Source organism: Rhipicephalus microplus, chromosome 3, assembly GCF_043290135.1.
Source record: "Rhipicephalus microplus isolate Deutch F79 chromosome 3, USDA_Rmic, whole genome shotgun sequence".
Lineage (NCBI taxonomy): Eukaryota > Metazoa > Arthropoda > Arachnida > Ixodida > Ixodidae > Rhipicephalus > Rhipicephalus microplus.
This window is the reverse complement of record NC_134702.1, coordinates 208559301-208631389: the sequence shown is the minus strand read 5'-3', so window position 1 is coordinate 208631389 and position 72089 is coordinate 208559301. Positions and strand designations below refer to the sequence as shown.

General features: G+C 47.3%; 1 protein-coding gene across 1 annotated transcript; it reads right to left on the bottom strand.

The window, feature by feature from the left end:
* Positions 1-13032: 13032 nt before the first annotated feature.
* LOC142803491 (uncharacterized) lies at positions 13033-55882 on the bottom strand. Its single transcript, XM_075888606.1, has 3 exons — positions 55807-55882; positions 49519-49858; positions 13033-13317 (listed from the first exon to the last, which is right to left on the bottom strand). The coding sequence occupies exons 1-3, from the start codon at positions 55874-55876 to the stop codon at positions 13047-13049; spliced, it is 681 nt and encodes a 226-aa protein (XP_075744721.1). The 5' UTR covers positions 55877-55882; the 3' UTR covers positions 13033-13046.
* Between the last annotated feature and the right edge of the window lie 16207 nt (positions 55883-72089).

Sequence of the window (72089 nt, the reverse complement as noted above, 5' to 3'; positions counted from 1 at the left end):
CGTGCTAGTTTAGCGTCCTTCCGCTGTTCTGCTCTGAAACTGGGATAGTTCGGGAACGTAGGCGACACAGACGCTACAAGCTGGTCAAGGCCATCGGATTCACAGTTCTTTGTGCTAAGTGGCATACGTGAAAGACAGTCCGCGTCAGCATGTCGACGACCACTCTTGTAAGTGACGATAAAACTGTATTCTTGTAGCCGTGGAGTGCCCAGCGCTCAAGGTGGCCACAAGGGTCACGAGGTTGACAAGCCAACACAACGAATGGTGGTTGGTTACGACTGTGAATGGGCGTCTGTACAGGTAAGACCTAAACTGCTGAATTGCAAATAGTACCGCCAGGCGTTCTTGTTCAGTAACAGTGTAGTTTTGTTCCGGCCTGCTTAGGGAGCGACTTGCGTATGCGATGACGTGTTCGCGGTCGCCGTAACGTTGTACTAGGACGGCTTCAATACCTATGCCGCTAGCATCCGTATGAAGCTCTGTTGGAGCAGAAGGACTGCAGTGCTGAAGGATGGGTCGTGACGTCAGCAAAAACTTCAATTGACGGAATGTAGAATCGCACTCCGGAGTCCACTCAAAGGAACTGTCCTTTCGTAAGATGCATGTGAGAGGATAAGCAACGACGGAAAACTTTGGAATAAAGCGGCGGAAATACGAACGAAGCCCCAGGAAACTAAAAAGCTCCTTGACGGAACGCGGCGCATTGAACGCCTCAACTCCTGCTGTCTTCTGGGGGTCAGGGCGGATGCCATCCTTGTCAACGAGATGCCCGAGCACAAGCGTCTGGCGGTCTCCGAAGTGGCATTTCTTCGAGTTTAAAGTTATGCCAGCGTTTCGGATGCAGTTCAAAAGAGTATCCAGACGAGAGTTGTGTTCACTGAACGTGCGGCCAAAGATGACGACGTCGTCGAGGTAGCACATGCAGATGTTCCATTTCAAGCCACGCAGAATGGTGTCCATAAACCTCTCAAACGTTGCCGGTGCATTGCACAGTCCAAATGGCATCACGTTGAATTCAAAGAGCCCATCAGGGGTTACAAAGGCTGTCTTTTCCATGTCCTCTAGGTGCATCGGAATTTGCCAATAACCGGATCGTAAGTCTACGGAGGAAGAATAAGAGGCCGAATGTAAGCAGTCTATTGCGTCCTCTATACGGGGCAGCGGGTATACGTCCTTTTTAGTCACAGCATTCAGTCGGCGATAGTCGACGCGAAATCTCCAAGATCGATCTTTCTTTTTAACAAGGATTACCGGTGCTGCCCACGGACTGACTGACTCTTGTACCACTCCCTTTTGCATCATTTCCTGCACTTGGTCGTTGATAATTTGTCTTTCTGACGGGGAAACACGATGTGGTTTTTGGCGAATCGGACTTGTCGCCCCAGTGTTGATGGTATGGCGAATTCGAGACAGGGGGATAGGAATTACTTTGCCCTTCCGCGCAAAGTCAAATACCAATACGTGCTTCAACAGCACATTCACCAAAGTTCGGCGCTCGCTTGAGCTAAGTGACTTATTTATCGTTGCCATAAGCGCCCCGTCCAAATTGTGACAACCAGTTCCGTCACATTCTTCCGGCACGTCTGTGAGCTCGACCACTGATAGGTCGCGTGTTCTTTGCTGACCGAAGCTAATTTCAAACCATTGGGTAGTGTCACGGGCTCAGAAGAACAGTTTACAGTTCATAGGTCAGTTCGTCCGCCATTTATCGTCACCACACAATGGGGAACCAACACATTCTTCTTCACGCAGTTTATGTGCCTTGGTTGTACGGTCGCATCGAAGCTCTCAGAATCCGCGTCGCGACAAACAACAGGAACACGTACGGCAGACAACGCAGGTATGAACGTATCGCCACAGACACACAGCGTAGTTTAATCATTCGCTGGAGTTTCCAGAAGTTCTGACGGAATCTGGCCACTCACAAAGACTTTCCCCGTGCGACAGTTTACAGTGGCACCACATTCTCGCAAGAAGTCCATGCCAAGAATGACATCATGTGTTGACCGAGGAATAATCGCAAACTCTGTCGTTATCATAGGGCCTCCCAAAAATACTTCAGCACTACACGCACCAATAGGGCGCAACGGCTCTCCACTCACCACACAGAACGTTGAAGTTTCATCCCAGGTAAAAACAACTTTCCGCTCTAACACGTCTTTAAAGGAAGCACTCATCACGGAAATCGTTGCACCTGTGTCCACCAAGTGTGTTTTGGTGGATTATGTGCCATCACAGGCACATAATCCTTATTTTTTACTTATGTGAATGCAATTATGTGAACTTATGTGAACCTGCAATTTTCATGTTCTTTTCTGTACCCCCCCCCACTATAATGCCTGTATGGGCGCTGTGGGTACTAATAAAAAAAAACACGCACTTTTTTTAACCATACACACAGGAGGTATTTCTGTCAGTAGCACATTTCCAGTGACCTCACCCCCATTGGCCACGCTGGCTTGTTTTCCGGTGGCGAAGAGGGCTCTTTGTGACGCAGCGGTGAAGGAGAAAGATGAGCACGAGGTGGGGGCGTTGAACTCCTGTCAGATGCTGGGGAGTGGTTGCGGAAGTTGCTGGGCCAATAGTTGTCATCAGGTAATATGTGGGCTGGCCGCCGGACACCATGAGACTGTTTGAAGGGTCATGAAAAGTCGGATGGTTGGTGATACCGAGGAGTCACCCGACGGTTGCAAAATCACGATATGTGGCCTGGCACACCGCAGGAATAGCGCACAGGCCGAGGTCGAAAGGTTGGTCGCTCGTCGTTGAATCGAGCGTCATCGTTTGTTCTTGTGTACCGTATGTACTGGTCGGGTACGTCGTAACGAGACGTCGGGTGTCGAGGAGGCATGCGCTGAGAGCGTCGGTCATACCGCGACGCGGGAAATCTGGTTGGCATCCTTGACTGTGGGGCTGGGCTGTACTCCACAGTTGCCGCGCTCATGGTCGGTTGCCATGGGGTCAAAGGAGGCACATCCATAGCCTCACGTGGCAGACACAGCTCGCAATGGTCAGCTGTCGAACACGACATTTCTCGGTGGGACAGTTCCTAACGAACAATCTGTCGAATGGTAGAAAAAAGGTCGAGGCCAGGATTCATGTCCACACTGGCAAAAGTTGTAACGTTAGCCAGCCGACCAAACTTGGGTGCAATTCGACGCTTCTTGAGCGTTTCAAATGTTCGGCGATGCTGAATGACGTCGGACACAGAACTGAGGCTTTTTTTTCAATTAGAAAATTATACACGTCCTAAGCAATCCCTTTAAGCAGATGCCCAACTTTGTCCTCTTTCGACATGGTAGCACAGACCACCTTGCACAGCCTTGACACTTCTTCTATGTAAGCGGTGCATGTCTCACCTGGTAGCTGTGCCCGTTGCAACAGTGTGTGCTCAGCCCGCTTCTTTCTAGCAACCGAGTCGCCAAAACACGCCCTGAGCTCTTGAAGAAAAAGATCCCACGTCGTGAGTGCGTCCTCGTGGTTCTCGTACCATACCAGTGATGTGTCGGTCAGGGAGAACACTACGTTGACTCGCATAGCGGCTGCATCCCAACCGTTCGACTTGCCCACACGTTTGTACTTGGTGAGCCAGGCGTCGACATCTTCTTCTGCTTTTCCTCCGAAGGGCGGTGGAACTCGGTAGTACGGAAGCGGGCCAGACGGTGCCGTCCTGGAAACGCCTGCTTCTTCGGGCATGTCGAAGTCACTCACGGCAGATGGTGGGAGACCGGCAAGTCGACGGCTTCGTCGAAGCTGTGGCAGTGATCGTTCCGTAGTTGAAGCGCTCACCCAGCTCCTCCACCACACTGTTACGTTTGAAAGAGACTGATAGACGTTGAAAGGGGCCGTTTATTAGGTCGTGAGGGGCAGCTCAGAAGCGGCCGACTGGTTAAAGATCCTCCTGATCCTCTTCCTTTCTCGCTCAGGGCCACAAGTGCGTTCATCGTATACGCTTCTTTGTCTTCGTGCATGTGCGCAACAGTATATATACTGATGGCTCCATGAACCACCAGTGTTCGTCAGGTGCAGTAGTTGTCCCAGCAAGAGGTGTTACAATCAGCTTTAGGACTGACCACTCCACGGCTTCTACAGCACCGCAACTATCTGCTTTGCGCGCTGCACTTTGTGTGGTCAATCGGGAACCACCGCAACAATAGTCTATTTTCAGCGACTCAAGGGCTACCCTACAATCTGTGCTCTCAGCACTGCGTCGTGGGCCGTAGAAAACGCTTGTTTTTGAAATTAGATGCCTTTTCCACGCTTCACACGAGAAAGGGCATCGTGTGACGTTTCAGTCGCTGCCAAGTCACTGCGGCGTCATAGGGAACGAACATGCTGATACTGCCGCCCGGGCCGCACTGGAAGGAACACGAGAAGAAGCCATAACACTTTCGCAGACAGATGCTGCCAGTAATCTTCGACAACTTGCGCATGAAATTACGTTTTCACTATGGTGCCGATCCAGCAACGAGACAAATCGTCAACACCACCTATCCTCTTTGGTGGCTCTCCGCATGCCCACTGGGCTCGACTGAAGAGAAGCCACCATTCTTCATCGCTTATGGCTAGTAGTGACATTTACAAAATATCATTCTTTTGTGATAGGAATGGCCAACAACGCTCTCTGCGATGCCTGTGTTGCGAAGAGATGCTACAGCACATCTAGTGCTACTGTCCGTTGTATGACAGCCAGAGACAGTCACTGGCGTCCGTTTTTGCGTGCATCGACAACAGTCAAATGTTTGTGGACACAATTCTGTCAAGTGCCCGAGAGAAGACATTGTAACAGAAAGCGACAAATGCTCTGTTGAAATTCCTACGTGACACGGACTTGAACAAGCGGCTGTAGCAGCAATGTTAGACACCGCGAAAGGCAAGACTGGACTCTGACTGAGTGTGCGCGTGGGCTGCTGAATATGCTGTTTTTATCTCTCTTCCCCCTCTGCTCTCTATCTTTCATCTCTCCCATCCCCCTCCCATGCGCAAGGTAGCGAACCGGCTGCCTATAGGCTGGTTAACCCCCTGCCGTTCTTTTCCTGTTATTTTGCTTCCTTCCTGAGAGAGTCAATGTCCATGTACTCTTCAGGCATGACTCTTCAGACGTGGTTATACTCCTTTTTTTGGTAATATTTCTATGCGCCGGCACACCAAGAGTGATTAGCACTACTTAGTAGTCACACATTTATCCAGTAAAACACACTGCACTTGTTTGTTCAGGCGTAAGAGACGATCAACTTAGAGTTTCTTTGTTGAGGGCGAGTGATTTGACTCATTATGGGAAGATCACTGTACTCTGCCTCAACAAGAGGTGATTTAATCTGGAAAATAGAGTGAAATATAGGACAAGAAAGTACTCTCCCAAAGAGAGGGATCGGCACTCTCTTAGTTTTTTAGAGTGTATGAGAGGCGCATCTGGAGTGATGACGGTGATGCTTTTGCGACAAACGCATCAGAACGCAGCTGTTAGCTAGTACCGAGCTGGCTCCGAGAGGGAATATAAAGCGAGTGCCGGTTCTTCACGGTGTTCGCTCTTCCGGATAGGCCCCTCCCTCTTCATGGCTTAACTTTGAACTAAACAAGCAGTAATTATTCAAGGCGTGCGTGTGATTATTCAGTGGGGGTGAAGGTTCATTGCATCGTGCCCGCACTTACTATAGTGAACACGCAGAGGATAGTCGGCACCGCACTCCACTGTCCCTGCATGAACACGCGTATTTATACAACTCAAAAAAGAATTGTAAAATACTTCCAAAGCACAAACATACTCAGCAAGAAATGTAAAAACTGAAAGCCAAGATTCTTCTTAGTAGAGGAGCAATTCGGTAATCTGATGCATGTATTTTCCTAAATATTTTTTTCTTTTTGCTTCAGAGAGCTGTGTCGGTGCAGGTTCCTGCACAAGGTCAATGAGCAATTCGTTTGTTCTGGTCTTTAAGTAGCCGAGATAACACAGTCCGGTATCAATATGACAGACTAAATGTGATCACTGATCACATACTTTTGAGTCCTGGCTATATATATTTTTCCTTCTACAAAATGAACAAGATTGACTTGGCGCTATGAATAAACAGAGCTAAAAATAGATCGTTAATGCTGATAGTATAAAACCTTTGATGGGATGCCATAATATACAGGTATTCTGCAGAGCAATTCACTCTTAACCACGGAGAACAAGAAATTTTGCCAATCAAAATAGCATGTTTTCACGCCATCAGCGGAGAGGGAAAAAGAATCGCAATGTAATATGAGTCTTCAACTACGGTGCATTGGTGACAAACTGGTCAGTATGCCGAATGTGAACGAAAGAAAAGCTTGAAAATTTCATCTTTAAGGTTTAGAAGTTTCACAAGAAGTTTTTAGAGTACTAATAACGAGGGAGTGGGAGGGTCGAGAGGGGCAGCATTGGTACGGGAGGTTTCTAAAAGGTTTACATCTATAGTAGCGTCTGAAGTAAGCTCCGTATAAATAACTGGCTTTTTTTCTTGAGGTTGACTATTGGCGTTTTTAAATACTTTCTTTCTGTTTCATATTATTTCTGTTGCCCTCCTGCAGTATGCCTCTGAGGGCACTTTACTATCTGCTTTAAATCCTGAAAAAGCCTGCTGTACGCGATGCTTGCTAGATAATTTTGTTATCTGACCCACTATTTCAAGCTTTTTCAATACGAAAAAAACTAATTTCGTAAATGCTAGACATCAACAGCCGAAAGCACGAACAAGAAATAATGTCATGTTTTTTTATTCATTAACAATGATACAACGAAACGCTTGCTAGATGCTTCACCAACTTGGAAGTGTGGTGGGTGGGCTAGTTAATACGCCATGTCGGTAGATATAGCGCGAGAACAGAATGACGACGTCTCCTTCTTGTCCCATTAGCTTCGCCCACGTTTTAGCATACCGTAAATATACACGGAATTCTAAAACTGGTGAGCATTATGCTCAGCCACCCAGCAGCGATGCTACTGCTAGGGTGAGCGGTGCATGCGCAGGGATTCTCGGCACTTAATTTAGCTTTTGGTGTTGTCTGCTAATAATAACGTGATCGAGGTACCATAGCTTTCATACAACACATTTAATTGGAGGAAAGTAACGCCGCTTGGCAAGTGAAAAAGGAGCAAGGAAATTGGGATCTCAAACAATATATATTGTCACGTTAAAAAGACAGGAGACGTTTTTAAGGCGTCCTCACAAAAGTCCGAAGAGCGGTCGGCTCAGCGCAGCCAAAAACAGAACAACGGCACGAGAGGGAACTGCCACTTCGTCTGCCTCTTTTGCGCTGGCAGATCAAGCGCGCGGCACTGCCCCTCCTCCCTGAAGAGCATCGCCTCGATGCTAAACGAAGCGTGTATCGTAAAAAAAGACATTGTCACAGTGTGTGGTACGGTTTTAACCGCACCACGTGCACAATCTCGGGTCGTAGCTGTCGGCGTCGGGGTGGTTGGCTTCCGTCCGGAAGGACTTCGTAATTGACGTCGCTCACTTGTCGTAGCACTTTGTACGGGCCAAAATACCGACTGAGAAGCTTCTCAGAGAGACCTTTGCAGCGCACAGGGGTCCAAACTAACACCTGGTCACCTGGTTTATAATCGACTTGTCTGTGGCAGCGGTTGTAGCGCTGTGCATCGACGCCTTGTTGTTTCTTGATGTTTACGCGGGCTAGTTGACGTGCTTCCTCGGCTCGTTGCACGAAACACTCAGCATCTTCGTCGAGATCCTCGATGTTGTCAATGTCGCATGGGAGCATTGCGTCCAACATCGTCTGAACGTCCCGACCGTATAGAAGACGAAACGGAGTGAATCGTGTGGTCTCTTGCGTAGCGGTATTATACGCGAATGTTACGTAAGGCAGTATTTCATCCCACGTCTTGTGCTGTACGTCTATGTACATAGACAGCATATCAGTCATCGTTTTGTTAAGCCGCTCGGTCAGTCCATTTGTCTGAGGGTGATACGCTGTTGTCTTGCGATGCGTGGAGTAACTTAACTGAAAAACTTGTTCAAGGAGCCTTGCTGTAAACGCTGTTCCTCGGTCTGTGATGACACAGGATGGAGCACCGTGGCGTAATACAATTCTCTCGATGAAAAACTGAGCAACTTCACAAGCCGTGCTTTTAGGAAGCGCCTTAGTTTCAGCATAGCGGGTTAGATAATCTGTAGCGACGATTATCCACTTGTTGCCGGAAGATGACAAGGGAAACGGACCCAGGAGGTCCATGCCGACTTGATCGAAGGGTGTTCTGGGTGGCTCGATAGGGTGAAGTAATCCCGCAGGCTTAACAGATGGGGATTTTCGGCGCTGGCATTCGCGGCAGGCTTGAACGTACTGTTTAACGCAAGCGGCAAGTTTCGGCCAGTAGTAAGACTTTCGTACCCTAGCGATGGTTCGGGTGATGCCCAGATGGCCCGATGGAGGCTCGTTGTGGCAGGCAAATAGAATTTCCTCACGCAGCTCTGCGGGGACGACCAACAGGTAAGTTTTGTTGCTGGCGGCTGCGTTCTTCTTGTACAACACGCCCTGTCGTAAGCAGAAGGATGACAATCCGCGAGTTATATGCTGGGGCAGTGATACGTTGCGGCCCTCTAGATGTTCAATGATAGGTCGCAATTGAGCATCTGCTCGCTGCCGTAAAGCCAAGTCTGTTACGCTTACGGAGCCAAGGAAAGGGCAGTCCTCTTCGAAGCTCTGAGCGGCAGGCTCAACTGGCGCGCGTGACAACGTGTCTGCATCTTCGTGTGCACGACCGGACTTGTACACGATAGTGACGTCGTACTCCTGCAGACGTAGGCTCCACCTTGCCAGTCGTCCGGAGGGGTCTCTGAGGTTCGCAAGCCAGCACAGCGAGTGATGATCCGTCACTACTCTGAATGGACGGCCGTAAAGGTAAGGTCGAAATTTAGCAATTGCCCACACGACAGCAAGGCACTCCTTCTCCGTGGTACTGTAGTTTGACTCCGGGCGTGTTAGGGTTCGGCTTGCGTAGGCGATAACCTTTTCAATTCCCTCCTGCCGTTGGACGAGTACCGCGCCCAGACCGACGTTACTGGCGTCGGTATGAATTTCTGTTTCGGCTTCCTCGTCGAAATGTCCAAGAACAGGTGGTGATGCCAGGCGAAGCCGAAGCTCTGTGAATGCTGATTCTTGTTCAGCACTCCAAACGAACGGCGTATCGTCTCTAGTGAGTCTAGTTAATGGTTCGGCAATTTTCGAAAAATTGCCTATAAAGCGCCGGTAGTACGCGCATAGACCAAGAAACCGCCGCACACTTTTCTTATCGGCAGGAGTCGGGAAGGCTGCGACAGCGGCGGTTTTCTCAGGGTCAGGACGGACGCCTTCTGCGCTTACGACATGTCCAAGGAACTTTAGTTCTTCGTAACCGAAATGGCATTTTTGCGGCTTTAACGTAAGGTTAGCCGTCCGAATCGCCTCAAGTACCTGTCGTAGTCGCTTCAGATGTTCGGAGAAGCTGGTTGAAAACACGACCACATCATCCAAGTACACAAGGCAGCTTTGCCATTTTAAGTCAGTCAACACAGTGTCCATCATGCGTTGGAAGGTAGCTGGCGCAGAGCAGAGTCCGAACGGTAGCACCCGAAATTCGTAGAGGCCATCCGGCGTGACAAAGGCGGTTTTTTCACGGTCGCGCTCATCAACCTCAATTTGCCAGTAGCCACTCTTTAAATCCAGGGAAGAAAAATACTTCGCTCGTCGTAGTCGGTCAAGCGAGTCATCAATACGCGGCAGCGGATAAACATCTTTTTTTGTGACGTTGTTGAGCTTTCTGTAATCTACACAGAAGCGAAGCGTACCGTCCTTCTTCTTAACCAGAACGACCGGTGAGGACCAGGGACTGTTCGAAGGCTGGATAACGCCGTCGTCGATCATTTCTTTCACTTGCTGCTTGATAGCTGCGCGTTCTGTCGGCGAGACGCGGTATGGCTGTTGGTGAATAGGTCTTGCGTCGTCGTAAGTGATTATCCTGTGCTGTGTAATTGGCGTCTGACTCACTTTAGACGACTGAGCAAAGCACGCCCTGAATTCAAACAATAGCTCTCGCAAGGCCCTCTGGTTCTCTTCCGGCAGTGCACTGTTCATGTCAACATCTATTACGGTTTGTCCATCGCGGCTACTGTCTTCACAGGCAAAACACTCAATGACGTCCTCCAAGGCTTCAGCGTAGGCGACCGCAGTGCCCCGGAAAAGGTGACGATGCTCATTGGTGAAATTTGTAATCATGACCTCGGCTGTACCGTTCCGAATGTCAATGATGCCTCGTGCCACAGAAATTCCAAGCGCCAGCAGCAGGGAGACGTTGCACTCTGCCACTGTTTCACCGTCACTGGTTCCTTCGGAAGTCACCTGAATTAGGATACTTGCACGAGGTGGTATTGTGACACTGTCGTCGGAAACACGGAGGGCGGTTGTACGGCGGTTGGAGTCCCTTGACGTAGCGTTGACTGTCGAAAAGGAAATGCAGCGTCGCCGTAGGTCGATTACGGCGCCATATTCCCGAAGAAAATCGAGGCCGAGAATTAATTCGCGGGAGCAGTCACGTAGCACGATGGAGCTGACCAAAAACGTGCAGCCTCGTATTTGTAGCCTGGACGTGCACAAACCAACCGGCGTTACAACATGTCCGCCAGCTGTACGTACATGCGATCCTGTCCAAGGCATTATCACTTTCTTCAAGGTACGTGCCAATTGTCCGCTAATAATCGAGTAGTCAGCACCAGTGTCTATTAAGGCAGTTAAATTGCGACCGTCGAGCATCACAGGTATGTCCATTGAAAAGTCGCTCAGCTGGGATACAGGCGCCGGCGTAGTCGAATTTCCGTTGGTCCGATGTCGCGTCGATTGGAGGGCGAGGTCTTCATCACGTCGAGAATCAGCGGCCTCGCCTCGAAAGGTCGCTGGCGTTAGTTTTCCAGGCGGGGGCTCGGAGACCGTCCTTGCGGCCTTCGATTTCCGTTGCCTGAATAAGACGACGACCGCGGTGACGGTGAGCGCGACTGACGCCTGAGTGGGACGTTCTGCCGAGCGATAAAATCTTCAATTTCTGGTGGTCTCTGTCCAAACCGGGGGCGGGGTGAATTGGCAGGAAAACCCTGCAGCCCAAGTCGGCGGTACTGGCAGTCTCGGTAGAGGTGACCCGCTTCACCGCAGTGGTAGCAAAGCGGTCGTCGGTCGGGCATGCGCCATATGTCGGATTTACGCATGACGGGTCGAGTGTCTGCAAAATAAGGGACCACCTGTGCGGACTGCAGTGTGGCGTACGGGGTTGCGGCTGGTAGTGGGACTGGTGCAGGTGCGTTGTGTTCGAACGTGTCGGTATAAGTGGTGCGCTGGAAACCACTCACTGGGGATGGTGTCGTGGACGACGGAACGGTGCGTCTCAATACGTCTGCGTAGGTCACCCCTAGAGGTTCACTTGAAGTTGCGAACGCCTGAAGTGGTGCAGCAACCTGCGTTGGTGTCTCGCGACGAGGTGTGCCGAGCGCATGCTGAACTTCGTCACGTATGATGGTGGCGATGCAATTCGTGGAAGGCTGCTGCTGCGCCTGGTTCAGCTGTTGCAGCTGTTGCAGCTCGTCGCGAACAACCGAACGTATCAGCTCGCGAAGCGCTCCCACGTCGGTCGGGAACGAGCCTAGCCCGGTGGTATAGGTAGCATTCACTTGCCGATCGTACTGGTTCCGCTGCTGCAGCGCCTTTTCCATGGCGACGGCTTCAGTGAGGAACTCCGCAACCGTTCTAGGCGGACTACGAATGAGTCCAGCGAAGAGCTGCTCTTTCACACCTCGCATCAAGTGTCGCAGCTTCTTGTCTTCCGGCATGGTTGGATCGGCGCGAGTGAACAGATGAACCATATCCTCCACGTATGTAGCCACACCTTCATTAGGCATCTGCATGCGGGACTGGAGGGCCCTTTCAGCGCGCTCTCGACGATCGAGACTCGAGTACGTTTCGCGGAGCCTGTGACAGAACTCATGCCACGACGTTAGGAGGCCCTTGCGGTTCTGGAACCATGTGCGAGCACCATCCAGAAGACTAAAGTACACATTCTTGAGCTTCGCTACTTCGTCCCACCCGTTGAAATCCGCTACGTACTCGTACTCAGCCAGCCAATCTTCCACATCTTCATAGAGGCCACCACGGAAGGGACTCGGAACACGTGGTTTTTGCAGCGTGTAATGAGTGGGTGCAGCTGCGGGTGCAGCGGTTGGAGCAGCGGCGGCTCCAGCGGCAGGGGAAGCGGTGACAGCAACAGTATTCTCCATACCAGTCGACGTACTTGTACTGTGAGGCACAAACTCGGGGGACAGTCCTCGAATCCTCCGACTGAAACGGTGTACCGGCGTAAGCTCTGGGTTTTGGGTCACGTTCCGGCTGCTAGAAGGAGTCTGTTGCATAGGTGAGGTTACCCCGCACCTCCACCATTAAAATGTCACGTTAAAAAGACAGGAGACGTTTTTAAGGCGTCCTCACAAAAGTCCGAAGAGCGGTCGGCTCAGCGCAGCCAAAAACAGAACAATGGCACGAGAGGGAACTGCCACTTCGTCTGCCTCTTTTGCGCTGGCAGATCAAGCGCGCGGCACTGCCCCTCCTCCCTGAAGAGCATCGCCTCGATGCTAAACGAAGCGTGTATCGTAAAAAAAGACATTGTCACAGTGTGTGGTACGGTTTTAACCGCACCACGTGCACAATCTCGGGTCGTAGCTGTCGGCGTCGGGGTGGTTGGCTTCCGTCCGGAAGGACTTCGTAATTGACGTCGCTCACTTGTCGTAGCAATATTATGTTTCCTCTCTCTTAAAATAATGCAGTGCGAATAATAGTTATTCCTTAAATAAACAGGGTTGTAGCGGCGAGAGAAGAGAGACGTGAGATGACGTCGAAGGCGGCCGATGGGGCCGTGCCGATCTCGCCACTTTATTCCAGGCCTGAAGCGGAGCCACGTCGGCTACCAGCGTCCGCCTCGCCAGGCGTGTCAGCTCTTCTCTCGCCGCTACAGGGTCAATAATAATTATTACTGAAGAAGGTCGTCAGGTTTATTTATTCATTTGTTTGTTTGTTTTTGCTTCATACGGATGGGGCTTCTTCCGGGACACCATTTTGTTTAAAGTTTCCAGTGCAGTTTTAATATGCTTTACAGTTATTTTTTTGCACTCATCACTTATCCTCTTTTTCAGGGCCGCTATCTCGTACAAAACACTGGCGGCGTAAGTCCCCTTTTGATGTTCGGAAACTTGAAAAAGAATGCTGACTTCGTCACATGCATCCAATTCAGCTGTGCCGAGTTCAAGTTTCCCTCGATGTTTCCTGGGAGAAAAAATGCACAAGTGATTTCCTGAAACATGTACATACTTCTTCATGCCTACTAGCGAGAAAAACTGAATGACGTTTGTGCCAGAGGCACTGAACACTTCGCCTATTAATGGATTTCGTTTATAGTACACTGTAGTAAGATGTGTTATAGTGTGTGAAGCCGTCTTGTATATAAAAATTAGGGGACTCTTGGGCTTCGCAAAGACCAGCGCTGCGTCACCACGTTTATCTGGGCGCGAATATCATTGCGGTTATTTGGCTTTCAAATCCGTCAACAAGCAAAACACTTGCCGTGTGCGGCCATTTATAAACAAACATAAAAAAACAAGCTGCGCAGCACTGGCTAATTTGAAGTAGATATGTTATAAAAGAGGAGAAGGAGAAATAAACATTTATTGAAACGGCATACTGAGGTTTCCGTGGGTGGAGCCCTTATTCCAGGGCCCCACTGGCCCGAGTGGCTCGCTCGGCCTGGTCCAAGTTGCCCGTCAGCTTCCCAGGTCCTGCCGGGTGAGTCGCACCACCCACGACCTTTCAAATTCGTTTCTTTTGATTAGGGGTGAGTTGCCCTCTGCTGGTCTTTGTCGGCAAGTACAAGTGATGTGCTGTAGGGCCGATGTGTCACCGCAGCAAGGGCAACGGTCAGCAAATCGGGATGGCCAGATTTTGCTGTGTGTGGGATACGTGTTCGTCTGTATTGCTGCGCTACAAAAGCTTTCACGAATGTTGTGCGCAACTAAAAAAAAGGTGAGTTTCAAATGAAAAGGTCGGACGATCACAATTAACTAGCCTATGTGGCTACGGAAAACCTCACGTAGGTTATATCTGCACTATCATCACAAGTACAAGATGCCATGTTTGTTCACGAAAAATTCGCGTGCTTCAAGAACGAATGAGATTTAGAGTGTCCAGGACGGTCTGGTTTTTTACTGATGCAAGAAAAGTGCAAAGTGGTAGTGTTAATTTCTTGCTAACACGTTAACACTGAGGCTAGCACAACCGAACAAAAGGGCGCTCTCGAATTCTTCTTGGCGGTGCGAGAGTCTATGAGCATTGCGATATCGTCTCTAGGTGTGCATGAGGTTCCGAGCAGGCTAGTAAACTTACTTTGATTTCTGGGTGGTATCATGAACCATTAGTTACCTGGCTTTTAAGAGTGTATCGACGCGGCATCCATAAACAAGCTCAAAGTGTGTAAGCACAGTGGTTTTTTGCATATCTATATTACAAGAAAATGTCACGTACGACATAATTTTACCCAGCACTCTTGCGTCGCACCTGCACATACCTATAACATGACGGTCACTGTTTTGATTAGGCAGTCTGTCAAGCCATTGGTTCAGGGAATATATAACCCGAATATTAAGTATGCGGAGTGATGATGATTCCGCACTGAGGCTCTGGCGATAGTCTCCGGAGAAATTGGGGATAGGGTCGACAGGCAGCGAAGCGATTTAGTGTGCTTCACCGCAGTGAGATCATGTGCGGCATGCGCAGCACACGTTAGGCTGTCGGTGCGGAGAACTTCGGTGCACCGTGGCGTCAGCTTGGAGCTCCGAAACGAGACGCTCGCTGTTCGATATTTATTATGTCGCGATGGCAGAAGCAACCCCACGAAAGTGTCCGCGAGGTCCAAATTATTGCTGTGTGCACTGCAGACAGTAGTAATGCACGCAATCCACCTGTAAAGCTATCGGTTGCTGGTGAAATCTTTCAATAGATGAAGAAAACAAGCGTGAATCACTGCAGTTGAAAGAATAAAGAAAGTTCTAGCTCGGTCTCGCCTTCGATTTCGTTTGTCTAATTCATCGCTTGAAATCGTTTGTTTCGACTACGTGAATTATAACGCAATTTGGCACGTCCAAGCAACTACTGCAGTGTTGATTGCTTGCTGTCTCCTTGCATTGTGAAAGTCCAGTTACGGGGGTGTGTTCGAAAAACTTTGTGTTTTTATTCCTTGTACTTGTGAGACCCAGCTGTTGTTGTTAGATGTTCACACGAACTCAGCTCACTATTCGAGATTCTCCGCCTGCAATTTACGCATCGGGAATGCTGCATCATCCCGCCTGAAGGAACGTCTGTGCATTTTCATTAAGGACCTCATTTGAAAGAAATGTGGGCATCGTTGGTTGTGAGCGAAAAAAATTGCCCGCAGCTTCCCTCGGGGGAACACTGAGGAGGATGCGGAGCATATAATTGGTTAACGGGGTGGTAAAGTGCGACTTACTTGGGTCGATGGTTAAATTGGTTAACGTGGTTGTGAAATGGGGTGTTAAATTGCGACTTACTTGGGTCGATGGCTAAATTGGTTAACGTGGTTGTAGAAGGGGGTGTTAAATGAGTGAACACGTACACACGTATGCGAAAGGACGGTGCTGGTCGAAGGCACGTCGATCATTGTGTTTGTGGATTCGTTGGAATTCATTTCACCGCGACCTTGGACGTCGACGCGCCGTACAAACCAACCGACGAGCGGCAACTGAGCGAGCGAGCGCCGACCTTGAGTATATATACAGCGCGACGTCGCATGCACTGTCAGCTGTTGAATGTTCTCGAAGGAGAAGCGCGCGCCCGGCACAGATGGCGACGGCGCGACGGCGCATGCGCTGTCAGCTGTCGAATGTTCTCGAAGAAGAAGCGCGCGCGGCACAGATGGTGGGCGACGGCGCGACGGCGCATGCGCGCGCGTCAGCTGTCGAATGTTCGAGAAGCGGTGCGGACGGTGCGGACGGCGCACTACAAGGCGCGAGTATAAGATGCTTCCGCATCTAAAATCATCATCTTATGCGTCAGCGACAAATCGAGAACGACGCATTCCAAATAAATAATAAAAAATCCTCGGTCCGAGTGGGGACTAAACCCACGCCGTACGCGTGGCAAGCGGGCGATCTACCACACGACCACGCGTCTGCTTGTGAGTACGGTGAGAATAACTTTCTCTGCTTGGACACGCAGTAACAGTAACTCGTGCTTTACATGCATATGCGTCCTCTATACATGCTTCAGAATACAACATTAAATAATACAGTAATATTGCACGGTACAAGCGCCCATTGCCAGCGAGCGTCAGAACATGCGATTATCATGATGACTTCATGGTTTATATCCAGTCACCCACTACACAAGGCACACACGCTACGGCGCCTATTCCCTTAAGGCCATGTAGTGGGTGCATAGCAAGTTCAAAAAGGCTTCGTGCATAAACTATAAGGGCATTTATATGAATGAAATGGCAGATGCGTTGGCCAAGTCATCTTTAAATGGGCCTGTTATTGATGTGTTACCGGCATCGAAATTCTTGATAGGCGCTAGATTAAGAAGAAAACTACTGTTAGAGAAATTTTCTACATCTTCATTACCAGCCACACCAGAATTCAAGAACTTGTTATACCGATGGAATAGTAAAGTATGTCAAACGCGAGGAACGGAAGTCGCAATCACTAAACTGCGCTGTCAAGTTCCTCAGCTGAACTTATATTTACACAGAGCTGGTCTGGCAGCCTCCCCTCATTTGTCCTGTTTGTGGAGTAAATGAGTCAACTGAACATTATCTCGTTTATTGTAATAGATTCTCTGCCTTACATAAAAACACTTAAGGTACCGCTTGCCACCTTCTCGGAATAGATTTAAATGCTGAAATTTGCTTTCTTTCGGAGATTTGTGTCTAGGCCACAGCGACAGGAAGATGGTTTACACATAGCAGGAGTTCGTCAAAAGTTCAAAGAGGTTTAAGTGTTGAAATCATTGTTCGGTAGATTTTAAAATTTCCAAATTTATATTATATCAAATACGACGCTTTATTGCATTGCACTACAGATTAGTTACAATTCAACCGTCAAATTTGTCTTGTTGCATCTTTCTTTCATTTCTCGTAAATGAATTAACTTTAATCTGTCATTAAAGAAGAAATTCATGAAAGCTATCCGGTTCTTGGCCAATCTCCCAGCGTGGGTGTGCGCCACATCGTCAAGGATCTTGTCTTGTCTGAAGTACGCACTAGGAACAGAATATAGCTATCGCGTTCAGCTTTTAAATGCAAAGCTTTAAAGTTCCCTAGTTTTCTGCTCCTATATTAGGGTGGTATTCAAGCTGCTGAATCAAACTGACTTTCAATACATGAATGATAATATTCACATTCGGATATGTGCGGTTTTTTTCTCGTGCACCGCGTATGTGGGTGTTAAACTCCGAAGAGCGCTTAAGGGGTCCGTTTACGTGTGCGCTAATTGCGAGATCTCATCATGCAACGGATATCACGCCGTGCTTGAAATTCGGCACCTCTCACACTAAGCCACGTTCGCGCAGCAGGCCTTATACACCTGTATAGTAGATACTCTCATCAAATGGGGAGTGCAAGCATGACACGAAAATAAAAAGAAACAAAAAATGAGGTGAGTCGTTCAGCTTACTTCACAGCGTTTAAAGCTGAGCTAGCTGCCTCGCAGCAGCGACTGATATTCAGTAATACGGAGGACATGACTCTAGCCTTGTCATGCTTTCTAGTTTAAGAGCTGTGTCATCTTTGTTCTTTTTTCTGCACGCTCCGAAAGTTCGTTCACAAGAGTACGCGTCTGCTACTGTCAGAACGCACATGGAAACAACAATATTGTTTTTCATTGCCGACAACGTAAAACGTCGATCGCGTGCTTGCCTTCATTTCGCACTACATATTGACGCAAGGCAAACGCAGTATTCAAACTACGCGCGCTAGTTCGTGCGCCCCCCAAGAGATCAGCGGCTTGATGATCAAACAAGAAAAGGCCGTGACGGCGCGTGCTTCCTCAGCACGGGATTTTGATGAAAAAGAAGTGGGCCACCGCTCGAGGGTTTCTCTCGGAGATTGATCCCTTTTCGCTGATCGCCTGTTAGAGACGCCGCTACTTTTCGGGCACAAGTTCGCCCCAATAAACAGTTATTCGTACACCATTTGAATTGTACGTAACAAATCTGGTGGAGGAGCTGGGTAATGATCCCAAACCCAGTTGGACTTCGAGGAAGCAGCCCGGAACCACGAGCAGTCGAACCAACTGAGCTCACGCCAGTTCATCAGCGCTCCAGCCGTCGTCTACGTGGTGAGCCGCCGGAATTTCCCCTGCCACTAGAGCCCAGAGTGTCTCCAGCTGTCTCCGGTGAGAGTACCGAAATGTCGTCTCCAACCGCTGCCGCACACGCCGTTTCGTCTCCAGTCGCTGCCACGCACGTCGTTGTCGATGAGCTACGGACGCCGGACCCTTTTCATGGCGATCCTCATGAAGACGCCGAGGATTGGCTGGAGGGTTTTGAGCGCGTCGCCAACTGCAACGGATGGCCCGAAGAACGGAAGCTCCGCCGAGTTTATTTCGCATTGCAGGACAGCGCACGAACGTGGTTTGAAAACCATGAAGCTACCATTCGATCGTGGGATGATTTCCGACGGGAGCTACTGGCCACATACCCGAGTACAGACCGCAAGGAAAGAGCTGAAGCTGCCTTGCAAGCAAGAAACCAGCGCAACAATGAAAGCGTCGCAATGTATGTGGAAGACATGTGCCGGTTATTCCGCCGGTCTGATCAAAATATGAGCGAGGACAAGAAACTTCGGCACCTGATGCGTGGGGTGAAGCAGGAGATTTTTGCTGGTTTGCTCCGATGTCCCCCGCGGAACGTCGCTGAATTTCGCACCGAGGCGACAGCGGTTGAAAAGACTCTGCAACAGCGAGCGAGGCACTACAATAGAGATGTTAACGTCGCATCCGTAGACGCGGTGTCAGCAGTCTTCGGGAATGGCATCGACGTACTACGAGAGCTCATTCGATCGGTGGTTCGAGAAGAGCTCTAGAAGCTAAATGGCAACCCCTCAACGGTCTCGTCATTAGCGGAAGTTGTTCGGGACGAGGTGAGACAGGCAGTCCGTGAGCAGCAGCCACAAGCCCAGCCTGTTCAAGCGTCGGTTCCGATGCAGCCCGCAGTCTCGTACGCCGAGGTACTGAGAAACACCCCTGTACCTCATTTCGTCGCCCCTGGACCTCCTTTCGCCGCCCCTGGACCTTATTTCGCCGCAGCAAGCACGCATCTGCCGAAACCTCGATTTACGCCGTCCCCAGCCGAGACTAGGATCCGAAAAGCTGATATATGGCGCACTCCTGATCGAATTCCGCTTTGTTATCACTGCGGCGAAGCTGGCCATCTTTACCGGATGTGTGCATATCGCCGAGCTGGACTTCGGGGTTTTCCCGTAAACGCTGCCTGTCCACGGAATGGGGAGCGACCTTTTGAAATCGAGGAGTACTTGTCAACGCGTCAAGGGGCTCACTCCTCGCAGCAGCATCAGCCTCGGTCGACAGCGCCACTGAGGTATCGGTCACCAAGTCCGCGCCCATCTTCAAACTCTCCGAGGCGACTTCCCCAAAGCCCGCTTCGGGAAAACTAGAATCGGTGACCTGGGGAGGTAAGGCCGCTGCCGACGCAAGAAAACAACCTCCAGTGCCGATTTCAAAATGTGATGATGGACACGAGACTACGTGCGGAAATGGTAACGTCGCTTCTGATTTGTCGGTAATTATAGACGGCTACGAAACGAATGCTTTAGTAGACACAGGCGCAGACTATTCCGTCATGAGCAGGGGACTTGCCAGAACGCTCAAAAAAGTGCTGACCCCTTGGATAGGACCACAAGTGCGAACCGCCGGGGGACACCTTATCGATCCGGCAGGCATGTGTACCTCTAGAGTTGGGATACGCGGCTTCACCTACGTCGCCAGCTTCATTGTCCTGTCGGAGTGTTCAAGAGATGTAATTATCGGAATGGACTTTTTGCAGGCCAATGGCGCAGTGATAAACTTGCAGGAAACGTGTGTCTCGTTCTCGACGAAACACGCCATCGCGACTTTCGAGAGCGAAAAACGATTCGATGCGCTCCAGATTGCAGGTGATGATGTAACAGTACCTGCAAGATCCATCATCGTTGTCACCGTAAAAAGCAATGTGTACAACGACTATGAAGGAATGGCAGAAAGCAATACTGGGCTATTACTCGAGAAAGGGATCTGTGCAGCAAGAGGTATTGTACGACTGCGTGATGGGTGTACGAGTGTCTTCCTGACAAACTTCCGAAATGAGGTGCAGCACCTTGCGAAAGGAACTGTTGTTGGTCACTTGCACGATTACGTTCCGATTACGGATTTGAATTCTTCCGAGACTGCACCACTGCACCCTGACGGTATAGATTCTATACTCGCATCTATCCACATCGAAGCAGCCCTATCACCGAACCAGAAACAAAAAATCGAGAGCCTTATACGGGAGTACGCCTCGTTTTTCCACGTCATCGAAAGTGCAAAGAACATCTATCATCAAACACCGCATCATAGTTGATCAATCTGTTAGACCTATTTGCCAGCACCCGTACCGAGTGTCACCAAAAGAGAGAGAAGTCATCAGAGGCCAAGTTGAAGAAATGCTCAGGGACGACGTAATTCAACCGTCGGCCAGCCCATGGGCCTCACCTGTAGTACTGGTAAAGAAAAAGGACCAGACCTTGCGCTTCTGCGTTGACTACCGAAAATTGAACGTCGTCACAAAGCGGGATGTCTATCCCCTTCCAAGGATTGATGACACCCTTGACAGACTACGAGACGCGAAATTCTTCTCCTCTCTAGACCTCAAGAGCGGATACTGGCAGAGAGAGGTGGACGAACGAGATCGCGAGAAAACTGCTTTCGTGACCCCAGATGGGTTATACGAGTTCAAGGTACTCCCATTTGGCCTGTGTTCCGCACCCGCCACATTTCAGCGGATGATGGATACTGTGCTGTCCGGGTTAAAATGGCAGTCCTGCCTTGTTCATCTCGATGACGTCGTGATCTTTTCGGCCACCTTCGATCAGCATGTGGAACGATTACGTACTGTGCTCGAAGCGATTAGTTCAGCAGGGCTGACGATAAAACCCCAAAAGTGCCATTTTGGTTTTCATGAACTGCTTTTTCTCGGTCATGTGGTTAGCTCTGAAGGCATTCGACCTGACCCCGAAAAGACAGCAGCTGTAGAAAAATTTCCTAGACCGACAGATAAAAGGGCTGTGAGGCGATTCTTAGGGCTTTGTGCCTATTACAGAAGATTCGTTAAAGGTTTTTCGAAGATTGCGGAGCCACTAACCCGACTGACGAAAGAAGACATGCCTTTCTCCTGGACAAGCGAGCAAGAAGAGGCGTTCAATGAGCTACGACAGCGACTCCTACACCACCCCGTCCTGGCACATTTCCACGAAGAAGCCGAAACAGAGATTCATACGGACGCAAGCAATTTGGGACTAGGCGCCGTCCTTGTGCAGCTGCAAAGCGGAGAGGAAAGAGTGGTCGCATATGCTAGTCGCACTCTTTCGAGAGCCGAAATAAATTATTCGGCGACGGAAAAAGAATGTCTGGCGGTAATATGGGCCATACAGAAATTCCGACCGTACTTATATGGTAGACCATTTCGAGCAGTGAGCGACCATCACTCGTTGTGCTGGCTCGCAGGCCTAAAGGACCCTTCTGGGTGACTTGCTAGATGGAGCCTCAGGTTGCAAGAATACGACATAACAGTCGTATACAAGTCGGGTCGCAAGCACAGTGATGCTGATTGCCTATCACGCGCACCAATAGAATCTGCACCTGGGGAAGATGGAGACGACTTTCCGTTTCTTGGGGCCGTCAGCACCGCAGACATGACTGAATATCAGCGATCTGACGCGGAGTTGCTTAAACTGATCAAGCATCTGGAAGGGCAACCCGTGCGTGTTCCTCGAGTTTTCGTCCGGGGATTGTCCTCGTACCTCATGAGAAACAACGTTTTATACAAAAGAAACTTCGAGCACAGCAAGGAGAAATTCCTACTCGTCGTTCCTTCGGCCTTGCGACCCGAAATCCTGGAAGCCTGCCACGATGACCCAGCAGCAGGACACCTCGGAGTGAGTAGAACATTGGCTCGCATCCGCACAAAATACTACTGGCCAAAGTTACTGGATGCTGTACAGCATTATGTAAGGACATGTAGAGATTGCCAGAGACGCAAAACGCCTCCATTGAAACCTGCAGGATTTCTCCAACCAATCGAACCACCTGAGTCTCCGTTCGAACAAGTAGGAATGGATCTACTTGGTCCTTTTCCCACGTCATCAATGGGCAACCGATGGATAGTAGTGGCGACAGACTACTTAACCCGGTATGCCGAGACAGCCTCTCTCACCAGGGGCACGGCTATAGAAGTAGCTGAATTTTTCGTCGCTAACATTGTACTACGGCATGGTGCCCCAAAGGTGGTTATCACGGATCGAGGAACTGCATTCACAGCCAATCTGACGCAGTCCATTATGAAACTTACCCACACAAGTCATAGGAAAACAACTGCTTACCACCCCCAAACAAATGGGCTAACCGAGCGACTCAACAGAACTCTAACCGATATGTTGTCCATTTACGTTGACTTGGAGCACCGTGCGTGGGACAAGATACTGCCGTACGCCACTTTCGCTTACAATACTGCTGTGCAGGAGACTACTAAAGTGACGCCATTCCAGCTAGTCTATGGTCGAGTAGTTACCACACCATTAGATGCAATGCTGCCTGTAGGCGACAATACAGAGCACAAGCCTGACATCAGCGAATTCATTCAGCGAGCCGAAGAAGCACGGCAGTTGGCGCGACATCACATAAAACAACAACAACGCGTGGATGCAAATCGTTACAACCTTCGTCGGAGAGGAGTCGACTACGCACCAGGCGACCTAGTTTGGATTTGGACTCCTGTGCGGACGCCTGGCCTTTCCGAAAAACTTATGCGCCGCTATTTCGGCCCTTACCGAGTCCTTCGTCGCGTCAGCTCCTTGAACTACGAGGTGTCACCGGAAGGACAAGTGAGCTCATCAAGATGCCGAAGGAGCACAGAAATCGTGCATGTAGTCAGAATGAAGCCATACTATGACAGGCAATGAACACCGAACTATACACACCCGATTATGAGGAATACCTATTTCTCCATTGGAAATCACGCTGTCAGACCATCTCAGCAACACTGCTTTTTACGCATCGGGACGATGCGTTTTCGGAGGAGGGATAATGACGCAAGGCAAACGCAGTATTCAAACTACGCGCGCTAGTTCGTGCGCCCCCCAAGAGATCAGCGGCTTGATGATCAAACAAGAAAAGGCCGTGACGGCGCGCGCTTCCTCAGCACGGGATTTTGATGAAAAAGAAGTGGGCCACCGCTCGAGGGTTTCTCTCGGAGATTGATCCCTTTTTGCTGATCGCCTGTTAGAGACGCCGCTACTTTTCGGGCACAAGTTCACCCCAATAAACAGTTATTCGTAGACCATTTGGATTGTACGTAACAATATGGACCATTCGGTGTATTTAATGTGTCAAGAAAGGAAGCTTACCTTGACCTATCGTACACGGAAATGTCGCAGCCCCACCGCGGTGGTCTAGTGGCTAAGGTACTCGGCTGCTGACCCGCAGGTCTCGGGATTGAATCCCGGCTGCGGCGGCTGCGTTTCCGATGGAGGTGGAAATGCTGTAGGCCCGTGTGCTCAGATTTGGGCGCGCGTTAAAGAACCCCAGGAGGTCCGAATTTCCAGAGCCCTCCACTACGGTGTCTCTCATAATCATATCGTGGTTTTGGGACGTTAAACCCCACAAATCATCATCAAATGTCGCAGACTTCGGAAATGCATGCCGCGTTAAGTCGGGCGTTGTTGTCATCGGCTCCACAACGTACAAGTGATTAACAAACTTTTCTGCTTTATGTTCACTATTCGAAGTGCCTGTCACAGTGGGAGTTTTTTCAAACAATTGCAGTGCGATAGCCCTGCACGTGCGCGGAAGAGAGCAGCAGCGTGGCGGAGAGAAGGGAGAACACACGACGTACATCCCCAGTTTTCATTTTTCTGCCGTAGAAGGCGCGGCCTGTCTAGTGTCGATGCGCCACCAAGCGTTGTTTTGGAAGTCTATAGGCGGGGGGGCCTTCGGATGCTTGGTTTGCGTGAGCTTGAAAACAGGTTGCAATAACTCATTGTGTTTCGCATGCATCCACCTCATGTGACACAAAGGCGAAAGCCATTTTTTTCTTCTACATCTATCTATTGAACCTCCTGAACCACCCTCCCAGAAGTTTCTGCGTTTTTCAATACCTGCTTTTTGCACCAAGGCTTGTTTTGCAATGCCTCTGGGATGGAAATATATTTCACTACACAATAGTTTAAGTGATGACTCACTATGTGACATAATAGTCGATTCATAATAACGTCATGATGCCTTCATAAATGGTTTCCGTTAGTGACGTCATCAGGCGACAATTTTTTGCGTCTCTCGTGACGCCGCCGACGCCGGTTGTCAGTATATTTTTTTTTTACTTGGTGAGGCATCTATGGCTCTAATTTTATTACGATGCACACTTGAATAACTCTGTCCTGAAATCAATAATAAGTGAAGCAGGTGCTCCTTGCCCGAACACAATGAGGTCGGCAAAGAATGTGATGACTACGGCAGCTGTTCGCGAAAGTCAAGCTTGTCTCTGCATAGCGAGGATGTTTTCTTGTTGTTTTTTTTTTTTGAGCGAAAGCTGTTATCAGATCACAACTCTGGTCATGCACCACCGTAGTTGCCCGCCGCCGCCGGTGTATGTAACCACATCGCTCAAAATAAGAAAAAAAAATACGCCAGGCCTGTGCGGAAGGCGCAGTACAGTCACAGCAAAAGCTAGAAGAGCGGCTTTTCAGAGCCTTTTCTAAATACTCATTGGGTAACTGCTGCAGCACACTTGCATGATACCCACTAGGGCGTTAATAATAATAATTCCTGGGTAGTAGACCAGCATTCTCTATGCTATTTTTGTCATTCTTCTGAGAAGCGTCGTATCCGCTAAACTATTGCGAGGGATTTTGTGCCAATTGTTCATGCAGTGGCTGACGGCGATGATGAATTAAGCCTGAAGTGGGTATGCGCCACAGCTAATGCCTGAACAAAAAATCACAGAATATCCACCACGTGGGAGTAGCCATGTGACGCTTGGCAACCTCAACTGCACCATAATAAAGTTGTTCTCACTCACTCACGATGAGTGGACGAAGCTGCGTAAGGAATCATCGGTAAACCGTGAACCTTCCGTGTAATTCGCCCAGTCGATCATCATTTAAAGACGTGAAAACGCTGTGTGTGTATTCCATGCCGCCTGGGCCTCCCGCTCTCGTACGGCAGGATCTTGGCGCCGGCGCCACGCAGCTTCACGCCATGCTTCTTTCTCGCGGGCTCGCATATCGGGATTCTGTCTGCGAGTGCGTACTGCCGCCGCCTTGCGCGCTCACTGCTCTGCAGCATTGTCCAACCGCCGACTCCGCGCGCGCGCCAACAACGAACAAATTTTATTAGAACGCTACACCCAGCGTACGTCGCCGAACGATTGCCTTCCACCAATAACACGCGTCATATGTGACATTCCTATAATAACATCTCGCATCTTTCATAATCAACTGCAAGTACCGCCATCTAGCTTTAAATTTATCAACTACAAGCATCATTAAATTCAAGTTGTGTTATCTAGTTCTAAATTTATCAACTACTGAGAGAGAGAGAATAAAACATCTATTTAGGACCACGGAAGCAACGTCGGTGAGTAGGATCATTAGTCGGGGATCCCATTGGCATGCATCATCGACTACAAGCTCCACCATCTAGATTTAAATTTATCAACTACAAGCATCATCAACTACAAATACTGCCATTTAGTTTTGATGTTTGATGGATGGATGGATTGATACGGCTGAACCCTTTAAATAGGGTGGTGGCTAACGCCTCCAAGCCGTAATACTTAGCGGACCAAACACTAGGTTAATCGCTTTTTTTTTACAATTAAATAGTGAGATTGAGGACTGGTACTTTGCAGTGAAGGGTTTAATTTTCACTCATGCCTTGACTTTAGCCACCGACCAGATAACAGCCTTCTAGTTAATTCTACCCGCTTAAAGTCTATTTTGCCCTCCCTGTCCCTAAACCCCAGTGCTTTGAAAAACTCTGCGCCATCATCCTGAACTATAGGGGGAAGCCCTTTACCGAACATTATCAAGTGTTCTGCAGTTTCCTCGTCCTCTCCACACGCACTGCGTACCGTGTCTACCCCTGCGTATTTGGTCAGATATGTCCTGGTTCGCAATACTCCTATTCTGGTCTCAAACACTAGAAAACTACCCCGAGTATTATCATTCATCCTTTCCTTGGCAATTTCCTGCTTGAAAGTTGGATAGATCTCTAGTGCGGACTTCCTAATCACGCAAATTCTCCACATATTGGTCTCAGCTTTCTGCACCTTCTTTTTAACCAATAATTGTTTTTGGTTTGGCCCCCGGCTGTTTTATAAGTATTTACGCGTCAATTTCCTGGTTTGCTTCCTCCATTCGGTATCGACACTCTTCATGTCCAAGAAGCTGAAAACCTTCCTAGCCCAACGCTCCTCCCCCATTCCTCTCAATCGCTTCTCAAATTTTATCTTGCGGCTAGCTTCCCTGTTCTCGAATGATGTCCATCGCATATCACCTTGTACTCTCTGATTTGGTGTATTCCCTTGAGCTCCTAAGGCAAGCCTACCTATTCCGCGTTGCTTATATCTAGTCTTGCTTGAACTTCTAATCTCATGCACAAGACCGCCTTGCCGAACGTCAGACCGAAAACCATGACTCCTTTCCATATTACTCTCACAACATCATTCCTAGTGTAATTCCACAGTGCCCTATTTCGCACCAATGCTGCATTCCTGTTACCTTTAGTCGTCAAGTATATTTCGTGTTCCCTTAATTACTCGGTCTCATTGCTTATCCATGCACCCAGATATTTGTATTTATCTGTTATTCCTAGCGGGACCTTCTGTATTCTAAGCTCACTACCTTCATAATCATTAGAAATCGTGACTGCTGATTTTTTCTTACTGAATCGGAAATCTAACCTATTTCCCTCATTACCGCAGATGTCAATCAATCTCTGCAAACCTTCCATTTTGTCGGCCATTAGCACTATATAATATGCGTACATCAATGCTGGTAGTGCCTGTTCAATAAGTTTTCCTATTTTGACGAAAAAGAGCTTGAAGCCAAGTCCACTTCCCTCTAATTTGGCCTCTAATACTAGTAGGTACACCATGAATAACAAGGTTGACAGAGGACACTCCTGTCTAAGCCCCCCTTTTACCTCTATGGGCTTGGATACCTGTTTTTTTTCTTTATAACTGCCTTGTTACCTTTACAGATATCCTTTAAAAGATTAGTGACTCCATCTTCTACACCTAGTGTGTCCAGTATTCCCCCCAAGTCCTCTTCAACCATGCTATCGTACGCTCCCTTGATATCCAAAAATGCTAGCCACAGAGGCCTGAGTTCCTTCTTTTTCTGCTATTTTGATGCACTGCGTCAGTGAGAACAGATTGTCTTCCAACCTCCTGTGTTTCTGAAACCCATTCTGCAGTTCCCCCAGCACCCCCTCATCCTCTTTTCATGCCTAGCCCTTCCTTTATAAGCTATCATAATCTATTATAATCTTTCCGTCATAATTTATTAACTACAAATACCGCCATCTAGTGAACACTGCAAGAACTAAACCAGAGGTGGCTACCTACTACTGCTACAACATACATCAGAGGAAGTAGAGACCCACACCTTCAGGAGCTTCGCCCCTGAAACAGGCTTTTGTAATGGGTTGGAGCATTGGACGACCGACTCGTTACGGTATTCGCATTCTTTGACGACCGCTTGCTCTTTCGCTTTTTTAATACGCTTTATAAGTCGTATTAACCCGTTCGCTTTCCCGACGTCAAGCGTGCCTAAATAAAGTTGGCTAACAAGTCCCCGGCACCGGTTGGGCTTAGTGGTAGAATACTGGGCTGGCATCCAGCGGACCCTGGCTCGAGCCCCACTGTGTAATTGGTACTAGGTTTTGTTTCGTGTGTAGTCATTGGGTCATCCTGACAGTTTGAGCATAACGGGAAGAATCCAGATAAGTTTATTGTGCCATGCTTTATATACATGCAGGTGCGGGACGGGCGAGGGTAATCCAAGATAACTTGACTGATCGCCACGTGTAGCACATCCGTAGCGATATCATCCGATACATCCACTTTCGTATGGGTAAACAAAATATAACAGTTGAAATTTTTTAAGAGGGAGTTACAGGGTTGAACAGTGTACAAAAGAAACATTGTTCATTGCACACCACTAGGAAACTGATCCCGACACTTTCACAAAGCTTCTGTCGTAGGTCAATCGCTGTGGTTGCCGCCACAGTCTTTTCGAACTACTCGAAGTTGCGATGCTTGCCGCATTGGGTGCATGGGCAGCTGCGGGCCCATTACTGAAATTTGCAGTTTGTTCGCTGCAGTCTTCACTGCTGCTGAAACACGTGCGCCTTCGAAAGTTTTCACCGGTCGGAAGTAGGTGCTGGTGGTTGCGGTGGAGGACCATTTCTTGCTCTGTGACGATATGGTATGACCTGGGAGCATTGCATGGCTCGAGGACTCATGATTTGGTCTACCATGATCATCATTCAATTCTAACAATGTCGCCTGTTCCTAGCGGCGCTAAAGTCCTCTCGCAGGCGTTCCTCTGGAGATGCTTTCAGACCAGATATTCTGGAAAGGAACGAACATTCGGCAGCGTCGTTCGTAGTCGCCTTCCTTGCAACACCTCGGCAGGTGATGGCACACCCTCCATCGGTGCCGTCCTGTAAGCGAATAATCCAAGCGAAAATTCTTGTTTCGCGTCTGTAGATTTTTTTTATTATTTTCTTAACAATTTTTACTCCTTTTAGCGCGAGGCCAATTGACTGTGGATATCTCGGGCTTGAAGTGACGTGTTTGAAATAGTACAGCTGAGAAAACGCAGCGATGTCATGGCTTGTGAACTGTGGCCCATTATCGATACAAAGTTCAACTGGTATGCCATATCTGGCGAAGATGACACTTGCTGCCTGTATGAAGTGTCTTTGAGCAACTCCACCTTGGGAAAATTGGAGAGCGCGTCATAAAAGCATAGGTATGTTCTACCGCCATATTCGAAAAGGTGCGCTTTTATACTGTACAAAGGCTGGGGTGGTACTGGGCGCATCTTAAGGGGCTCTTCCAGCTGTGTATATGCGTATTTTCTGCATTATGCACATTAATGGCAGATCGATTCGATATCTTGATTTATTCCAGGCCGAAAAACGAGTTGTCTTGCCCTTGATTCACAATTGTTGGCACTTAAGTGACCTTGGTAAATGCGATCTATAATTTCACGTCCAATTGAAGCCGATATTATCACCTTACAGCCTTTCAAAAGTGCGCCTTTAACATGAGATAGTTCTGCTTGAAATGACCTCTATTGGCCTATGTATCCTCTCCTGGTTCTAGGTTGTTCAGAACAGCTTTAAGCTCTTGGTCATTCTCCATTTCTGCTGCCAATCACTTTCATGTTCTGTCGGTCACTAATGAAGACATCACACTTACCGCGTGGACTTCTACATCGTCCCAATCGGTGTCACCCGCTTGCTTGCTTGTGGCTCTTGGGAGCATATCGGCAAGGACAAGCTGCTTCTGTAGAATGAATTTTAAGTCAAGGTCATAACGCAGCAAACGGTGGAAAAAACGCTGTATCCTTGGCGGCATATCTCCTATTGGTTTCTGAGCAATGGTACTGAAGGGCCGATGATCGGTTTCTGCAATGAAATTGCGGCCGTAGATTAAGCGATAAAGTCTTTCACAGCCTTACAACAATTCTAACGTTTCTTTTTCAATTTGTGCACACCGTTGCTCAGTTTCGCCGAGCGTTCGTGACGCGTACGCGACCGATTTCCACATGTTATTGTAGTATTGTAGCAAAGCTGATCTAACCCCATTCGATGACACTGGTTTTTTTTCTTTTTTTGAGGATCAAAGATCGATAGCAAAGATTTTTTGCTATCTCATAGCTCCTTCCATTCCTTATTGGGGTCATCTGTCCATTCGAAAATTCGGTCCTTTTTGATCAGGCCCCTTAGTAGTGTGGTTCTTTCAGCGAGTGACGGCAAAAGTTTGCTGAAGTAGTTGTCAACGCTGCAGCATTCGTTGCACCGCAAGCTTGTCAACCAGTGTTGGGATTTGCAACATGCAATTTATTAACGGTGGGCTTCTTCTCATGCTGTTATTGTCAATCACGTCCCCGAGAAACTCAATTTTCGCGACTGCAAACGTGCACATTTCTAAGTAAAATATAAGTTCGGCGCTTTCAGCTGCTCGTAGCACCAACTTAAGACCCTCATTATGCTCTTCTATGTATGCACGCCAGATAAAACGTCGTCCACGTGCACTCTCACTCCAGGAATTTCTTCAAAAATGTCATTCATGCAGGGTCGTCTGGAAGACCTCTGAATCAGATGCTATGCCAAAGGGTAGCTCAGAAAACGGTAGCGGCCGAATGATGTTGCGAAGGTGCAAATTCAAGAGGTTTCGTTGTCTAAAAGAATCTGCTGAAATTCCGAGTTTGCATCCACGTGTGACAAAACTGTCACGCTGGCGAGGTCTGCTTCTGTACCTTCTCTGCGAGGCATTATGTAATGTTCTCTTTTTCAGCCCTCGTTTATGTTTCGTGGATCAATAAACAATCGGATTTTCCCATCCTTCTTTCGTACAATAATGGCAGGAGTTACCCGGTCTATGAGCTTGGTCGCCTTCGTTATAATTCCAGCTCGTTGCATGCGGTCCAATTCCATCCTGAGGGGTTTTCGTAAGGCCACTTGAACACGCCGCGCGGCGTGGACGACGGGTATGGCACCGTTACGTAACACCATCTTGTATACTCGTTGCACACACCTGGTTCCAGTGGACAGACGGCGAAGTTCGTCAAAGATGCATTCGTGGCTGCTTTTAGATATGCTCCAAACACGCGGCAAAAGTCTCATAAGTTGGCATGCTTGTAGTCCGAGGATCGCTTGACGCCACTTCCGGACGATGAAAAACCCAGTACTGGGGTCGAGTCATTCAGGGTAACTTCGGTACGTATGACCCTGAGGTGCTGAATCGCCCCTCCTCCATGCGAACGTAACACCGCGCTACTCGGATTAAGCGGCGGTTGAGGGTGCATTTTGAGGAGGCAGCGCAAAGGCAGCAAATTCGCTTGTGCTCCAGTGTCGACTTTTCGCGTTACTTGTGGTTTTTTTTATTTGAGCTCGCACCGTCCAGTCGCGTGCACTTTTGCCTGAATTTGACTCGTCCAGAATGTCAAAGTACGCTTCGGAGCCTCGGAGCTCGTAAGCTTCCGTAGATGTTATGCAGCATGTCGCGAAATGGTTATGCTTGTGGCACTTCGGCCCTTCATCCTGAACGCTGGACAGCTAGCTTCGTGGTGTATGCTGGCGCCCACATTTCAGACACTTAGAAAAGGCGGATCCTGGCGGAAACGTTTTGCCAATAGCAGCCACGCCTACCGGCTCTACTTTTTTCAGTTCGCGTGCCCACTTCTTGGTGTGCCGCTGCTGCTTCTGTGGCTTTACATGCCAGTTCGGCCTTTTGTAGGGTCAAATTGTTGTCCAATAACAGCTTTTCTCGAAGGTGGCTGTCAGTAGTCCCGAAAACAATCTGGTATCTGATCATCGATGCCTTAAGACTGCCAAAGTTGCACGATTCTGCCTGCGTCTTCAGATCCCTCACAAAATAGTCGAAAGGTTTTCCTGGGTTCTGGATTCTTGAGCGAAATACGTAGCGTTCGTGCACTTTGTTACTTCATCCGGCAAATTATGCATCGAACATCTGCACGACTGTTTTGTAATCGCTGCTATTCTCCTCTTGCTGGTACTATAATGTGTTAAAGATCTCAATAGCTTCCTCACCATGCGATAATTAGGAGGAGGGCCGCCTTCGTTGATTACTTTCGGGGTTTGCCACTGGTCTCCGACGCTATCATAGACCGCTTGAAGCGCTGCTTAAAGCAGTGCCAGTTCTTGCTGATTTCCCCAATAGTATGTAGGGAGGGTGGTGGCTTCACAAAATTTATGTTGGACGTGCTAGACGCTAGCTTCAGTCAACCTCTGACACCACAGAACACCTACCAGTTTAGAGAACGGAAACTGTCCCTTCGGGCAGTTATATCAAAATAACATGCAAATACGTAGCGGTGGCATACTGAACTGCGATACCGCGAGGCGAGGTGGCGCTAGTAAACTATCATCATCCATAAAGAGGCGCTTTTTTTTCAGCAAGTGGAGGGCTCGTGGCTGGTTCGCGCTGCTCGCTTCCTGTATTTTTTTTTGCGTTGCTAAATCGCGCTTCGTGTCTGTAATTATCGCCAGGTGACCTAGCTGGCCTCTACTGGCAAAAACAACGTAAATCAAGTAAGGTTTGCATCGTGTATTGCGAGTGTCCAAGCCGGTACAACCAATGTTTATGGTCAGGTCCAAACAAAACAAGTCACTCATACATATCGAAAGCTTTCAACCCATATATAAAGACTCCTAAAAGCTAACAAGCATATGCATATAACGAACGTCGAGATCGCTGTATGAACGTCGCTCTTATTGTGTTGCGGCGTTCTAGTTTAATAGCGTGGGTTAAGGACAAGGGTCCAATTCTGTCGTCAGATGCGGCGCTTGTCCTGTAGTGTTGACCTTGAAGTGAAGTGAATGCATGACGTGGAATCTGGAGCGAAGCTTGCAAATTGCCGATAGATAGCTCGCGAACTGAGAGCAATGTAGTTTTGCTAAATCTGTTGAATAAACAACTGCGGATGCGTGCAGTTCTTAATTTTTCTCGGTCTGCAATGCTACATTGAGTATTTCACAATTGTGCAATGTCTCGTCGTGTCGACAGGGCAGGCACTAGTTTTAATTCTTAGAAAATAAGCTTTAGGCATGCATTGTACAATTCTGTTGTTTGTACATATTTGTTGTTGCTCTTACAGTATACTATCTGCTCAGCTTTGAGCATAACCTCTTTTTTGCATAGACATATCGAAAAACTTGAGCACTCTCTTGCAAGCAAGCACTCCTGAGATCAATTTGTGGTACATGATGTGAATCTGTGCAAATACTGGATTAATTAAGGTCACATTTATTACACATTAGTTATTGTGTTTACTTTTTCAGTATACTTGTGCTTGAAAGTTGAAGTTGTTTTCTCCTTGCTACTTTTAGAGGTTAGCACTTAAAATATGTACTAATTTGCAGTGTGGCCGTGTATAAGTCAAGATCATATATGTTTCAACTACCTGTGTGACTTCCTAGATTTTTTTCATGACGGCAGTGCACAGAATTATTCTTCGTAATAGTAGGCACTATTGTTATGACAACATAATTTAAACAGAAGCAGATGCGCTCAAAGAAATCTGGGATGTTTCTATGCTATATTAAAAAACAGTACCACATCCAATGAACACAATCTTGCTCTTCAGAACGGCATTCACGTCTTTGAGGAAGCTGTCCTGCAAGTGCTCATCACCTTTATAATTTATTATTTTAGGAGCGCGTTGAATATATGTGCAATGCTAAAGCAATTGAGTGCAGCCCTATGAGATTTGGCACATCTTTTCGTAAACTTGTATGAGCTAAACATAGTTAATTAAGACAAAAGAGTTCTGGGTGTTGTTCGTAAACTGTCACAAGGCACAACTTGCGGGGGTGTTCATTTAGTAATGCAATTATAATTTCCGACGATTCACATGCCAACTGTGAATTGATTGTGAGTTGTACACTATTGGGCAAATTTAGATTGATTCTGGCTTTCAGGGGTTAAATCATATGACATCGTAGCCTCACAGGCGACAAGGCTGCTTGTCGAAACATTTGCTCTGAAGTCCCATGTCACCTGGCTTGCTCGCGTTTCTTTTATTGAAAGCGCGCACATCTACACTTTCCTACGAATAATGTTTTTTTTTTCACTTTGATTGCGCGCCCTTCGTTCATGACCAAAAACGGTTGTGAACTGAAGGGGTCGTGATAATAACCCAATGGAAGAATGTTAGGTAGATCTTTACATTTGCCAAGCAGAAATACTGCTCAAATGCAATATTTTTTTCTTGAAGTGCAAGTTTACCGAGAATGGCCCTCTAGAGCAGTGCAGTAAGATTGCAAAGGTAACGTAATTAGCCTGGTTATTTTGGGTGGCTGTTGTTATACCACTTCCCGCATAAGTCGGTGTAACTTATAAAGTTCACTTGCAATGTTTTTCACCACCACAATCATGTGACAGAACTTAGAGGGCACTTGAGCTTCCTTTTCAAGAACAAAAAGCCATAGTGTAATCGCACGCTTTTCGCTCGTGTTCTCGTCGCTAGCCATACTTTGCTTCTGGTTTGACACCTCAACTGCGCCAAGAGAGATTGAATGTCTGTGCAAGTAACGTTGGCCGTTTTAAAGTGTCCTATAATTCCTACCACACGTGCAGGCGCGAAGCGTCCACTTTGCACCATATTTCACCATTTTGTGAATCATGGAAGCACTCACTACGTGCCTGCAGAACGAAACGCATCTCCATGCCACTGCATACTTTGTTGATACTACGGTTGATTACAACAATCCATTAAGCCTGAGCGCTTTGCATTGAATGAGTCTTTAAATAACGAATTCATTGCGGACTTCATATATGTGATATCTGGTACCGTACCACTCTTCTGCAACACAAAACATTTCTTTTCGCGGCTTCTTACGCTTAATCTGAAACTTTGTTGCGAAAATTCGAAACATTGTCCGAATTCTAACGTGACCTCAAGGGCAATATTACGGAAGAACTCAGAGCAGTGCGTCCCAACGCTGCCGTTTATTCCAGTGAAAGCAGACAAGATCCTCGTGCAGTGCTCTATCTTTTGTTTTCCTTTCTTTTTGCTCACGCTATATATATGTTTATGTTTGCTGTTATGAGCCCTCCTGGCTCACGAATTGCTACGGGAGCATTTCTAACCAGCACGAACGTTGCATGGGCCGTGTGACAGTATCGACCTTTGCTATGTTCAGACGAGAAGCACGTACGATGCCATCATTTCTTGTAATATTGCTTTGAACACGTCTGAGCTTCCGATACATCATAAGACGGTTGCTTGAGAAGTTGATTTTGTGATTTCTTTAAACACGAAAGTGTTGCTCTCATCAATTGGCAGATTCGGAGTGGCTGACGGACTCTCGCCGGAGTGGAGGGCAACAGATGGCAATTTCCCAATGTAACACATGCCCTCCCTCGGGAGCAAATGGCAGGGTCCGAATGGAACGTGATACGCGCGTCACTCTTCTTGCTTGAATGGGCATGCTTGAATGGGCACAAATTTCATGCTTGTCATGTTTGAACGTGTCGTCGTCCATTCGCGTCACGTAATACCAAATTTGATATATGTGAAGCTAGTAAAACGGCCGCGAGTGCATCATAAGCGTGGCATGTAGTAATTACTAACATGACATGCATGTCATGATTTCCACGTTATTGTCTGTTACCTATAATCTCCGTGCTGTCATGTCATACCATACCAGTTTCGCAATGTCATGTGAACGAAACCACTGCAAGAGCAGAGAGGCCAATAAATGTAAATCGTGACATTTTTGTTTTAATGGCGCAAGGGCCATGCTTGGCCAAAGAGCGCCATGGAAAATGCTAATAAAATGGCAATGGTGCATGATTTGATACAATTTGTACAGGATGTGAACTATAGTACTGTTTCGTGGCAGTAAAGAGGCCTAAAATTCCGAGCACACAAGTGGGTTAAAACAAAAAAAGTATTTAAAATGATGGAAGTGACGCGAAATATGTGTAGCGGAAGTGAGAGACATGTTCGTGGTAATAAAATTGAATCGAGGAGATGAGATTAGCACGAATGCCTCGTCAATGCATGCCTTTGAACTCAAGGGCAGCGAAGCAGATGCTGTCTTTATTGTAACCACCGCAGCCTCGACCTCTGTACCGAAGTCGTGCTACAGATCACCTCGAAATATGGAGTGAAAACCATCTGTATCTTTTAAAAACATGAAGAACGATTGAAGCTTAAAAAGAGGATCTCTACCGATGAACATGACTGGTTGTAATGGAAGTTGTTGTCGGTAGGGTATTAAAAAGTGCTCTTTTCTCAGAGAGAAAAGTATATGAAAAACCGTAAGCGGTTCCCCACATCTGTCACAGATTGGTTGCTCACCGCCAGATAACAAATATGCATGTGTGCAGTGTGTGTGTCCTATTTGTAATCTGGTGAGTGTTACTTGTGTGCGGCGTGATCTGGATACCGGTGGCCAATTTCCAAGTCTTGGTTTTATTGCATGTAGTTTCTTTTGTGTTTGTCTATCCCGTAGCCGCTGCCAACACGCCCTGAGCTCCCGTCGAAGGAAGGGCTTCAGGTCAAGCACAGGGACAGCTATGGATGTATTGGTAGCAGCGTTGGTTTTGGCAGATACAGCAAGTTTATCCGTCAAGACAATTCCCTCGATCTCACGGTGTCCTGGCACCAAGCGCACTACTACATGTTGTTTGAGTGTGTGAATCGTGCACAAAAGACTGTAAAGTAACACAAGGACATGGTTTTTATGTTTTTGCAGAGATTTAAACGTTTTTATGATGCTCAAGGAATCCGTGTATATAACTGCGCATTGTAATTTTGAGTCCTGAATGTGCTTAACAGCCATCAGCATCGCATAAGCTTCTGCAGTAAAGATGCTTGAATTAGGGTACAGAACACCAGAATCATAAAAAGATGGACCAACGGCAGCATAGGACACACCAGTACAAGACTTTGAAGCATCTCTAAAATATTCAGGACAAAAGTATTTCAGCTGCGATTCTAGAAAGTGTGCACGTATATGTGCAACAGGAGCGTGTTTGGTTATTTCAACAAATGATAAATCACAGTCAATGAGCTGCCACTGCCACGGTGGCGGATATGTTGCGGGAGCCATCAGACAGTTTTCTAAAAGCCGTACCCCGGTTTCTTCAATTAGACTCCTCATGCGAAGTGAGAAGGGTCGTCTCACCGAGGGACGGTTGTCAAAAAGAACAGAACTGGACAAATCATTTATTATGCAGTGTGTGGGCTGTTTCTTATCCGAGTGTACTTTCAAATAATACCAAAAGGACATATAGAACTTCTGCAGGTGGAGCGACCACTCATTGGACTCTACATAGAGACTTTCTACAGGGCTGATGCGAAAAGCACCCGTAGAAAGGCATATGCCAAGATTATGCACCGGATCCAGAATCTTCAATGCACTCGGTGTAGCAGACTGGTAGACTATACCTCCGTAGTCTATACGTGTGCGTATAAGGCTTATATATATATTCATCAGGCACTTCCTGTCACTTCCCCATATTGTGCGTGACAGCACTTTGAGGATGTTCATTGTTTTCAGGCACTTGTTTTTTATGGACTTGATATGCGTTATGAATGTGAGCTTCGAGTCCAAGATTAAGCCTAGAAGTTTATGCTCAGCCTTACAGGTATTTGCTGCCGAAGAAGCTCAATTTCAGGGTTTAGGTGGAGGCCTCTATTCCTTGAAAAAAGAACACGGGTGCTCTTTTGTGGGTTTATCCTGAACCTGTTACTATCTGCCCATTTGGCCACCTTGTTCAATCCAAGCTGGACCTGCCGCTCACAAATTGCTAAATTGCAAGATTTAAATCCTATCGGAATGTCATCCACATATGTGCAATAGAACATATTTAGTGGCATGCAAAGGTGCAGCGAGTTCATTTTAATGATGAAAAGCGTGCAGCTAAGTACGCTACCTTGTGGTACCCCATTTTCCTGAATAATCCTGACAGGGCATTTCCAACCCGAACCCGGAACTTGCGGTTAGTCAGGTAGCTTTCTATTACATTTAACATCCGACCTCGTATGCCTAAGTGCGACAAGTTTCTAAGTATTCCGAACCGCCACGTGGTGTCATAAGCTTTTCCGTATATAAGAATACCGAGAGGAAAAATTGTCTGTGGACAAATGCCTCGTGAATCTGCAATTCTATGCGGATTAGATGGTTAGTTGTGGATCGGCCTTTTCGAAATCCACACTGGCTCGGGTCTAGTAAATTGTTTTTTTTTCGAGTAAATGTAATAAACGACATTTTATCATTTTTTCGAAGACTTTACATATAGGCAACTTGTTAGTGCGATGGGTCTATAACTAGACACACTGGATGGATCCTTTCCGGGTTTCAAGATAGGGATTATAATCGCCTCTTTTCATGCACCCGGAATCTCGGCGGAAATCCATACAGCGTTGTAGAGGTGGAGGAGGGTATTCTGTGTGTCATGTGGCAAGTTATTCGGCATTTGGTACATAACACGCTCAATACCTGGTGCAGATTCATTGCAGCAGTATAGTGCTCTTTGCAGCTCAGCCATGTTGAATGAATGGTTGAATGCCTCATTTTTTCTGCATTTTCTATCTGATTTCTTGCTATCTAAAGTTGCTTTGTGGCGTTTAAACGCGTTGGAATAGTGCACAGAGCTGTAAACACGTTGAAAATATGCACCCAGAAAGTTTGCTTGACCTTCAAGGCTGTTGGCATCAGTGTTTGCTAAAGGAAGAGAGTGTGTTGTTTGGCCTCGTATCCTATTTGCCTTGTTCCAGGCCTTAGCCTCATCTGTATTAGAATTAATGCCCGATAAAATATTTCGCCAGCTGTTCCTTCTCGCCTGTCGGCGTATTCGTCGTCCTTGGAACTTAATCTGTTGAAAGTTAATAAGATTCTCAGCAGTGGGGGAGTCGCGCAGTGGTCCCCACGCTTTGTTTTGCTTTTTCCGAGCTTTCCGACAAACTTCAATCCACCACGGCACACGACGTTTGGCAGCAGTACCACTTGACTAAGGAATACATTTTGAAGCAGCGTCAATTATAAAAGCGGTAAAAAACTGTACGGCAGCATTAATTTCTAAAAAAGACATCTTATCCCACGAGATACTAGTTTTCAATTTTCCACTTGGGAGCGAACGGTGGAGACTTGTTTTCTATTCGTGTACTTAGGAGTATGGGGAAGTGATCGCTACCATAGCGGTCTTTTAGAACGTCCCGGTTAAAATCGGGTAAAAGGGTGGGTGAAGCAATGTTGAGATCTATTGAGGAATAACTTCTGTTAGCAAGGTTAAAAAATGCTGGCCCCTTCTTATTGAGCAGACATGCACCAGCAGACATCAGGAACTTCTCAATTATACGGCCTCGGGCATCAGATCGAGGATCTTCCCACAGGCCGCTGTGTGCATTTAAATCGCCAAGGACAAGGTATGGCTCTGGCAACTCATCAATAAATGACTCAAATTCATGCTTGTTTAGCTGGTAGTGGGGTGAGATGTAAAGTGAACAGATGGTTATGAGCTTGTTGAAGAGGACGACTCGGTCAGCCACTGCCTCCACGGGCATTTGCAGCTGCAGAGCCTGACAAGGTACGGTTTTTTCTATTATGATAGCAACGCCGCCAGAGGATGCGAGAGCATCGTGGCGGTCTTTGCGGAAGATGACATATTGTCGGAGAAAGTGTTTGTTGGTTTTAAGTGCGTTTCCTGTACACACAGCACTTTTGGTGTGTGATTGTGATGAAGTTCTTGGACGTCATCAAGGTTCCTAAAAAGGCCCCTGAGGTTTCATTGCATAATTTTAGTACTCATATTGAAAACAGACTAGTGCTGTGTGTGCGAAAGAAAGGCATTCACTTAGAGCTCTTTCCGGGCCCCGTAACGCGCAACTTGTCCTTTTTGGAGTGGTCAACAAGACCTCGCCGCTCCCTAGGCGCTCGATGCGCTGTCGAGATAACTGAAGTGTCCATTGCCTCTTCTAAGGTGCCGGACACGCGCTCTTGCGAGCGAGACAATGTCTGTGAAAATCTTGCCTCTGAAGACCAGACTTTTTCACCCTCCAACTCCGGGGCCGATGGCGATATCTTAGAGTCCAGGCTCTGCCGGCTGTTTCCAGCACTAGCAGGGGCTGGAATGGCTGGGGCAGTCTGGACTGCAGCCCCCACCGGGACTTTGGACAACCCTGCACTTTCACTGTGCATAGCGCAGGCTGCCATCGATAGCTGGCTTTTAGCCAGCAACCCTAGGGTAAACAGACTTTGGTGCTGGTTGGGTGCAGCAGACTGAACTACTGCTACCCCGGGAGCAGTTGCCCCGAGCGACAGCTCGCTATTTGCGGGCTGTGCAGGTGGCGATAGCTGCTGAGACGCTGCCCCCCAACGGGCCGCATCAGCATAAGATGTGTTGTAGAAAGAAGAGACACTCTTCCGGGCTTCCTTGAATGATATATTTTCCTTAACTTTAAGAGTGATTATTTCTTTTTCTTTCTTCCAGTTAGGACACCAACGCGAAAACGCGGCGTGTTCCCCGTCACAATTCACGCAGTGAGGCGTAGTAACATAGTTATCAGATGGGTGGCCGTGGCTACCACATCTTGCACAAGTTTCCTAACCCCGGCAGTTCTGCGAGCCATGACCAAATCGTTGACAGTTATAACACCGTCTTGGATTAGGAATGTAGGGATGGACAGAGAGTTTGTTGTAGCTTGTGCCTGTAGATGAAGGCAATGTGCTAGATGCGAAAGTGAGTAATAAATGTTTGGTAGGTATTTCTTTGTTGTCGCGTCTGATGATGATTTGTTTCACATCGGTGACATTTTGCTCTTTCCACCCTTCAAGCAGTTTCTGTTCAGACATTTCAAGAAGGTCTGCTTCTGAAACAACTCCGTGTGAGATGTTCATTGATCTATGAGGTTGAAACAGATACTTGGATATCGACAAATGCTACAAGGCTGCCAAGTTTTTCATAGTGATGTTTTTCAGGCAGCTCAAGGAGAAGGTCTCCGCTAGCCATTTTTGTAACCTTGTATTCTGGGCCAAAGACCTCAGTCAGAGATTTGGCAACAAGAAATGGAGATATGGCTCTGCCTTGTTTTGTTGGATTTTCGCTGTGCACAACATGAAATTTTGGAAAGCATTGTCTGGGTTGGCTGAAAACTGATATTTCATCGGTGCGTCTCCTCTTAAGCGGAAGACGATCTAGGAGACGGGGAACTGCAAGTGTTCCCATAGTAGTGTACTTTTTTTCGGCAGCAATGGCGACCACCTACCATGGAGTCTAACCAGGGGACGCTGAAGCACTTAATAGCATAAGGCTGCGGACGCCAGCCGTACATTGCCACTATAACCAAACATAACTACTCAAGGTTGAGTAACTACACAAGGCGAGCAACCCTTGCTACCAGGAAAATTGGAAGTAAACAGAAGAGAGATGTAGATAGGACAGACTAAAAGTGAGAGATAAAGACGAAGTTGTAGGGGAGAGAGATAGAAAAAGGTGACTGCCGATTTCCACTGAGTGGATCAGCCCAGGGGTGCCGTCTACGTGAAGCCGGGGCCAAAGGGGTGTGTTGCCTCTTACGGGGGGCCTTAAAGGTCCAACCCCCATGATCCCCTTTTTCCTGGACACGGCTCAGCCACGCACGGCTAGGCGTGGGAGGGAGCCAAAACTCCCCCATTAGCTCGAGTCCGCGATGTCGCTACACACCAAACGCCTATTTGCGCAGGCGCTCTGCGGGGGTAAATCATGACATTCATGACATACATGCCATAATTTTCTTGCTATGATTACTAAGTAATGGCCGTCAGACAGTGACATTATGCCATATCAATTTTAGTATCGATACCATAATAGAAATGGCCAGGAGAGCTAAATATAAATGTTGTAGGCGGATAGATAGACAGACAGACAGACAGACAGACAGACAGACAGACAGACAGACAGACAGACAGACAGACAGACAGACAGACAGACAGACAGACAGATAGATAGATAGATAGATAGATAGATAGATAGATAGATAGATAGATAGATAGATAGATAGATAGATAGATAGATAGATAGATAGATAGATAGATAGATAGATAGATAGATAGATAGATAGATAGATAGATAGATAGATAGATAGATAGATAGATAGATAGATAGATAGATAGATAGATAGATAGATAGATAGATAGATAGATAGATAGATAGATAGATAGATAGATAGACAGACAGACAGACAGACAGACAGACAGACAGACAGACAGACAGACAGACAGACAGACAGACAGACAGACAGACAGACAGACAGACAGACAGACAGACAGACAGACAGACAGACATGCTCAAAGTCACCGAAGTTCGCTAAGAAATGTTTCGCATTGAAAAGTTGCTCCGTGGAATGGATCTCGCGACAAAGCTGCTACAGATCTGTGAATGGAACATATAAATACACTCTGAATCTGCCAATGGAACAGACTTGCTCCGTATGCAGCAAAATAAAGTATTACCGGAAGTGCTCCAAATCTGTCAATGGATGACACCGTGTTTTATGCCGATGTTCACCACAGTTCGGCTGACGTACTTTTGTCGCAGATATGACGTTGTGAAATGTACACTAAGAGACTGCGAATAAAAACTAGAAGAAAAGGTTTCGTAGCGATGCGTCGAACCAGCGATCTCGCGCTCTGCAGCGCGCGACGCAAACCAGTAAGTCCCAACACGTACGTTGCCCAGCATGTTAACAGCAAGCCATTTATATACACCATGTACCTTTGGCGGTCCTCAGATCCATACCTCAGCACGTTTCGTCATCAGTAGCGAGATGACGCAAGGGCCGTGCGTCGGGCGCGTGCACGCTCTCAAGATGGTCGTCTTTCGCCACACCATAGCCTCCTATATTTTTTTGCCTGCCGATTGAGCGCGAAATGCCTGTCATCTATGGCAGCGCCACCTACGTAAGGTTAGTTAGTGTCTTTGTACTCGGCCTTTGAGATCAGCAACTTTAGCGTTTGCTAATTTTAGAGGCTATAAGGTATTGTAGGGGTATTGAAGGGGTCGCCTGCTGAATAAGTGCGAAACGCCTGTGATCTATGGCGGCGTCACTTACGTAGGGTTAATTAAAACTACGTTTGTGCGTTTTTAAACCTTCTTACGTTAATTTTGTCGCATATAAGCTCCAAAAACGTAAAAACGTATTGTAAGACAACCCTACTTAGGTGGCACCACTACGGCAGTTCTGACGACGGCCGCTTCCCAGATGACCGCCGATCATCCGGCAGGCAAGGGAAATTTAGGAGGCTGCATGTGGCCACACCAAAAAGGTTATAAAAAAATTGCTGGAGTGAAAGCCTTAGTGAACGCCCTCGCCACATACGTTATTGTTGACGCCATCGGTGACCACCCAACGGTGCTCCAAAAGGCTTTGTGGTGCAGAAACATATGCCTATGTGGTGAGCACTACTTAGGCGCCATGGGTGGACACCACGGAACTTGTCATCTCACCGCTGTCGCTCCATCGTCCTCGTGCTTTTATTGCTATCACCGCTACAGTCCGCGTCCGCTCTCTTTAGTCCTCCTTTGTTCCGCCACATACAACGACACCAATGACACTCAACGCACGAACTAACACCTAGGAGCTGCACGAATGCACGTTTTAGTGTTGGGGCAATGCCAACTGTGTTCTGGCTATCTGCACTTGTATCATTGTGGCATTCACAACATATTGCGACAGAAACTGCCAACGCTTCAGTTCTATGTCCGTTGCAGCTGTAGTGAACCAAGCTGTACGATGTGCTGCCATGTACGACGCAACATGCAGACCTACGCTAGGCGCGCCTGCAACAGTGAGTCCGAGACCGGTTGACCGAACGTATCTTCCTAGCTTTATTCGACCACACCATATATGGAGCGCATGGCACCCTCTACACAAGCGACACTCCGACTGGGCCGTTGCAACAAGTGAGAACAGCCGAAAAGCACGTGTCATTTCTGCATGCGCATGAGCTCCGAGCGAAGGGCCAGCGCCCGTGACGGTGAAAGAAAACGAGGTTAGAGGACAGTAGCTCGTGAGACCGACAGACTCCACGCTCGCTCCCTTTCGCCCTCATTCGTACTGGAGATAACACCGAACAGTGCCTTCTCTATAAATTTCAGTGCTTGAAAGAAGGCCCTCTCACGGCCGTCGGCGCTAGTGTTTCCATCGCTCGCCGCTAATGGGTAGTGGCGCTGTGTAAACATGGTTGGCTCGCTGGTTTGGTGGCACCGAGGAGGTCGTGGGCGGTACTCCCTTCGCTGTGCTGCACGTAGTGTTGCGTTCTTCAAGTTGCATGCTGTCGTATATTGATTCACGTTTTTTTTCTTTTTTTTTAATCCTGTGCTTCGGCCACGCGTGTAGCGCGACTGAAGATGTCGTACTGCTGCGTACCGCTGTATAAGTCTGACGAGAAAAAGAAAACGCGGGGACTGTCTTTTCACGAGATTCTTTCTGCCGCCGACGTACGAGAAAAGTGGCTGGCCGTCATTCGACGTGACAACTGGTCGCCAAATTCAACGTCCTGCTACACGAATGTATGCAGCCGTTTTTCGCGCCGTGGACTTGGTGGAAGGAAAACGATGACGGTTTTTGAAAAAAAAGGGTGTTATTCCTTCAGTTTTTGAAGATTACCCTGCGCACTTGCAACCAAAATCAAGCGCCGAGCGAAGCAGAGCAAGCATCGTAAAGCGAGCTTGTGTTTCTTTAAAACATATAATTGATCATGCGACGAGTGCCGCTGCATCTTTGGTGTTGCCACCTGCAGTACCGACACCACAAAACCACGAACTTGAAGAACCATAGCCCATGGATATCACCGATGCTTTCATCGATACTAACCAACGCAGTAACTTTCCGCCCGAGACTCCTCCAGCATGTGACCGAGGTGTTCAGGTGGACAGTAGACAAGCGGTGGCGAGCTTGCTGGCCACGGAGAAAGCCAAATGGAAAAAGAAAAGAAAGCGACCTCAGGAACCAAGTGTCAAGACTGCAAAGGACAGTTGACAAATACAAATTGGAGCTTGAGAAACTACAGCAAGATTCCAAGGTAGCCAATATCTCCTATATCAAAGAAAGAGCCGTGGAACAACAGCCAGCAGCACTCTTTCTTCTTGATCAAGTTACCAACTTTAGGAGGAAAAGGCCAACATGGTCGGAAGAGACAAGTCGTAGGTGTGTGGTCCTTCGACATTTGTCTACTAAAGCCTATGAGCGCATGCGAGGTGAGGCCCTTTTAAAACTTCCAAGTAGAACAACACTGTCTAATTACTCTAATTACATAGGAACCACCAGTGGTGAGACGGGCTTCAGCGAATTGGTGGAAACAAGGCTAGCTGCAGAAGCCAGGGATTCGGAAATGCCACAGTCAAGGGTTTGCTCATTACTTGTCGATGAAATGCAGATAAAAGAAAAGTTGCAGTATCACAAGCAAAGGGATTGCTTCCTCGGACAAGTGGACACTGAACTGGGACAAAAGGACACCAGTCCTGTTGTAGCCAATTCTCTTCTTTGTTTTGTAATCAGCGGATTAACTACGCCATTCCGGATTCCAGTGGCGTATTACTTCACGAAGGGACTCACTGGATATGAACTTTACAAGATGATTATCTTTGTTATGAAGAAAGTGGAAGCTTGTGGGTTTAAAATTGTGTGGCTGGTGACCGATAATCACAAGGTCAACGTGAATGCCGTGAAGCTTCTTGGAAATGGTTTGGTCACCTACAAGACTGAGCACCCATGTGATCCTGATAGGCAGCTGTTCATGAGTTTAGACCCGTGTCATGTGTTAAAGAGTGTCCAGTCGCAGCTGTTGTCACATGATGTTGGTCCAGAGAGTGAGATTTCTTCATCTTACATCAAGGATTTGTACAGGCTGCAGAAAGGTTTAACTGTAAAACCTGAAAGGTATCTCACCCATATATTCTCTAATAATATAGAAAAGATGAATGTTGGCAGAGCTGTTCAGCTTCTGTCGCCATGTGTGACTGCCGCTTTAGAGCATATGAAAGGGCAAGCTGGGCATACATGCTCAAAATCATTTGCTTATGCAGGCCCAACTATAACCTTTATGAGGAACTTTTACCGTTGTTTTGTACTCCACGACACGAGTAGTACCATGCAACACTTGGTTCAAAATTTCGCTGACGCTCGATCCTATGATGACATTCAAGATTCCCGACTAGAGTGGCTTGATGTCACCTTTCCAATGTACTTGGACGGGCTAAAGAAAAGGTGCAACCATCCACAGAAATTTCTCACGAAGAAAACATATGAGGCCGTTCTTGTCACCAGCTACTCTACTGTGGCATGTACAGGATACTTGCTCACAGAGGAAAACTTCTTTTTTGTTCTTACCCGCAGGTTCAATAGCGACCCAATAGAGTCATTGTTTGAAACCTTGCGAATGTCATCGGGCACAAATGACATGTTAGATGTTCGCGCAGCACTTTCGGGTTTAGAAAATATCCTGAAGACTGGAATTGCAGCAGCCAATGTAACATCAAATATCGCTCATACTGAGAGCGCGACATCTGCGCCCCCTACCTGGCAGTGCTTCAAGTTCACAGCCCGTCTGTACTTCATCTGCGCTGGTTTCCTCATCTGCGAACACAGACGTCCAGACACCGCCTTCACTGAATAAGGCAGTTGTGGTGCTGCAAAGGCTAACCACCTCGGTGTTGCCTCAGTACCTCCCAAGTCTTGAAATATCGGCCACTGTGTATGTAGGGGATACATTGCCCGTGTAGTCAGCGAAAAAATGAAATGCGAAAACTGTGTCTCTCTGTGTACGAAGTCAGTAACCAACCAGCCACTCCTACAGCTGACACGCAACCAGGACTGGTGTGGTTTGCTGTATCCATCAGACCAGCTTCTTTTTATTTTGGACACTTTGCAAGCATTTGGAGACAGTGCGCTTAGAGACAATCCTACTTTGCAAAAGCCACTCAGTAGCTTGACAAAGTGTACCGTTCCAGCCCTATGTGCATCGAGGTTCCTCAAAGGCCAGAGTGACGGAAGCTGTGACCACAGGGCATGACTCATGAACCTTATATAAGTTCACTTCCTCAGGCCACTTCTTTTGAATTATGCATTCAGTGTGACTGACAAGCAGGATGCCTGTAAATATTTTGCAAGGAAGCCACTTTCGAGTAAGTATGCAAGGCTTTGAGATAGGTTGTTTGCTCAAGCAATATATAACTTTCTTTTGTCAGCAAATGTTTGAATTCCAAGCCAGTGTATGTATAACTGGGCAGTGTTGTTCCCTTAAGGTTTTATTTTTGTCGCCAGATGTTGTAATGTTCGACGAACTTACATAACACTGTGAAAAAAATTTGCTTTCCCAACGCAATTTATGATCTTGTATAACCAAGTTTTTTTTTCATAGGCCAGTATGCAAGACTGGGAGAACATTGTTTTTGTGTGCAATTTATGATCTCTTGTCACCAAGTTGTTGTTTTTCTTTTTAGGCCATTATGTAAGACTGGCTTCCTTGCACAATTTGATTTTTTGCCACCAAATGCTTTAATGTGAGACCAACTTACGTAACAAGAAAAATGGCGTTTCCTTGTGCAATTGATAATCCTTTGTCACCAAGTTCTTTTTTTATATAGGTCAGTGTGTCAAACTGGCTTTCTTGTGCAGTTAGATTTTTTTCACCAAATGCTTCAGTCTTCCAACACTATGAAAAAAAATGGTGTTACCTTGTGCATTTTGTGATCTTTTGTCATGAAATTTTTCTGTTCCTATTTTTTTGTAGGCCAGTATGTCAAACTGGCTTAACAAAAAAACCTAATTTTTTGGCCGGTGTACGTAGGAGTGTGACAAATACTGTTCCTTCTCTAGTTTATACTCTGTTCTTTTGTCACCAAACGCTCGATTTGTAGGCCAACATATGTAAGGCTGTAAAGTAAATACTGTTATTTTTTTTTCTTGTGGTCTGATTACTACTGGGGAACTGTAGGGTGCACCCCAGGCCGAAGAACGCACTTCTTTTTTGGTTCCCTGCGATTTCACGAGATATCTGGAATAAACTTGTTTCGTTGTGAGACGCTATAGCAACCCCTGGTTTTGCCAAGTCTTGTCCTTGTCTGGTTGATTGAGACGCTGTCGCGAGCAAGTTCGAGAGCTTACCAGTCGAGGTAGCCTTTTTGTGGCTTTACCGGTCGTTATGAGCACCCAGGCAACCAGAATCTGAGAAACGAGACTAGCAACCGCATCTGCGCAGGTGATGCGCGAGCGCGCGAGCTGTGACCGGCAACACGAGAGACCCATGTTTACGTGGCGGCGCCTGGTGGTGAGCAGCTGCACTCGCTTCGATGGCCGCCGCCTATTGTTCTCCTCCCCTTCCGGCAGGCACTGAAAGTTATAGAGAAGGCACTGCACCAACGCTACTTATCGTAGGAAAGGGGTGCCGAACAGCTGAGTTGTAAAGCGCTCATTCGCAAAGACATTCTTTGTTAGACATTGAATAGAGGTGGAAAAGGAAGAGGGGGGTGGTAGCCCCCAAATCATTCAAAAGGGGAGCCAGATACCTTATGGGTTGCCTCAGTCAAACCTTTAACGTAATTTTTATTTTGTTTGGTTACGGCTACGGTTATTTTTGGCACTTGCGACTGACTCCGAATATGTTGCAATTAAAGCACCTTTTACTTCCCACTTGTACCACTGGCAGGGGTTTTTGAGAAGCACGTTGTTGAAGACAAGCTTGTTTGTTTGTTTTTCGGACTTGACCAACTAGAAAGGGAAGGCGAGGCACTAAATCTGGCTCACCCTAATGGAGAACCCTATACGCACACCTGTAAATGACGTTGAAGTCCCACAACACGTGCGAAGTCTGATTAAAGTGTACGGTAAAGAACACTATATAGTGAACAACAATCTATAGTCCTCTAATCATGCACACGTTTTTACCCACCGCTCCTTATGAAAAAAAATGGTACTCAGAGCGCTGTATAAGTACTATTTTTACAACATGCATCATTTCCAATGCGCCCATCTCTCTACCTTAGTTCTAAGCAGAATACTGGAAAAGCTCGACCACGCTGAGCTTCCTCTTCAAGAACAGAACTCGATAACGTAATCAAGCCCCACTCGCATCGTCTCTCAAACGTTGTTTGTGCTTCCCAATAAACGCTTTAACCATGCCGCTAGAAACAAACATCTGCGAATGTAACATTTGCCTATTCCAAACTATTCTAGAATTCCAACTACAATACTGCTGAAAACTACTCTTTCTGTGAAACGAGCTGTTTAATTCTGTGGCGTTAAAAATTTGTTAAACGAGGACAATTTGTAGGGCAAAGGACTTTCTACAAGATCATTTGAAACCACTGCGCAGGAGATGAACAGCACTACATTTTTTGAGGTCTAAATGAGTCACCATAGTGCATGGGAAAGTACTGTACAGGTTACGTAGATGTACTTACTCGTTAAGCTGAAGGGACACTGTTGACTTTTCATCCGTAGTAGCAGTTAAATTGAACACAACCGTTACGTTGACAGAAGCAACAGTTATGTAACCCGAGTACAGTGCTTTCATGGGGGGCGTTTCAAACTCAACGTTCACGTTGAGCAAACCAGCCCACGCAACATTTAGGTTCTTGATAGCGATGCCTTTCAGACCAGTCAGGAAACCACTGATTAGATGAAGTGGGTCGAATGGTCTAAATGTAATGTCTTCCTTTCCAAGAGCAAGTGGATCCCCCTGGTTGTTCCTGATGTAATATCTCAAGATCTTTGTAAGAAAGTCTTTCTTGCGGCCAAAGCCTGTGGAATGAGAAACAAATTTTATCTGGGTGTTTGAAGGTTAAAGCGAAAACGTTTATTACCATTTTAACGTTTTCTTTGCGAAGGTGATTTGCTGTTAGAATGGTGCCTAGATATTATAAATATCCTAATTTCTTGTCATGCAAACTAACTTGAGATTCTGCTGGACCTACGTATGCGACGATGTTCACTTTCCTGTTATTTTTATTTTAGACTTCATTCATAATATCTGAATGCTATAGAGCCAGACGCTCATAAACATGCTACGGTTTTCGTACTGTTACACCTCATACAGGTAAACTTCAATGAAATTCAATTTACGGTCATCCTGTCAATTGCTGTGGCAATATGGGTGAGCTGTGAAGCTGCTGACTTATAGAACTAATATCTTTCAAGCACATAAACTAGATCTTGTAATGATGTAACATCCTTGAACTAGTCGTAGGACAAAAATTACGCAAAATCACGTTACATATAGTCCCATTACTAAGAATCACATGACCGAAAACAAGGTTAAAGCACAAGACAAATAGTCACGCGACTTAAAATCATGACTAAAAACCACGTAACATTTACTCACGTCGCTAAAAACCACTCGAAAGTTTAGGCAAGTGACGAAAATCAGGCAACACCTCACGATAACTAGTCACGTAATATGTTCCAACATAAACTGCATAACACGCAGCCACGTGACTTCTCTAGGCAAGTCATTTCACACTTATTATTACTAGGTAAAACTTAAAATCCCTGGCGAAAGCTTGGAATTATTAGCGAAACTTAGCTCGGTCGAACACTAGCTCCGCTGGTGGTTTCAACCTTGTGCCACCAGCACAAGATGCGCACTTTTGTTTTTATTTTCATTAAGTGTTCTAACATAGAATAAGCTGGTCAAGCGGGTCTCTGTACTGGCTTAGAACAAGTGATCAAGCGCACAATGAAAGATTCCACGCACACGATCCCGATTACCCGATTACATTGAGGCACAACGATTTTCATATTGAGTTGGAAAGATTAAGAACGCTTCGCCCCCTTGCGGAACGCAGATATCACCGCACAAAATCGATCCAAGATTTCAGAACAACCGAAAGAATGCAGAAGAAGATTCAGCATCACATGGACTAGTTGGCCTTTGAACGTTGGAGAACGTTTTGTGAGACATTAGACCCCAGCAAGCCTCTCTCCCACATCTGCAGAGCAGTGCGTGGGCTTCACTGCATTCCTAAACAGCGTCTTCTATTCAAGGTGATGGCGCTTTTTCAAAAGTGGTGAAACACCGGTGTCGCGAAATACTTTTGCGGGAGAATAGCAGGCCAAGTTGTTCGTTCAGATTCTCTGGCTGTGACGCCCATCAATTCCCGTGACGGTTGCATGGTCCTTGCTTTAACGATGGAGGGCTTGATGCAGCATTAGCCCTATGCAGGCGTTCTTCATCACCAGGGCCAGATGGTATACTTTATCGAGCCCTGTGCAATCTGGGTGAGACTGCACGGGGAGAGCTTCTACGTGTGTTCAACGCATCCTGGCAAGAAGGAAGTGTCCCAGACAAAGGGAAGTCAAGTCATCCTGCGCCACTTCTGAAGCCAGGTAAGTGCCCACAAACTTGCCTCATACCACCCTATGGCATTGGCCAGCTGCTTTGGAAAAATAATAGAACGGATGATCCTCAGCCGCCTTCAGTGGTATTTTGAACATTACAAGATTTATCCAAACTCCATGACTGGCTTTCGGTGGTAGGACCCATCCATCGACAATGTTATCTTCTCGTTACATACGTCCAACAGCAGAAATCACGCAAGCTTTTATCTGCCACCTTGTTTTTTACGTGAAAGGAGCATATTATAACGTGCTACACGAGGCCCTTTTTGATGCTCTAGAGCTGTTTGACCTTGGAGGTCGAGTTTTGTCATGGATCACCAGCTACTTGACGTGCAGGTCATAGCTTCAATGTACGATGGCCCAACCACACGACACTATACCAGCCAGGGCGTTCCCCATGGGGGAGTCCTAAGCACCGTTCCTCGTAATCTCGCTCTCGTTGAACTTATCGTATACCTGAGAAGTGCGATCGCGATATTCATATACGCTGATCACATGTTTGTCAGGACATCAGCCGTCACACGCCCTCAGATACGAGATGTGGTTTCAAAAAGATGCAAGTTTGACAACGAGTTACCTCACAAGAGGCCTAAAAATACGTCCGGTAAATGTGCATTAGTGGGATTTACACAAAAATAATGACACTGCCGTTTTCATTGAAGGGCGGGCTATTTTTATGCGCGAACCCACAAATTTCTAGCTGTAATCATAGACAGGGGCCTTCGTTGGAGCCCACATGTGTCTTACATGAAACAGCGCCTGGCAGCAATCACCCAGGTGTGCAAGTTCCTGTGTGCCAAAACCTGGGGCATGTCAGTAGATTGAATGCTGGAACTGTACAAGCCACTGTGTCTTGTTTTTTTTCATATTCTGACTGTACTGACTAATCCTAGCAAGACTAATGTTCGCACTCTGCAGGCTGTACCAACTCAAGCTCTCAGAGTCTGCCTTGGCTTGCCTAAATGCGCGCCGACTGAAGCGATTATTCACAATGCACGGGACCATCCAATCCAAACGTACATAGTGGCATTGTGATGGTAGCCTTAAGAGCCCATCTAAGGCCTTTTTCGTGGACCTATTCCCATCACTTTGCAACACTGTCTTCAGAGAGACCACAGGCGTCCTATTGAGCAATGATATCTATGTTACCCCCCTTTCATCAGGCTACATCACCGCATCTGAACCAGAAATACCACCATGCTGCTTCATTCGACCTGAAGTGCACTTCATCGTACCCAGAAACAGAAAAAAAATCTGATCTTTCATTACCAGTGCTGAAACAGCTATTCCTGATGCTTTTCAATGAGAAGTACGCCAATACACAATTAAACTGACAGATCAACAAATCTGCAGTGTACGTCTGGAGCAGTGGTCGTCTCAGCAAAAGATATTACCTGCAGTATCAAGACACACCACCCAACTTCATCGACGGCTGCAAACCTCGCTGCTCTTCGGGGTGCACTTCACGTAGTCAACCACGAACAGCCTCAGCGTTGGTCAGTCTTCAGTGATTGTCCCGTCCCCACTTGCAGACCTGCAATCTCTACAATCAGCCCTGCGGCGAGAACCATATAAACAGCTCGTCTTTGAGGTTTGGTATCTCCTCCATACAGCGTTTGAGAAAAGTCACCACGTCACATTTCAGTGACTGCCAAGTCACTGCGGTGTGATAGGTATTGAACACGCTGACAATGCTGCTCGATCAGTGGCTTCAAGGCAATAGCTTTGAGACAACACTGTTATCAGGGAACGACGCTGCTATGCACCTTCACGCGTCCGCACCGCAAATCACTCTCTCTACTTGGAATACAAGTAGACGGCGCAATGAATTCTGCTACAGCCTGTACACCTTGCGTCAACAGACGTCTACTCGACTACGCCGAATCGATGCCACCGTACTTTGCCGTTTATGACCAAAAGTGTTTTTCGCGAAGTCATTTTCGTTTCGTAATTAAGTGAGAGACAACCCCTTCTGTGAAAACTATGGTAGCGAGGAGACACCACATCGCATCTTCCGCGACCGTCTTAGCTACACTGCGCAGAGAAAATCACTTGAAGTCGTGCTATAGCTCGCGGAGATCGTGGACCGATGACGGCAGAAACCAATCTGGAATGTCATCCAGAGTTTTGATCACGGGTGACAGTGACGAAAGCCGTCCTCAGCTTTTCGAAGGCAACAGACTGGGACCGGTGGTTATAGACAAGTAGTGTTACGGTGACTGTGAAGTGCGACTTGGAGTGCACGAGCTTTCCCCTCTCTCTCCCTCCAACTTTCAAACTCCCTCATCACTGTTCCCAGTTTACAGCAGCATAGTGGTCGTTCTAGACCAGTTCACATCGCTGCCTTTCCTTTCCGTCTTGTTCCTTCCTTCCTTTAATAAGTAAGTTCATGACCTACACAGAAATGAGTTGTCTCAAGCATTATTTTTTGAGGGGTATCCCTTGCGGTCCCCATGTATTCAATTGTAACCATTAAACAAAACATGCGGGCGTTTTCAAAACTCATGCATTCACTTCAAGCTGTCTTCAGATAACTTTTTTATCGAAACAACACGCCAATTCGCCATTAGAAGCGACCCACGTATCACATATGAAAAATAATTTCTTGGACGTGCCCGAGTGAGCATACATTTTCTTCGATCCCCCTTACCGTACACACACTCCCTTTTGAGCGCCACCCCAACCTTCAATATCCTGTCCTTGTGGGACTGAATTTCAATAATACGGCCCCAGTTAAGTATACATGACCACCCTGGTATAGCCAGTGAATTGGAAAAATCAGACAATAGGTAAAGCCACAAAACTGGTTTGATGTCGCTCAAGTGCTGGAGGTCACTTAAAGGCACGTTTATACTAGACAGACACGACACTAATTTTGGCCTGCGGGCTGTCTTTAGGAGGGTCTTTTCTCTGGTCGTCTGCCTATGTACCCCGCCGACACGAACAGTCCGCCGGTGTTATCTCGAAGACCCCGCCCACGCCTTGTCATGCTCACAGTCTTTCATTGGTCAATTCTGTAGTCGCATTGAAGGCACACGCAGCGACACCGATTAATTTTGTACACCTGCACTTTGATTTCAGCCATGCTCCCTGCTCTGCGATTGTCCTTCTCTGTCTACGCGGTGCAGCCCCCGCCATTATCTATGGTGACGAAAAATGGGGTGGAGAAGAAAAGATTTTGGTTGGGTGCTCGAGCTGTCTATTCAGATGGCCTAGAAGCCTCGGAGAGGGCAATGTTAACTCCCCCGAGATTGCCCGCTTCCTGGTCGTTTGAAGCGAAAACAAGGGGCAAATTTTCACTCAGCCACAAATCTACCGAAGACACGCCAACGCAGGTTTGTGGATGCGTTTCGCTGGTGTCTTCGGTCTGTCATCTTGTTACAATACGATGAAATGCTGTATTTCGAGGCGTCGTCGTCAGCCTAGTGTGACCATGGGGTCTGGTGACTTCGTCGGTGGGCGGCTCGTCGGTCACTGGTTTGCGTCTGCCACGTGTATTCGTCGGGGTCATATCAGTGTCGTCTCTTTCTAGCATAAACGCGCCTCAATAAGTTGTGGATGCACGCTAAGGTGAGAAGCAGCCCTTTGCGTTAGCCATGCTTCGCGATCTCACCCACGCCAGCTTTGCCACAACGAGTGTTTCAGATTAACGTTGCAAATGGGAATTCTTGGTCTGCATTATTTTTATTACTACATAAAAGCACCAAGAAACAATACACAAGAAACGCGCCCGATGGCACACGCACAGGGCTGTGTGCGTCACGCATGCTTCTCCCGTTTCTTCACGCTGCCATAGTAACGCTTTGTCGTCGTCGGTTGTGAGAATAGGTCATGTGTGGCTAAGCTCACGGAATCATGCTGATTTATTTAGTAAGCTTACGCTTAGTGAAGAAATTGCAATCGGTAAAACAAAGCTCATTCAATAAAAAACTGCCGCAAGCGTAAGCTTCCGTTATCTGCGCCGCTGATTAGATACTAGCTTGGCACATTTTGCAATCTCTGTCGATACATCCCGCTTGGGACACTGTCATGAGTAAGAGGGTGCGAGGCGCCTGCCAAACACTGCATGCGGCCATGGTCCCCGAGGCCCCGATGATGAGCATTTGCTGGAAGAAAGCTCTCGAGATAATCGTGACAGACGGAAGTGTGACTTGTTTCACAGTAACAGGGTCGTAATAAACAAAAATACCTTCAGATGTCGAAAGTAAGGTTTTCATGGTAGATAATCCTCGCGGCCAACTGCTTCGGAGAATATGTAAGTGTCTACATTTGGTACTTTGAAGCGAGGTAAAGCAAAACACATTGTAAAAGCACAGGCAAAATGTATAGATCGAAACCCAGAAAATATTTACCTGCGTCGCTGCTTCTGGAAGTGACTAGGAGAAATAGTGTGATCACTATCCCGTATGTTTTGTAGTTCATAGTGAACGTTTCTTAGAAACTCCCAAGTGTGTAAAAATATATTCTGGTGTTCGTTTTTATGCATATACGCAGAGAAACAAAAGAATGTTTTATTTATTCAGTTTTGCGGTCTTCAATATATACTGTAACGTTCATCTGTTCACACTGAAGTGACGCACCTGAGTGTCCTTTGGTCAGGCAATAATTATTCTCTTTTTTTTCGTTGAAACGATTCCAACTGTTAATGCAAAGCGGCGAAATTCAAGCCTATTGTAAAAACCTGAGTTCACGGCCAACCCCTTCGTAAGATAGCAAACACCGCGTGTTCCGTTGCACACAATAGGAACAACAACTGCCAGAATACAGAGAGTCACTCCGTGCAGACCGAGTATATAGGTATTGAATAGAGTGAACCTTTATGCTGCTCTACATACATTTTCATATGTGCGTGACCATTTGGCGAGCATTACATGAAATATGGTGGCTAAGCATTTGTGAAACATTTGCGAAACAAAATCTTCATTTTTTATCGATCTGCCACCTATCTGGCTTACGTGGACTGCCAGCTGTTAGTTTCCCTCACTATCGTTACAATCGTAATGTCTTTTAATCAGATAGCGATCGTAGTATCTCTCAAAGTCCTCCAGGAAGGCAAACGCTCATTAACCTCGGCATAAATTACTCAACATAACATTGTGCTTAGTAGTAGTAGTAGTAGTAGTAGTAGTAGTAGTAGTAGTAGTAGTAGTAGTAGTAGTAGTAGTAGTAGTAGTTGACTTTTATTTTCAGCCGCAAAGTAAAGGCTGAGCATTTCGATCATCTGCGTGACCATTCGACGCTGTACTTCTGCGTCTTAGGCGCCAATCCAGTCGAGCCAGGTGGGATTGGAAAGAGAAGGGAGATGGTAGACGCTGGATTACCAAGCAGTTAGCAATAGAAAGAAAGGCAGTGTGACAGGTTGGCATATGCAAACATACCATGCGAAAGAAGAAAACATCTTCACGTACCACCACTACCCATTTAACATGCACCCCGACAATAACAGAACACTCGAAAGTAAATAAAATAGACTCTTACACCACCTGACGCTGTCCTAAGTAGAAGCATTCTTTATTGTGAGTTAGGAAAGAAAAATCATCGGCCTGTACCATAAATATAGCAGGCAATGTCAATTATCCAAGAGAAACGAACAGGGCACAGCCAAGTGAAACTTTGCAGTGGAGTATGCACTCTCAGATGATATGGCAGTTGCAACCGTGAGTAACAGCGGTGGTCGAAGGGCTGGCGACTCCGGTGATTAGAGCCGACCACGGGAAGCTGCGGAAAAATCGGCTATCACATCGGCAATGAATATCTCGCTAATCAAACTCTACAATCTGAACGTTTATCTGAAGGCGAATATCGCTGGTACCGCAGGCGATCTTGGTTTGCTTTTGATACCAAAAAATGCAAAAATATTTGGGTGCCTGCACACTCTTCTCTTCTTGGCAACCAGGCGGCTCTAACCACGGCTCCAGGACGCCGATCCACTGAGACTCCTTTCTTGGCTCGAGAGGAGGTTGCATGATTGCTTGCAAATAAATTACTCCCCGTTGTCGACTTCAAAGAGCCCGGTTCTGCTCCGGTGCATTACTCGCTTAACAAGCAGCAATAGATTTCACAGTACCATCTAGTTTGCCGGCACCATCTTGGTTATATCAAGCGGAGCAGACGACACCATGTGCGGCTGCACAGAGCCCGTGTTTTTGCGTACTCCGTCATGAATGCGGCAACTAAACACGCGCCAATCTTCATTTTATTCATGGTGATCAAGATGCTACAACACTGCTCTGTTCCCTATTGCAATCAATGTGGAGAAGCCGGTAGTGAAGGAAAAAAGGTACGTCTGTTTGATATATGTGACGAATGTTTCGTTGATGTTCACATTGATTCGCAGAAGCATTTGGCTAAGCAAAAGGTATTCAGCGAGATCAACCACCCAGTGCTTATCAATGGAAAGGTGAAACTCCTTTTTATACGTGATAACTTCGTGCTATAGCATGGCAGCTCGCACCGAGATTGCGTTTGTGCACACTTTTCTTTAAACACAACAGCGTGATTGGTACAACATTTTGTTGTTGTTACTGTTATTTTTCCTTTAATCCCGTGCAATGAAATTTCTTGCCAGGATTTGTTACTCCAGGAAAGCGATATTTAGTTCAGTTTTGGTGTGAAAAACATGGTGCCTCACCACGTAGCACTCTAATCAGGGGTGGATTATCCAGGGCTCAAAAGGGTCAAGTGAACCAGGCTTTCTGGTTTTAGGGGGCCCCCCAAGGGCCAAATAAATAACCGAGTTTGTTATTTCGTTAAAAAAAGTGTTACCATCTTGCTGGATTCCCCTGATAGAAATAGATGATTTATTTCAATAATCAATATACATGCTTCTAGCAGATTGTTCGTTGCATAACGCGCATAATCTTGAAGCGAGCTCACAGTTGTGCAGTCTGTGGTAAGAATAATTTACTCGCCCAAGACCATGCTTCTTTAGAAGAGCCTAAATGTGTGTTGTATGAAATTGAAATTATAGCTAGACGATTGGTAGCGCATTTACTGTAAGTAATAACTGTAACTAACTGTAACTGCAACTGTAACTGTCACACAGCAAACCTTGTGCATTTTACAACGAATGACGCTGGGCGAACTTAAGGTCACTTTACCTGCATGATGTCATACGACGAAAACAAATGTCATTTTGAAATGATGACCATGACATTATCAATCCTGAGTCATGGATTTTGGGAGAAATCAAAATATACTGAAACTTGCATGCAACACGCGTGTAATCACAAAAAAAGTTTATGGGTAAAAAGGTGCTCATAGAATATAAAGGCGACTGTTTCACACAACTTGCCACATCTGCGCGACACGCTCGAAAACCAACATGGCCGACGTTATGCGTGATCGAGCGTGAGTACAGTCAGCTGGAGCGGGGCGCACGACTGACTTCCCGAATGTATAAATGAGACGGTGGCAGCGATTTCGTGTAGTCACCACTTCGGTAACCACAACACTTGTAATCAAACGATTAACATCCGCGTTACAGGCAACAACGACAAAAGAGCAAAAATCACAAGTGGTCGGCAAGCAACCGCTGTAGTAGAGAATAGCTTTTTTTGCGCGTGCTTTTATGTCATCAAACTGAACACGTGCCAGTAAGTTGATCTAGTGAAGGACAATATATTTATAAGTGATAAACATTACGTATAGCTAAGTTGACAGTCATCGCCCTAAAAGTCCCTGGCATCGAGACTATACTCATTCAGTACAAAATTGAATGCGAATGTGTTTCGGGAACTTATTTTACCAAAATGTCATTTTCGTCAAATGACATTATTTTACACGTGCGACAGTGAACAAATGGCATTACAAACAAATTCCATTTGCTCTGATTGACATTTACTTGCCTAGTGACAAGGGGTAAAAGGCCCACCTGTCAACTTTGGCGGAGCTCGCACGCAGGCAACCAAAGCATGCGCTACCCAATCAGTGAAGCTGAAGCAGATACAGGAAGCTATTTCTCACAAAGACGCCCTCTGATTTTCGAGAGAATATGTCTTCTCTTGAAATAAGGGTAAACAACGCTATAGGTCAATACAGATTGAAGAAACACGCGGTGCTTGGAGTGCACTTCTAAGTGTCGTAGGCACTCCTTTTCTTAAAGTTTAATCTTTTTTCAGTATGATCTAACGAACCAGAGAAATCTTGATGCTGTCGATGTGTCTTCGGCTCCTGATATGGATTGTTGTGATGGCAATCTTTCAACGTGCTCTGCAATAAAAAAATGCCCAGGTGATAATAAACAATTCTGAGAGAGAGAGAGAGAGAGAGAGAGAGAGAAAGATGCAAGGAAAGGCAGGGAGGTTAACCAGACGCACATCCGGTTTGCTACCCTACACTGGTGAAGGGTTAAAGGGAAGAAAAGAGGTTGCAGAGAGATGAGAAGGTACACACAATCACGAGCACACTCGGGGAGCACACACAGTCTACAGGCGGTCGCTCAGGTTTGTTGACTAGGTAAAGTAGCAGTGCTTTAGTCGCTTTCTGCGCAACTGAGGCAGATGCCCAAGGTCCTAGTATCTTCTGCACACAAAATGGTCTGGGGTGAAGTTGATTCAAAACCATCCGGAGCTGGCATTGCTGTGTGTCGTAGCAAGCGCAGCTGCACAGGACGTGTTCGATGGTCCCTTCAGCTCCACAGTAGTCGCATGTAGGAGTGTCTGCCATACCAATGCGACAGGAGTACACCTTTGTAAATGCAACACCCAACCAAAGGCAGCATAACAGTGTCGCATCGGAGCGGGAAAGTTGTGATGGTAGCTTTAGCTTGAGCGAAGGATCCAGTTCATAAAATTGACACCTTTGGAAGCTGGTAGACGACCAGAACATGCGTGTGAGATCTCGAGCCAGCAGGTAAAGTTGTCTTGCTGCATCATTCCTTGATAGAGGAATCGGGACTACACGGGTTCCTTCATGGGCTGAGCGGGCTGCATCATCGGCTAATTGATTTCTGGTAATACCGATATGTCCAGGCAGCCATTGATATATAATATCATGCCCTCGTGCTAGAGCTTCATGATGGCAATGTCTTATTTCTTGCACCAATAGGCAATATGCGAAATTACTAGCGCCATCTAGTGAACGCAGCAGGTACCATATCCGCCATTTTGATGCTGGCGAGGCTTGACCACTACGCGCGGGCGACCCACATGCGAACGTACGCGTTTCAACGCTTCGACTGTCGCAGTGAGATTTTTTTGCTGGCGAAATGTTAGTACACTGCTGTGTGCCGCTGTGCAAGCAGCGCGGAGTCACAGACAGCGATGGGAGCTAGGTATGCGGCATGAATTACAATTTTGCAGCGATCATTTCAACGCAAAACAGGGTATGGCGTGCACAAGAATTTATGGGCACAGTATAGGATGAATGTATCTCCGCGGTGCGCGGGCTGCACGAGAGCAATGCAGGACTAACCATTTTTCTGTGTTACGTAAACAGGCCGTGTTTTTATAGGTTTGTCAGCTTTGCGACTAGGTGTTTTCACTACGTCGGGGCTCTACACGACAGTGCTGCTCTTCGATTTACCGTTGCGAACTCGCTGAAAAGCAGTGCGGCATTCAAATTTTTTTATGACTTTGGGGAAGCCTCGGACTACCCGCCGACTATCCGCGGTGAGTCTGAGATGGTAAATCGAAGAGCGCTGGTGGTTCCCTGCAGTCGAATAGAGAGTCCGCCACTGCTGGTGGGGTAACAAGTGTGACAGAACCGAACTGTTAGGACGGGCTTTTTTGTGACGATATTACACCATGTGGGTAGACGACGCAGAAATGTTATTTTTGAAGGTGATTGCGCACAGAGACGAGCAGAGCTTCTGCTACTCCGAGTAACATGCCGTACACGCATCCTAGAAAGGCAGCTCGGTTGCTTGTCCGCGTTCAAGCTCCGTTGTGTCCGCAAGTACAGTCACCGCGCAGCAATAAAACAGTCATTTGGAAGATAAGGGCTATGTCCACTTTGGAACAGAAAAGTATCTGCTCAGGCACTTAACTTCAATTCCCCCAACATGCGCAGACGCAACTTTTCCACTGGAGCCTCCCTCACTAATTTTCCTTTACCAACGAAATAAAATCGAAAAGATAGCGGGGCGCACTGCCGTAGGTTTCGAAAACTAACACCATGAGTATCGCCAGGGCTTGACTGAATGACGTTCTGCATGAGTTCAGTGCGCGGCAGTCCTATTTATTCGTAAGACGAGATTTATTCTCTGCATTTTAGTCTGTTTGGCTCAGTTGCGTTGCAGCTGGTTTTTTTTTAGTTGCAACTCACCTCACTTGAAAAATGTTTCAGGTTGCATATAAAACATAGAGCTGTGGAGACAGCCATAACTTAGTTTTATGGGATTCAGCATTTTGGCTGCCTTACACTCGCAGCTCCTACAAACCTTTGAAGCTACTTAGATATAAAAATTAACTTATTTAAATTCCCCCTAGTGTCCACAAGTGACTAATGCCTCTTAAGGCTTGCTGTGAAGGGCCATAACTAGGAAAGGCTGCTAAGAAACGGGAGTGTGCACTGAAAAAACTGAGGGGGAGGGGGTCACATCATAAGTGCATCATTACTCCTGCAGTGCACGCATAAGTGTGACCTCTATTCCTTGTGAGATGAATTTGTGATAGTGCTTGTGTTTGTAAACAACAATCGTTTAAACAGCTAAGAGAAACCTAGCTCATGACGTTGCACTGAATGTTTGTTTGCTTATATCTTGTAGGTATCCTTCGACCGCTATCCGAAAGATGCAATGACATACAAGTGGCAAGATGTAGCAATATTCCCAAACAGTTTGTCCACATCGCATGTTTGGGCACTGGAAAACGTCTTGCTGTGGCTATCGCAGTAGCTCAGCGCAGTGAAACAAGTTTTCAGGAGTCGTACGGCCGTACTAGCGAACGCGTTGCCGTCGACCGCTCGCCCACATTAAAATGGCGGTGGGGTAAAAATGCACAGTGTTGCCAGAGCACAAAGCAATTTCGCATATGGTCCATTGGTCGTGACTCCTCCTACGCATGGCAGACTGCAAACTCTGAAGCGCTGCCTTCGAATCACAGAATATGACCCATTTTCCTGGACGTTCTTGAACGAGATAGTGTAAAGCAGCCCTTATAGCAGCAAGCTCTGATGCCGTAGATGTAGTCATATGCGACAACTTAAACTTGATTGTCATTGCTGCAGCCGGAATTACAACGGCACCTGATGAGCTGCTGGACGAGACGGACCCATCAGTGTATATCTGCGTTCCGTCTAAGTACAACTCATGTAATAATAGAAGTGTTGCTTGCTTCAATGCTACTCTGGAGTAATTGCTTTTCTTTTTGATTCCCGGAATTTCTAGACGTACTTGCGGCTGGTCGAGGCACCACAAGGGACATGCCATTCTCGCAGCTGGCGTATATCCTGATGGAATGCTGTTTAGGTGCTTGGCTATGACACCTGAAAACGTAGCACGTGATCTTCCGGAGGCTAGAAGGGCCAAGTGGTAATCGGGGACACGGATAGCATGTCGAATGTGTGCTCTGAGGCAATCCACAACACTATATGTCCTGACCGGATGGTCTTTGGCAAGCATGATTGTGGCATAAGTAGAAGCGCATCGGGGCAGTCCTAGACAGATACGCAGTGCCTGACCCTGCAAACTCTCCAATGAATGTGTATTGTATTTGCAACTGTTAGTCAGTACCGGCAAGCTGTAGCGCAATAGACCCAGAAACAGGGCCCTGTACAGCTGTAGCATGGAGGCCACAGAAGTTCCCAAATATTTCCCGCACATGAATTTCATTATATTGTTGCGGGTTCGCGGCTATGCAGCTATGCGGGCGGTGCGAAGAAGAAGACGACGACGTTGGTGGGCTGTTCGAAAATACACAACGGCTGCCATCTTGACTGCTGGAGTACTTTTCTACTCTAAAGTAGTAAATACATTCGCAACATTTTTGGTGGTGGTGCTGGGTACGACGCAAGACGGAACTTCGAAGCGGACGTGTTCTCGACTGCCCGACCATGGCAACAGAAACCAATTCTGCCGCTCCTGTTTCAGCCGCGACTCCGGCGCAGCCTGTACAGCCGGTCGTATTGACGCAACCGCGCGACCCTGGCAACTTCTGCGGCACCGACCATGTTGACGTTGACGACTGGATTCCGAAGTTCGAGCGGTTTGCAGCAGTGTACCGGTGGGACCCTACGATGATGCTCGCCAACGTTGGCTTCTATCTCTGCGGAACAGCTGGCGCGTGGTTCGAGGCTCATGAAGCGGACATAACCAGCTGGGATACTTGCAAACAGAAGCTTCGTGACCTGTTTGGTAAGGCCGTCGGACGCCAGCGGGCCGCTTCTAAAGAACTCTCTGGTCGGGCACAAACTACGACCGAATCATATGTCACCTACATCCTTGACGTTCTCGCCCTTTGCCATCGTGCCGACCCCAACATGTCCGAGGAAGACAAAGTAAGCCATTTACTTAAAGGCATTGCAGATGATGCTTTCAACATACTGGTTTCCAAAGACTGTTCCACCATTGATGACATCATCAAAGAGTGCCGCCGATTCGAAGAGCTGAAGAGTCGCCGGGTCGCCAAGAATTTCTTGCGACTTCCGAACACGGCCGCTACGTCATCTTGCGAGGACCTTCAGCCGCCATGCAGTCAACCACATAACAACGAGAGTGTAGTTCGCATCGTTCGTAGAGAAATCGAGGCCGCGTCTCCGTCTTTTCTGACCCGCCCATCTGATGATCGACCAACGATGATGAAAAACGTACAGCGCGAACACAAGACGGGAATACTAAAGAGGGGACACAGACAAGCGCTGACTAGCAACTGAATTTTTATTAACACAGAAGCGAAATATATACGGAAAAAAAATAACAGAAACAAGAAAACTGAAGAAATTACAGCATGACAAGGATACTTCCATGTTATTGTTACACGCGCTCTTCTAAAAAAGATAATTCTTTGGCCGATAACCCGATGGAAGCCATGCTGATGCATAGCGACCCTTCTTTTGCGATATGAGCGGCTTCAATGATTTCACGAGTACGCATGTCCTGATGTCTACCGATGATTGTTGTTTCTTCAAACAGGGGTGTGCAACCGCAGGAACTGCAATGAATGGCCAAAAAACCTTCTTTGGCGTTGCGCACATTATTCTTGTGCTCTCGGAGGCGGTCATTTAGACACCTTCCAGTTTGGCCTATATAACAACACCCACATGAAAGTGGAATGCGATAAATGACATTATGTGAACATTCTAGAAATTTATTACGATGCTTGGTAGTGCACTGGTGTTTCCTTTTTTTAACAGGACAGGTGACACGCGAAAGATATGACAATTTGTGAGGTGCTGAAAAAACCACTCGAACGCCGCACTGTTGCCCTATTTTTCTGAGACGATGTGAAATATTATGCATGTATGGTATGACCGAAATCTTCTTGCCTCGACCGGTTTCCATGCTTGCCTGCTGAACATTTTCCTGGCAGCTTTTCTTCTTTTTTCTGTAAATTACTCCCGCTACCGATGTGAGCAGCTTTTGTGGATAACCTGCTGCTTCGAGCCGACGAATCTGCGCCAAGAAACTTCTAGTGACAACGTGGTGACAAGATTTATCTAATGCGTTGGAAAGACATGTTTGAACAATGCTTCGCTTGACTAATTTTGTGTGTGACGATGTGTACGGCAACAACGGTTTTTGTGCTCGTGGTTCGTACATCCAACATGAATGTTGATTGGCAAATGTTAGTCTGAGATCTAAAAAACGAATGCTGTTGTCTTCTGGCATTTCATGTGTGATACACATGAAATGCCAAGTTGCAAGTTCAATGAAAAATGTTCAAGTTCAGTGAAATGTTCAAGTTGCAACAAGTCACCTCATATCTTTATTTAAAGAGTGCCTGTCGCCTCTGTGTATCACACATGAAATGCCAGAAGACAACAGCATTCGTTTTTTAGATCTCAGACTAACATTTGCCAATCAACATTCATGTTGGATGTACGAACCACGAGCACAAAAACCGTTGTTGCCGTACACATCGTCACACACAAAATTAGTCAAGCGAAGCATTGTTCAAACATGTCTTTCCAACGCATTAGATAAATCTTGTCACCACGTTGTCACTAGAAGTTTCTTGGCGCAGATTCGTCGGCTCGAAGCAGCAGGTTATCCACAAAAGCTGCTCACATCGGTAGCGGAAGTAATTTACAGAAAAAAGAAGAAAAGCTGCCAGGAAAATGTTCAGCAGGCAAGCATGGAAACCGGTCGAGGCAAGAAGATTTCGGTCATACCATACATGCATAATATTTCACATCGTCTCAGAAAAATAGGGCAACAGTGCGGCGTTCGAGTGGTTTTTTCAGCACCTCACAAATTGTCATATCTTTCGCGTGTCACCTGTCCTGTTAAAAAAAGGAAACACCAGTGCACTACCAAGCATCGTAATAAATTTCTAGAATGTTCACATAATGTCATTTATCGCATTCCACTTTCATGTGGGTGTTGTTATATAGGCCAAACTGGAAGGTGTCTAAATGACCGCCTCCGAGAGCACAAGAATAATGTGCGCAACGCCAAAGAAGGTTTTTTGGCCATTCATTGCAGTTCCTGCGGTTGCACACCCCTGTTTGAAGAAACAACAATCATCGGTAGACATCAGGACATGCGTACTCGTGAAATCATTGAAGCCGCTCATATCGCAAAAGAAGGGTCGCTATGCATCAGCATGGCTTCCATCGGGTTATCGGCCAAAGAATTATCTTTTTTAGAAGAGCGCGTGTAACAATAACATGGAAGTATCCTTGTCATGCTGTAATTTCTTCAGTTTTCTTGTTTCTGTTATTTTTTTCCGTATATATTTCGCTTCTGTGTTAATAAAAATTCAGTTGCTAGTCAGCGCTTGTCTGTGTCCCCTCTTTAGTATTCCCGTCTTGTGTTCGCGCTGTACGTTTTTCATCATGCAATACCAACTAGCCCAAAGTTTCACTCGACCAACGATCTCGTTGATCCAACAGGTCGTGAGAGAGGAGCTGGCAAACGTTGGGCTGCAGCCTGTATGTTCGTTGACGGAACCTCGGGTCAGTACCATAGCGCCTTCTCCTGCACCAGAAAGATTCCGCCGCTATCGTGATCCTGCTCAGTGGAGGACACAGGACGACAAGCCTATATGTTTTCATTGTCATGGTGTAGGACACATCTCCCGCTACTGTCGTTTCCGCACGTATCCACCTCGGTCGTTTCCTGGCTATCGACGTGACGACAACCACCGGCCCCTGCAGTATGGCGCTCGTGACGATGGACCGTACAATGGCACTCCTGCGACACCAGTCCGCCGGTCCAGCCGTTCGCCGTCCCCGCATGACCGTCGCTCCAGGTCACCTCAGCACCGCCGCTATTCGTCGCCCCACCCTAGTGGACGCCCTTCTTCGGAAAACTGAGCAATGCAGCTCCCGGAGGTGACGCTGCATTGGACTCCCGACCTGAAAACCCTCTGCTGACCTTGACTACGGACAAGAACCTGCTTGATGTAGAAGTGGATGGCCTTCCTGTTACTGCCCTTATTGACACCGGCGCACATATTTCAATTCTGAGCTCTGACCTCCGTGCACGATTAAACAAGGTCCTTACGCCGCCAGAGTCCCTATTTGTACGTGTCGCTAGTGGAGCGACCCCGGCTGTGCTCGGAATGTGCACCGCGCGTGTGAGATTCGCCGACCGCCAGACGTCCGTTCTATTCCATGTTCTCGCTCACTGTCCACATGACGTCATCCTTGGACTCGATTTTTTGTCCGACCACTCCGCTGTAATTGACTGCTCAGCCGGCGTCGTGCAACTTGACTTGCCTGCGGCCACCGAAGAGTCGAAGATGGTACAGAACAAGCTTTCGTGCGCTGAGTTTGTTCGCCTCCCACCCCAAGCCCTAACTTGTGTCACAGTTGAACCATATCCCAGTGTTCCGGATGGGGATTACGTGGTCTTTCCCTCTCCCGGTGTTTTACTGGCCCGCAACGTTTCCTCCCCGTACACCATATTAACTGTCACAGCGAACAAGACGTGCCTTCCTCTTCTGAACTTCGGACTCAGCCCTCAAATCCTACCACAAAGCATTGTTCTCGCCACTCTTTCACCGTCACACGAGTGCCAGATCTCATCAGTGTCACGTGAACTGGCCACAGTCGCCTCCCCGAACCCGCATAGCACCGACGCAGCCAAATCTACACGGCTCAACAATGTAACTAAGATGATTGCCTCAGACCTGTTGCCGTCTCAGGTCAAAGACCTCACTGATCTTCTCACGAGCTATTCGGACATATTTGACTTTGACGGTAGGCCCATAGGTCAAACATCGCAAGTCAAACATCGCATTGATACCGGTGATGCAGCTCCAATTCACAGGCGTCCCTATCGAGTGTCACCATCAGAGCGCCAAGTTATCCAACAGGAGGTGAATAAGATGCTCACAAAAGGCATCATAGAGCCCTCATCGAGTCCGTGGGCGTCCCCTGTAGTCTTAGTTAAAAAGAAGGACAATACCTGGCGTTTCTGCGTGGACTATCGGCATTTAAACAAGGTCACCAAAAGGGATGTCTACCCGCTTCCTCGTATTGATGATGCCCTGGACTGCCTTCATGGCGCAACCTATTTTTCTTCGATAGACTTACGCTCCGGTTACTGGCAGATCGCCGTGGACGACCTCGACCGGGAGAAGACCGCCTTTGTAACGCCTGACGGTCTCTACCAATTCAAGGTAATGCCGTTTGGCTTGTGCAATGCGCCGGCGACGTTCGAGCGGATGATGGACACGCTTTTGCGCAGCTTTAAATGGTCTATCTGCCTGTGTTATCTGGACGACGTGATTGTGTTTGCCCCAACCTTTAAGTCTCACCTCGAGCGCCTTTCCTCAATTCTTTCAGTATTTCGAGAGGCTGGGCTCCAACTTAATTCTTCGAAATGCCATTTTGGGCATCGCCAAGTTACTATTCTAGGGCATCTCGTTGACTCCTCCGGCATCCGCCCCGATCCCGACAAAGTCCGAGCTGTCCTGGATTTTCCTGTACCGACTTGTGTCAAGGACGTTCGAAGTTTTGTGGGCCTATGCTCATATTTCCGACGATTTGTCAGAAACTTCGCAGAGGTCGCACGCCCCCTCACTGATCTTTTGAAGAAAGATGTACCATTTGAGTGGGGTCCTGATCAAGGCACGGCCTTTTCCCAGCTCATAACACTTCTGACCACGCCACCGATTCTCGCCCACTTCGACCCGTCTGCTCCAACCGAGGTCCGCACTGATGCTAGTGGCTACGGTATTGGCGCGGTTTTAGCCCAGCGTCAATCCGGTCACGATCGAGTTCTTGCGTATGCCAGCCGGCTCCTTTCTCCTGCCGAACGCAATTACTCTATTACGGAACGCGAGTGCCTGGCCCTTGTATGGGCAGTTGGTAAATTCCGCCCCTATTTATATGGCCGGCCTTTCACAGTTACCACTGACCATCACGCTCTATGCTGGCTTTCAGCCCTCAAAGACCCAACGGGGCGCCTTGCTCGTTGGGCTCTGCGCCTCCAGGAATTCACATACACAGTGGTTTACAAGTCTGGCCGTTTACACCAAGACGCCGACTGCCTCTCTCGGTACCCCGTTGACGCTCCAGATCTAGTAACCGACGACGCGTCCATCTGTATTTCCTCGCTCTCTGCTTTCGGCAACATGGGATGTGAGCAACGGCGTGACGCGTCCCTACGAGAGCTAATCGACCGCCTGAACACAGGCTGTACAGACAGTTCGCTTCGCATGTTCGTTGTCATAGACGGCATTTTATACCGCCGCAACATGCACCATGTGGGAAACGAACTACTACTCGTAATACCCACTCATTTGCACTCGACCGTACTTCAGCAACTACATGATGTACCAACGGCTGGCCACCTTGGTGTTGCCAGAACGTACGACCGTGTCCGCCGACGCTTTTTCTGGCCCGGCCTCTACCGTTCTGTACAACGTTATGTTAGGTCTTGTGAGTCGTGCCAACGCCGCAAAAGGCCAGCGGTACACCCCGCCGGGCTCCTTCAACCGATCGACGTACCTGCCGAGCCTTTCTATCGTGTCGGCCTCGACCTGCTGGGCCCTTTCCCTCTTTCTACCGACGGTAACAGGTGGGTCGCCGTCGCCATAGATTACTCGACCCGTTTCGCAATTACGAGACCTCTTCCAAGCAGCTGCGCTACAGATGTCGCCGACTTTTTGATTCAAGACGTCATCTTACATCATGGCGCTCCTCGTCAACTGGTCACCGATCGCGGTCGCTACTTTTTATCTAAGGTAATCGACGATCTACTTCGTTCTTGTGCAACCAAGCACAAGCTTACGACGGCCTACCATCCTCAAACGAACGGCCTCACAGAACGTCTGAATCGCACGCTCACTGACATGCTCGCCATGTACGTGTCGACGGATCATCGTGACTGGGACATTGCGCTACCCTTTGTCACTTTCGCTTACAATAGCTCACGCCACGACACTGCTGGATATTCTCCCTTTTACCTTTTGTATGGAAGAGACCCGACATTGCCGTTCGACACGCTTGTACCCAACCCTGCCAACCTGTCCACAGCATATGCTCGCCGCGCTATTAGCACCGCAGAGAAAGCCCGTCAGATTGCCCATCAGCGCCTTTCGGACTCGCAGCTCCGTCAGAAACGTAGCTATGACAGCCACCATCGGGACGTCCACTTTAGTCCAGGTGACCTCGTTCTTCTGTGGACTCCGTCGCGGCATGTTGGTCTGGCTGAAAAGCTTCTACCCAAGTATTCCGGACCTTATCGTGTGCTACGGCAGGTAACTGATGTTACCTATGAAATAGCACCTCTAAACCCTTCGATACCTTCCACATCTTCCGACATCGTCCACGTCGCTCGCCTCAAGCCGTACATCTCGTCCCACACCTGCTAACAAGCGCCGGGTCGGCGCTTTTCGCCGCCGGAGGTCGATGTTGCGGGTTCGCGGCTATGCAGCTATGCGGGCGGTGCGAAGAAGAAGACGACGACGTTGGTGGGCTGTTCGAAAATACACAACGGCTGCCATCTTGACTGCTGGAGTACTTTTCTACTCTAAAGTAGTAAATACATTCGCAACAATATGCACAATAGATAGCAGTCTCTTCTTCAAGTACGCACAATGCGGGCTCCATGAAATACTTCTGTCGATTATTATGCCCAGGAAACGATGCGTCCGTGCATGTTTGACATTCTGCCCATTGATGTAAACATTCCGATGGAGGCGGAAATGTTGTAGGCCCGTGTGCTCAGATTTGGGCGCACGTTAAAGAACCCCAGGTGGTCTAAATTTCCGGAGCCCTCCACTACGGCGTCTCTCATAATCATAGAGTGGTTTTGGGACGTTAAACCCCACATATCAATCAATAAACCATTGATGTAAACAGGGTATGGCGTCATTGGTTTGAGTGTAAACGCCATTAACGCACACTTCACAGTTGATATAGTTAAGCCTTGTTTCTGAAGGTAGGTTGTTGTGAGGGTTTCTGCCCGCTGTATTCGTGCACGCACCTGAGGGCGAGTAACTGCAGCACTCCAGAGGCAAATATCATCGGCGTATATGGATAGGCACACCGACTTTGGCAGAACCTTCACCAGACCAATGAGGGCAACATTGAACAATGTGGGGCTTCAAACAACTCCCTGATGTACTCCGCAGTAGGTGTAATGTTCAGCAGTTGTACCCTCATATGTTTGCACAAATAAACCCCTGCCAGTTATATAATCTTTTATCCATTGAAACATTCGTCCACCGATGCCCATTGCTGCGAGAGAAGTGAGGATGGCATCGTGAGCTACATTATCATATGCACCCTTCCCGTCAAGAAAGAGTGCCACTGATATGCGCTTGCGACTTTTTTCTTGTTGAACAAATGTCGATAAATCAAGGACACAGTCAATGGAGGAGCGGCCCCGACGAAAGCCTGCCATGCAAGAAGGGTATTTGGTGTATCGTTCCAAGTACCACTCGAGACGAAATAGAACCATTCTTTCCATCACTTTTCCGAGGAAGCTTGCGAGGGCAATAGGGCGATACGCTGTCAAGTCCAATGGGGATTTTCCCGATTTCAAAAGTGGTATTAATCGACTTATTTTTCATTTTCGGGAAACACTGCCGCTGAGCCAGGAGTTGTTGAAGCATGTTAAAAGTTCTTTTCTGGCTTTTTGTCCAAGGTGTCCCAACGCACTATAAGTAATACCATCAGAACCTGGCGATGACATGCGCTTAGAAGCGACTAACGCACCTTCCAGTTCTTCCATGGAGAATGGAATATCCAGTTCTGGTAATCGCGTCTCAGGAACAATCACGGCGTTGATGCTCTCGTTCATAATATTTCCAGCAGCTCTCGTGCAAAATTCTTCAGCCACCTCGAGTTCTGTTTTTCCATGACGGAGTGCCAAGGTTTTGAAGGGGTGCCGATGTTGCGGAATGGAGCGAAGACCACGAACTGTTCTCCAGATATATGACAGCGGTTTATGGGGGTCTAGAGATTCGCAGAATGCTTTCAAGCGTTCGCTCTCCTGCTTGTAAATGAGTCGTTGAATCTTTTTCTGGAGCCGCCTTGCTTCCCTCCGATCGTTAATTGATCTTGTGCGTCTGTATCG

Coding starts and splice junctions, on each gene's coding strand:
- LOC142803491 (XM_075888606.1), bottom strand. CDS start 55,876: ATGAACTACAAAACATACGGGATAGTGATCACACTATTTCTCCTAGTC. Junction 49,859..55,806: donor TTCCAGAAGCAGCGACGCAG/GTAAATATTTTC, acceptor CTCATTCCACAG/GCTTTGGCCGCAAGAAAGAC. Junction 13,318..49,518: donor GTGTCCCTTCAGCTTAACGA/GTAAGTACATCT, acceptor TTTTTCTCCCAG/GAAACATCGAGGGAAACTTG.